Raw genomic sequence first — 71,340 nt, forward strand, 5'->3', positions numbered from 1 at the left:
GCCAATGTCTATTTATTATTCAATAGCTCAGTGTGTTAGCTTCAAATGGCATCCTAGGACTACAAGAGGCAAAATGTAAATGCACATCTACTTAGTGAGTAAAGCATAAGGAAGAAGGAATTTGTGTGTTAATATTGCAGGATCATGCTGTGATATGAATAAACATATTTACATATTTACTACATGTAACAAAATCAAACAAAGTAGGATTGTAAATGAATTATAATCAGATTATTGCACTAGATTTTAAAAGGGTTTTGTCTCTGCTTTACACGCAATTTGCAGTAGTGATAGAAACACCTGTGATCGCTCCAAAAGCCCAACTAGTGATTAAACCAGTTAATAAATCATGTTTTTCATGTCATTCTGGGTCACAAAATGCAAATATTGTATCATGTGACCTCTGAAATTAGTTCTTACACACAGAATGTTAATCCAATTTATTATTCAAGATATTTTACTTCAACTTTTTTTGCGTTCTACTTACTTTACGTTGTTATTAATGTTGTTAATCCTGACTACACGTCAACGGCACGTCATACCATATTTTGTGAACACACACCTTTGTGTATTTTCTATAACACTGGATGCTGCTCTTACCCTGCTAAAATTACCATGACATTATTTGACTTCCTTATCCATTATCACAATTAATTATTAATAAAACCGGAGATTGGAATTTAAAGCTAACATGTAAAATAATAATTTTGATACACACACAAACCTGCACAGGTGTGTAGTCAGTCACACTCTCTCTCACACACACACACACACACACACACACACACACACACACACACACACACACACACACACACACACACACACACACACACACACAGACAAAGCCCTTTGTACTGTCTGCACACCAGCACTCCTCCAGGGGCCAATACTGTGCTCCAAAGCCCTTTAGAGGGGCAGCAAGCCGGAAAATGACCCCATGCTGTCCCCGCTCGCCTCAGCCCCGCCTGGTTACGCCCGTTTCCCAGGGACCCGCTGAGGGTCCAATGCCCCTAGGCCTCCCTCTCACGCCACACTACCTCCCAGGGCCAAACGTTAACGGGGGCTCCTCGCCACGGACAATGGGAGCCTGGAAACGTGGGAAAGAAATGTCACAAGGCTCTCTGACAACCAAGGTTTGACCCCCTGACCCCCAGGCCTGGTCCCACTGGGCCTCTTTATGTAAACACAGGGTGTCCAAACAAAAGTAAACCCAGTGTTAATCAGATTCATAACCAATGTGAGAAGATGTATAGAAGCTAAGGTGTGGAAGATTTACATTTGGACTGCAGCGTATCCATTGGACTGAAGAAATGATTGATATATGTATATATCTTTTTCTTGCATTTTTATATATATTTCTATGGGAATAACTGCTACTGATAACCTTTATCATTTGGATCAATTATTCAAGATTATTAAAAAATATATATAAATTCATACAGTTGACCAGTAATGGCTTAAATACTTTGTCTCTCTACTCTGTCCATCTTTAATGGAGTCATTAACAGGGTGAGGACAAAGACTGGACGTCTGCTGTTTGAACTCCCCATCGCCTTGTAAACAGTCCTGGTCATTTAACCTCTGACCTCCTGGCAGTGTCTCCTCTCTATCCGTCCAGTGGCTCTCTCCATATGGGAGATGCAGGTCAAATGAGGATAGGATGGGGGGGCACTGGATGGACACAGAGAGCAATGGTAGGGGGGGCAATTTGTTGAGGAGTGGGGGGTGAACGAGGGAGTAACAGGCACTAAGCAACACTCGACTTAACCAAGACCCCTTGGCTTTGATTATTTTTTTGCTGGGATTAATGTGTGATTGGTGAGAGGCATGTTTGGGTTCGTACTGTTTTAGCTTTTTTTTTTTAGCTGCTATTTTTCATTGGTTTGTGTAAATTATTACATATTGCTTAAATTGTAGGATCAAATTTATGTTGCGCCTTCAAAAATAGTCAAATATTATTTGCATGCTCTCCTGCTTTTTCTCAACAACGAGGTGTTGAGCAGAAAAAAATACGCATACATCTTACCAAGGGATGCCTTTAAATAACTTGAACAACCACTTGAGGTCCCAATAAACTGGGCCTCGTGTCAGTTTACTTCTTCACGGATCACATAATTATAGTGACGGGCAGTGAGGCAGCTGGTCATCCTGTGTACAAACAATGGGCCTAATCTGTTTGCTCAAGGCCCTTGACAATGTCCCATTGATGACCTCATTGGTACAAGAGCACATGTGTGGGTCAGACCACTGTGGTCACAAGAGGTCAAAGTTTGCGAACCAAACACCACGACCTCATTCCCAGGAGACTCTTGCTGAAGGATTCCTGTGCTAGTTAGTGGACATCATTAAGAACTTAGGGTGGACAAGTGAAGGATTAATGATCCTTGACATGATGAGTTACTAACCTTGCGGTCAGAGTTATGACCAAAAAGCAAGGCAAGTACATTCAGTTTTAATGCAGAGGAAGAATAAGACCACATTGTAGTCATTGAATTCCCAGTCCAACACCTGCCCTGATAAAGCCCCATGATAGAAAGCATTATAGTTTGAAAGGTGGAAAAAAATACATTGGAAGTCATTAATAATGCAGAACTGCGAGTGGGAAATGATAATTAACTCTTCGGATAGAGTCTAGAGGGACAGTCTTTGAGGATTGCATTTTCCAGCGTTGATCTCAAGGTTAACTATTCAGCATGGAAATAAGGGGCCAAAGGTGCAGCTTTCCCTGACCATGAGCTTCATCCAGAATTAACATGTTAATATGTGGTTTGTATCCATATGAGCATTTGCATGGTAGTTTTCATATGAATTAGAACTGACTTGGTTGGGCTCTATTATCCATCCAAAAGCATCATAACCACAAGATTGTGCGCAACAGCTTACTCGCTGTCCTTCCCCACCTTATCCCAGCCTCCTATTTCTCCATCGCCTCCTCATCATCGCCATCATCACCACCACCATGACTGCATACAAACTCACAGGACTGTGCTATTTATATGAGTATAGATGAGATGCTGCATTGTCCCATTTCTCCTTGTAACCCCCATGATCATAAATCTGCCAGCATAGCCTGTGATCGTTTACTAGCACTTTACATGAAGATCACTCTCACAAACAACGCCCTTCAGCCAGTAATCAAAGCCAAGCGTCAAAGTTGAAGATCAATGTCAGGTTACGAGATTTGTGACAGGGACTGCTTGTATGTATATGACCCCATATGTAAGGAAGATCTCAATGGGATGTGAACCGCGAACAACGGGAGATACAGGATGATCCATTACGACGGGTGACATTTTGCTCGATATGTCACCAAAATAATGGTACATGGGCATATTTATTAACTGAACTTTGGGCCTTTAAACAGATCTGCCCATCAAACGGCCAAGAAAAAGCAAAGCTATCGTTGAGTATGAAAGTTCATTCTTGACCTCGAAAAGCTTCTTCTTCGTATTATTTTTTGTCCAGATAATTATATTATGTAAAAGATGTAAAGTTTTCAAAATCTACTTATCTATAGCAAAATGGGTGTCCAGAACTTGATACTTATAGATCTTTTTTAAGCCACAGACCAACTGAAATAAACTGAATCCCCAAATTGGGATATGCTTTCAGCTAGTAGCTGAGGTGAAAGGTTAAATGACTGAGGTCAGAGAGTCTTGAACCTCTGCGTAGGGACCTCTCAGATCAATGAAAGGGTGTTGAACATGTGTACTCATAATGGGGGATTGATTAGAGGAAGGACAAGTGTCAGAGGGGTTGATTGGTCTGTGGTCAGTGTTACCGAGAATTATTCTGTTATATATGTTATCCAAAACAAAAACATGAATAAGTATGTAATATTATAAAAACATACAAAGTGGATATTTTGGTTTTGAATGCTGGAAGACATGTTCACATAAAAAGGACATTCTTCATTGAGAAGTGGACACTCCGGAAAAACCAGCAAGTTCTCCAAATGAAACAACGAAAAATAAGTCATACATTTATAACTGTGATACATACAAGCGTTTTCTGATCTGACAGGATGTCTTCCAGAACTACAACCTTACAAATACATTGTATGATGTGATAAGATTTGGTTAGGTTTAGGCACAAAGACGACTTGGTTAAGTTTACGGAAAGATCTCAGTTTGGGTTACATAAGTTCTTAGTTAAGGTTAGGGAAACATTGTGGTGTGTGTAAAATTACAAGTCTGTAGAGGTGGGGACCATGGTTACAATAATAACCACTTGGATAAGGTTAGTGAACGATTGTGGTCATGATTTGAAAAAGACAACATTGACCAGCAATTTGAAACAGGAAATTAATTGCAGTCTTCTGTGTTACAGTTAGATTTTTTGTTAACTCATCCATCCGCCCAGAACACCTAACTTAACTTGAACTTGAACGTAAACAAATGTCGTTTAAGGGCCCTTGCCGAAACAACTGATCTTGATCTTGTTTTCTTGGGAGGACAGACTGGAAAAAACCCAACTGAAATCAAAACGAACCTAACATTTATTACAGCAATACCTGTCCACTTCTTCTGCCTTCTTAAAACCTTGAATGCCTGGTGTTTACCTGATGCTGTGACCAGACTCAGCCCTGGCTGGGCCTAGGCAGGTGCCTGCTCAGATCAGCACCCCACTCACTGGCCTGGGCCACAGATTAAAACATGTCTCCCTTTTGCCCACTTTCATCTACGGCCAAATGTCCAGCCAAGCATACCTTATGCCTCCTCACCCCTGCCTCCTCTTATCCTCTTCCTCCTCCTGCCTATGCTTTCTGTCTCATGCAGGGGGCCGAGAGTGGCATGCAGGGACAACCCTGAGCCCTTAAAAAGAAGAAGAAGAAGAAGAAAACAGGAGGGGAAGAACATTGAGGGGTGGGGATGGTGAGGAAGAAAGGAGACTAGGAGAAAAAGAGAAACGCACATTGTACTTTTCAAATGGATGGGAAATGATTCGCTGGGATTTGCTGACAATTATACGGTGGGGTTTAATCAATTCGGACCATTCACAGCGTGGAGAGGGTTGATCCCCCAGTACAAAGGAACAGACCGTGGGAGGGCGGTACCTGAGAAAGCGCCGGCCTGGTGTAAGTAACATGAGGCAACACTCCCCTCCCCACACATTGCACCGCAGCATATGGCCCCTCTCTGAACTTATTAGCTGGCGGATTAAGGCCAATCGCAGAGACCCAATGGCCTGTGGCTGCCTCCGTCGCACCCTCCCTCGTCCCTCTTCACCACCAGGAATGAGGCTGACTGACAAGGGGCATTGTGTTGGGCACCTAGATCGCCACACCCCTCACTTACCCTGTCATGCGGTGCAGTTTGATGAGGTTATTTGGTAGAGAGAGCAGGATCTGACCATTAACCTTACAGCCACACAACACACTGTACATGCGCTTAGATAATTACTGCGTGTTATATCAGAACAGCTCCCTTCAAACATGTATACATTCTAATTTTTCATAAGATCATTTTAGCCTTTTCCCTTGACCACTATGTTAATACTACCACCAAATTAGCAAGCTGCTCGGCTATGGAGTGGATTAAAAGCACCTGAATGTGAACACGCAGATTAGCCCTGTAGATATGAGGTCTAATTAGCATCTTATTGCAACTCGACATGCAAGCTCAACATGAGTGCAGACACGCTGAGAGAAAAGGCTCCATTGGCCAGGGGTTGATTATAGGTCCATTATGCACACAGTACTTAGTGATGGGCTGAGAGTAGGAATTAAGAGCTTGATGGCTACTGCGAGGGGACCTAGGCTGAAGTACAGGGGTGTTAGCAGTCAACAGGGTCTCAGGTCTACAGGAGGCCAAGACTGGGGGAGGCTATACAGTAGTCTCTGGCCTTCCTGAGTATTCATGGAGAGAGATTTGACAAGAGAGTAGCCCCCTATTTAAGCCCTCATTTGATCTGGCAAGCGGCAGGTGATCCTCTGCCTCTTTTTGTGTCAGACCACAGGGGTCTGTCGACCCCTCATGACCTGTCTTACCTGGAGCCCTTCAGGACACCTCATTTAGCGAGGAAGAGAGAAGATAATTCAGTAGTGGGTACCACCCATCGTGGAGCTCCACCTGGCCACAGGGTTGCAGGGTCAGCTCCACACTGAGACAGCGGGGGTGCTCGAGGCCCGCTTTGCTAATCCCCTCATATACTGGGAACTCTTGGAGGACCCGAAGGCCAGAGAAGGAGCAGAGAAGCCATCTTCCTGGTTCTTTTAGACAGGATTAGAAGCCCAGCAGGGGTTGGTCTTCAGGGGCGAGGCCTCATGCTTGGAGATCATGAAGGCATTTCTGAGAAGGGCAGAAGAAGAAGGGCCCAGCTTTGCTCTGCTTCCCTCTTGAGACCATCTGTGACCTATGACCTCATATTGATAGCACACATCCACAACTTATCCTGACAAGCGCGACGCCGGACAGTTTAGGTGGAGGGACAGAGTTGGCAATATGCAATATCGTCTATTGTGGAAAGCCTCTTCTCCGTTTTATGGTTCCCACCCTCCAAGTGAGTGCCTGTTTGTTTGTTTGCTTTCAAGAAGGAGTTCTCGTTAGGCGAGAGCCGAGCAGTTGATCTTTAATGAGAGGGGAAATCCTCTCCCCCTTCTCCCTGCAGGATGGTTCACTATACTTTATCTTGAACCCCCCCTTGCTAGCTTTCATGTGTGTCTCGTCATTCTGGGGTGAGTGACTGCTCCTCAGAGAGACTGTGTCTTTGAGAACCAGTGATTAATGCTCTTTGAGGATGGGTAAAGAGTAAAGTGCCCTCCTTTTTCCTACACAAACAGTGACGCCACAGAGGAAGAGTTGGTAAGAGAAACACACACAGGCTGCCTGCACACAGATGTCCTAATAGTCAAATCTTTTTCTCCAACCATCTCTCCCCAATCAGCGCTTCTGCACTTTGTAGCTCACCATTTCTGACACTCTCTCACCTCCGAAAACACCCCAGAAGCCTGGCCTCTCTAGTCAAAAGCTTTTCTCACAGTAAAATTAGCCACGGTATGGGCAAGATCAACTATTTTTAAGAGTGAATGACAAATACGGAAATGGAGATGAACATAGATGTTCAGTGGAATCAAAAAATTCAATCAAAAATACAAACCCATGAAAAAAAAAAATGAAAAAAAACACGTACACATGATTGCATTTGGATTACATTTGATTTCTTTCATTTACTGAATGCCAATGATCGCCACACTAAATGCTTGTAATGCTCAAGAGCATTAAGCAGAGGCTATTAGATAACCATAGTAATAAAACCAAATAGCATCAGTGCAAGGGCAACTGTTAACATTTCAGATTAGCTCCATGCTGAACCTCAGGGTTCATTTGGCTGCATTTGCTTCCATTATCGACTGAATAAGCAGATCCGGCTGGCAGAGATCCATTTCTCTCCACACACTGTACCACTCCGCCTGAGCCCACTCAAATCACGTTAGCTAGTCAAATCAGGTTAGCTCCTCTTAAGCGTCAAACGTACTTTTAATTCAAAGCATCACTTCATCGACACCAGACTTGTTGGCATGCCAGAGCCTGAGTTGTCAGTGCTTCGGCACTGATCCACATCCACTGGGGTCAGACAGATCAGGATATTGAGCCAGTCTGTGCAAGTGTGTGTGTGTGTGTGTGTGTGTGTGTGACTAGGAGGTATTTTAGGGTTGGATGAGAAGAGTTACTGACAATCTGGCAGTCCCTCACACTGACATGTGTGTTTGATGGTACACACAGCCCGTCGTCGGACTCACTGACCCAGTGCTGACACAGAGGATTGAGTGCTGCGGAGGCCCACAGTTTGTTGAGGGTGGGTTAGTGGGGGCAAGGACGAGGCTGGGGGGTTGGCGCTGAGGACAGGGGTTGTGTCGAGATTTCCAGTCCTCGTGGTTGTAGGTCATGGAAATACACCCACCAAGTTTTTTTTTGTTTTTTTTTCCCACCATCTTGATTGCACAGAAATCAGAACAATGCAATCATTTTTCCATGTTTTTAGATAAACGTGCATGGGAAACAACACATTTCACTTTTCTCCAAAAATGCCAAATCTAGATATAGAGAATGTCTTTTTGGACAATACAGAATCATTTTTTTTTTGACAAAACTGTCACTCATCATGTGCACTTTGTGATTCTTGTGGTCATTCATTTCTGACCCACTGCAAATCCTCATGAAAAGCCGAGTTGTAGGCAGCAGTAACACTGTGTCCTATCTATAATAAATCAGCAGGTTGAATGCAGAACAGCAGCGCTACACAGAAAAAATATTTCACAACCTTTCACTCCGAGGGCTTGGTGTAGACATTGTTAGAGTCCAACTACGAACCTAGCTTTATCACAGACCCCTGCTCTTATCCCACTCACTGCCTGCCAGGTACGGTTAATGTCCATTTCTATAAGCAAAAAGGTTCCAAGGAGCAAAGATATGTACAAGGTACAAATGAAAGAGAGAATGACTCCCTGTCAAAAGTTGAAATTTCTCTTTTAATGCGCCTGAGGCTACACTTGCATCATGTAAGGCTAAATAAGACTCCCTGACCATATATGTAATAAAATCACAGGGGATAGGCTGAGCTGCAAATGCTTTAAGTTACAAGAATAAAACAAAAAAACTCTTCTAACTGTATTTACAACACACATTGCACTGTGTGTTTTTCCACCATATTGGAAACATTTGTTTCATGATTGCTAAAGAATCTCTAATGATTTCGCTGTCTTAGATATTTTACTAATATTTCACTAATGTTTTTTTTTTTTTTTACCGTACCAGTTTTTTCATTCTGCAGTGGCAATTTGATGCATACACATGGAACAATTATGCACTTGAAAATAACTGAGACTGCAGGTCGTTCTGACTCATACATATATACAGTATATGCCGCGAGGTGGAGTCAGGTAGCCTGATTGTCTGAGGCTAATAACAGTAGAGTGGGAGGAAGGGGTGCACAGAGGAGAAGTTAAAAAGGCTATGAGGCTTACAGTGGGTGTAGGCGGACGTCTGGGGCTAAACGCGTGTGCTGTATGTGTGTTTGGTGAGGGCACAGTGAAAGTGTAGGCACAGTGTGGTACGCTAACCCTATTCTGATAAATGTGTGGGATGTGAGGATCGTTGTGGAGCCCCAGAGCCAATCTGCCCAAGACCCTCAGTGTAGCCTGAGGGCCTCCTCAGTGCCTCCCTCTACCTGCCTGTCTCTATTTTCCACTCTCCTGCTATTCAAACACTCCAGGATGGACTGAATAAAAAGGCTTTCTTGTTTTTTCAAGTGTGTGAATTTGTCAATTTTTTGTAGGAAATTTCAGTTTGCAAATTGTAAAATATTTCAACCAAATGACTGGTAATTGGCCCTGACTTGAAATATTAAACAATTAATAAAATATTTGCTCTTATGTTGCTTTGATTAACTACAGGCAAAACATCTCCAAATGAAATTCACACCCAACTGACTATTCTTGAAAAGGTAAACCAAGTCCAAACATTTTTAATGAGAGTTTTCCTAGCCATTATTACAATTCTTCTTCTGACAAGTCCATCATTAAGAGTGGCCCACATTAAGGCAAACGCACAATGCCCTCCTCTGTTGAAACTGAGAATTAGCTGCTTCGTTACAGCACAGCGAGAAGCCTCGCGACCATCACTCTGCAGCAACACTGTAATAACTGCGCTGTGCATCAACAAATAGACATTACAAAATGTGAGAAATATAGATGACACAAACACTTTGTAAATGTAATTTTTTTGCATTTGAACTGATGAGGTGCAATATACAGGGCTGGAATCAAATAAAGATTGTGAGAGAGGAAGAAGAGAGTGATGCAGAATCAGTGCGTGTGATGGAGCTGAGCAGCAGACAGAATAAGGTGGGTTTGATCAGGAGTTTCTCTGGGATAATTGTCAGGATCTGCTGTTTGGGAGATGACTGACAAAAGGAAAAATATGACAGTGGAATTTGTTGAGGAAACATGAAAATGTGTCACACATCCGTCAAACAAAGAAATGCAATATTTATGGATTCTTGAAGAACCTCTCTCTCTCCACACACACACACACACACACACACACACACGCGCAGACACACACACACGCACACGCGCACACACACGTAAATTGTTAAAGTCTTCTCAGCGTCTTCTCTACAAATCATTTTGCATGTCGTCATGCGTCTCTCCAACGTTCTCCCATAAAAGGATTAACATGCAAAAAAGGCTGTTTACATAACAATGACAAGAGTGTTTAAAAATCCACACTTCAAAACATGATTATGATAAGCATGTAAAAGTTTTAACAGAGCCTCAAGCATATGTGGGAGACCATTTTTATTCTTTTACTACCAGTAATGTTATTGATGATTAAAAGATTACGAGTACAGTACAGACACTTCAAATAATGTGTATTTCAATTCATATACATACAAATCTTTTTTTCCTTGATTAATTGTTGTCTTCTTTTTTATTATCAGAGTATATATAATTTAATTTAACCAATAATTGTATTTAACTAATGATTTGATATATGCTATTATTTTTATTCTGTTATTATTGTGTTTTTTTTAGATATAATCTAATAAGCATATTTGTTTAGAAATTTTAGGTCGAGGCTGTTGACACATAACACACAAACATGCACTTGCATAACTAAACAGACCAACACGCTGTCGTTGCTAATTGAAATAGAAGAAAAGAAAGAAAGAAAGAAAGAAAGAAAGAAAGAAAGAAAGAAAGAAAGAAAGAAAGAAAGAAAGAAAGAAAAGAAAGCTTTTTTTTTTTCTTTTTCAGAGAGCCCGTTGATTAATTAGAACTATCTGTCTGAAGACCTCCTGGTTAGACAACCTCTCCTCCCTCACCTCTCTTTTTCTCTAACAAACACACACACACACATTCAGTCACAAAACACTCACACACCTACTAAGAAAACAAAACCCCACTAATCATCTGAAGCCTGTGCTTTGTATAGGTGGGGCCCAGTCATTATCAGGCCTCAGCAGTGCAGGTTTTTGTTGGTTTTAGCTCTGCATCCTCAATCAATCGCTAACAGGAAGAACTTTAATCAGGGTTTTAATGCAGCTGTACAAGAGGTGGGCCGGCCCATTGTCTGGGTCTGAAAAGGTTGATCGGAGGGGAGTCCTCTCGCGTTTCTTTGCATTCACCTGCCGGGCCTTATTGGGTCTCTTTCTGAAAGAAAAGGACAAGGGAAATAAATAAAGAACACAGTGTGTCCGCTCAACCAGCCTATGGGTTAATCAAGGAGCTACTTGTCATCTCCACAGAGCCTCACAGTTCTGGCTGTTAAGCTCTCCCCTTCTCTTTCCCATGCCAATTCAGACACACTGAGGAGCTGGGACAAGACGAACAACAGCGGGCCATAACACAACCATGAGCTAATGATATGCTACTCTGCAATCAATGTACGAAGGAGGAGGGAGTGGGGGGGTGTCTGGGAAAGGAGAAGGAAAGAGAGGAGCAACTTTATGAATCACAGAGAAATGCAATTTTAAGAGTCTGAAAATATGTGGAAAAAAGAATTATATGAAACCTAAAATAGATTCAAAAATATTGTACTGTGGGAAAATACGTTGTTTTTTTTTTAAAGTTATTTTGTTTAATACAAACACTAGTTACATACAAACACGCAGCAGGCCTACTCAAACTGCAGTGGAGGCTCAATTATGAAAACACACACACACACACACACACACACACACACACACACACACTTGTTTTGTTACTTGGATATTTTTCTTTGCATTTTGGTATTTTGGTAATTATTGCTCACACCTTAGCCATGCACATACACACATCTGAGCAGGAAAACAATTCAAAGACCTCCTTCAGAGATGTAAACCATGTGCAACTTGCTAAGGTAATGTAAGTTTAGCCCTCACCAAGACCCTGGATTTCTAGAAAAAACTAAAAGGAATTATATTACAATTTTATCAAGACATTGCTATTTGCAAAGGTGCAGTGGAGCAAAATTTGCTCAGTTTCAAAGCCTTTTAAATGAGTCTCTTTCCCCATCTAGTGAAAAGAGAGGGTAATTCCCATCATCCCCACAAGTGTGTTTGTGTGTGTGCTGTGCGTGTGTGAGTGTGTGTGTGTGTGTGTTTGTGTGTGTGTGTGTGTGTGTGTTTGGTGTTTCTCTTAAATGAACATCTCAAGACTCCCAAGAAGCAAAATTAAAAGAGGAAATGAAAGTGTTAACATAATTAAAATAAAATAATTGGAGATAAAGTAAAAGGGGAAAAAAATGTATTTGTACTGTTATCATCATATTAATTATATATTTACTCTGCTTAATTTTCCTCACACAAAGACCACAAGAGGGCATTATTTAATCAGGGCACTGTCTAAATCTATTGCAGATTACACTGAATTTGAAAAAATACATAACACTTAAATTCAGATAAAGACAACAGACATACACTGTGTTTCAGTGTTTCTAAGGACATGACATAATTTTCCCCATTATTATTATTATTATTATTATTATTATTATTATTATTATTATTATTATTATTAAGTGTATTATGTTTAAATTACCATTAAAAATTGTAACACATTTCAAAGTAACTTGAAATGCTTTTTCACACAAGCATTTGTGAATATGAATTCAGAATTATAATTACAGTCTCCTTTGATGCCAAAAATGATGCCATGCCAGTCAGCCTATGAAAATAATGGCAATCATTTTCAACAATTAAATCAATCAATTTCAATATTTTCTATTGCTATAGGCCTACATTTGATGAGATGAGATTGAGACGAGCAAAGGCTCAAATCAACATTTTGTATCAACATGTTTTCTGTTAAAAGTTCAACCTGACATTTATGACAATACCGGGATAAAACGCATGCAATTTGTGGTGCACAGAGGGTGCTTTGGAATTATGCGTGTACTTTAAACGTCAGATTTGTCAGAGACAATGTTGGCTGGTGACTAATGGCTGATCCACCTGACAAGGCTTTTTGTTGAAGTCCACAGGAAGTCTACAGGAGGCCTTCAGTGCTCTGAAAAAGGGATTGATGCACTTATAAGAATGCTCTTTAACAAAAGGGATGACGGCAATTAGGAAAACAAAAGAGAGGAGGGTGCCAGTGATTGTAGTAGGAGCACTTCAACAGTCAAAACCCAGCTTTCACACTGTCAATTAGAGAAGCAAAGAAGAGCGTCAGAAAATATACGTTCTGGTGATTCATATTTTTGAAATAGGTTTTTACGAAATCTCTGTGTTATAGTTACAGAAAATACGAATAGAAATATTATTCATTTAAAAAATGGATTTGTATCATTATTGTGCAAAAATGTATGCTATTTCTATTAAAGAAACATGAGAAAGACATATGTTGGCATTTCTTTCTTCTTTGGCTGTTGTCATTGTATTTGGTTTTATTTCTGGGAATAAACGAGGCATGCAAACCGTGAATCTGTCTGAGTAGAAAATTGAAAATGCCCTCGTGTTTAATTCATAATGACTGCGTTTAGACTCACTTGAGCTTGCTTAATTAACACCATTCTAAATGAGAAGAATACGCTGCATGCACATGCCGGTTTAATTTTCTTCCCTTCCGCTTTTAGAAGCTACATTTAAAAGCTTATTTGGGCTGATTTGCAGTGTTTGAGTGCTGATGTTCACAGGCACTCACTGCAGAAGGTCAGCAATTCACCTGTAAGTCGAGAAATTACCCTGCCTAATTTTTACCGTCCTTCAGGTGCAACCTGACAGCGTCCTTTGCATTTTAATGCAGACAACCTGATTATTAAATCTTAGAGGGCTTTTTTTTTTGTCTGAAATAAATGGCTTGGGTTGCCGGGCAACCTGACTTGATCAAACACGGTCTCCCTCCCCCATTTTCAGGCTCATAATTCTCCATCTGTATTCAGGCATCTAGTTCTTAATTAGATTAAGATGCAAAAACCCCTGTGAGCAAATGTATGTATCTCATACACCCGGTTTAGTGATGTACACACACATTTAAAAATGTAGCTATCGGGGAAAGTGGAAATTTTTGGGGAGGTATCTAATTTTTTATGTAATTGATTGTATGTTTGTAAAGAAGAATGCATCTATTTTAAATGTAGCATTTAAACCGAAATGTTAAATTTATTGAGACATTAGGGATTACAATTGTGAACGTTTACCCTATCTCAGAAATTAAATATATTCAATTAAGTATTTATATATATGATAAATAAATGTAATATTTTTAAAAGGAAAGAAAAATGCCTCACAATTACACAATATACAGCCCACATAGTAGACACATCCATGCTCAAATACACACATAGACTCCAGCTCTTTGGCAAGAAAAAGAGAACAGTGCCAACAGACTTATACATTACTCTGCAGCACACTATACATGCATCCATTTCACCCAAATGCCCCGGCTATTTGGAAAGGTGAGGACATAGCACGTTGATATAAAGGGTCATTTGGAGGACTTGCTGGATCTTTGTACTGTGAAGGATTGGACTTTCAAAAGAATGGCTGCACTTTAACATCACTCCATCTGCCCTTCTCTGCATTTCACTCAAAGCTACGGTGCTCAGAATGATATGTGTTTTTCACTCCCCGGTGATTTAAATCCTGGCAGCCATTCACAAATGAACACTGAAGTTACTTTGTTTTCTAAATAAAACATTTCCATCTAAACTCACTGAGGGAACAAACCTGAAACACTTTTGCACTGCTTGTCTTCAAGGTAAAGTTAAATGCATCATTAAATTACACTCAATTCTCACTGGTCCTACTGTGGAGGAAGAAGTTGTATGCATATAGCAAACCAAGGCCAGTTGGATTTGCCATAAAGAGCGTGCCATTTTTGCTCTCCCTGGAGCCATGGCTTTGATTGAATCCTGAAATGAGTTGAAATGTCACAAATCCCTACCAATGTGCTAGAAATGAAAATTGGCCTTGGGGTTTTAAGGTTCCCATTAAGGGCATGCTTAACACAGTCTGTTAAGTGCGGTTGGATTGCATCAAAAATACAACATCATTACGTGTGTCTCAATCAAGCAAAATGTCCCTAAAATTCCTCGATGCTGAGGAAGTCTCTCTGAGGAAGTGCAATAGAGCTCAGGATCAGGCCTCCACAGGACTGAAGCCAGAGAAAAGCCAAGGAGCAGCTGGGTCCGAATTAAACCTGGCAAAATTTGAGCAAAACAGGAGCAATTATGATGTCAAACTAGCAACAGAAAAAAACTAGGTAAATCCTGTATTTCCCTGCAGAATATTTGTGATAGGAAGAAAAAAGTAAATAAATGAAATCATGTTCAAACGGGAGCGCAGAAGCACTGATGTCTGAACACTAACATGTAAAACTGTCTTTTCATCACAATCTTCCTTTATATATACACACCACAGTACATCTAGCTGCTTTTATGTCAAATTATATAGGATACTATCTGCAATGTCTTGTTTTATTAGAAATAATAAACTCTTCCTCTACATCAGGATCTGCTTTCAGGCTGGTAATGCCTGTCTTGCTCTGAATACACTGATTTGATACAACCATCCTCCTTCCTCTCTACTCCTCATCGCTCAGGTAGCTGTGTTTTCAGGAAACAAGGAAATGACACTCCTCGCTGCTTAGTATTCACGTCACGTAAAGTGGGTCTGTGTTCCTCATTTAGTTCTGTACTGTACAGCTGGGGAGCTGTCCGGCGTGCGGCGGCAGTATGCAAATGACTCCGGATTTGAATGGAGATGGAGGTAGACACAAAGCTCAATTAGAGACAGAGAGGGAGAGAGAGATGGTGGGGGAGCTTTGAGTGTCTGGAGGGGAGGGGGAGGGAGAAAAAAAAACATTGGCTGCTTAATGCCAACCTGAGGAAACCAATGTACGGACACATTCAAACACAAAGGCACACACACTGAGGTGAATGCACTTAAATAGCCAGGCAGATTTGTACATTCTTCAGACAGGCAGCAGTTCTCTGACGGGCTCAGACAGCTCAGCTCTGTCATGTGTTTCGGTCACACCAATCACACTGAGAATATCCCACATCGTCCATATCACACATGTCATCAAAACCAAAAAAAAAGGTATCAGGCAAGCACAGGTGCACCTCCTCTTTTGTTTTAAGCCCATGCGGCAAAAAGTAGGTATAAAGGGGATGGTGGCCATTTTGTTTGTGGGTGTTAGCCGATGCCCAGTAAGCAGTAGACATATCACCTGACCCAGCGCCTGCATGACTGTCCTTGGAGGAGTCTGTGACATCAGCACTGCCACTCCTGGTTGCCACGGCAACTGCAGCTGCGGGGGTAGGGCGTTGGTGCTGGATAGAGGGCAGAATAATTATTTTGCACATATAGGGAGTTTGAATCAGGATTTAATTGTATTTGTTGGTGTGTGAAGCTGAAATGGATGGAACGCTACAGCAAAAAACGGGGAATATCAGAGAAGGGGAAAAAGAGATTAAGCGAGCTCACTGGTCAGATAAATCATTTGCATCGTTGTCAAGGTTATTTTCAAATGATTTCCTTTCATACAAGAAAGTAACTTCAGAGATGAGACGGTGGGGAGGTGGGCTACTGGGTGGGGATTATCTTCCTCCTCTTGCTCCACAACGTTATCATCATCATTAATAGTTTACAAAGCCAAGGTGATGCTTCGCACAGCATAAATCCGTCAGTCAATGGCTGACTTTGTGTCCATGAATTGCAATAATTTCAGCATGCCCGGAAATGTTTTCATATGCAGCTGAGAAATAACAGACAGGAGTGCAGACTTGACTCTGGCTGGATGAGACTAACTTGATCAGGGAGGCTCAGAGATCATTCAGCTGATCTGGTGATGCCACCAAATCACTCTGATTTTCCATTAAACACTGCCTGTCAGATTATATAGGCACAACCTTTTTGTCACAGACATAGGCTACACACTCACGCCTGACCTAACATTTTGTCTCTCTCTCTTCCAAACCATAGCTCTCACACACACACACACACACACTCACAGCAATACACACAGAGAGTTTAACTTGCTGCCTCGGCTTCAATAGCATCCAAATTTCTTCTGTAGGCCTAAATAAAGAGACTGCAAGCTGCATGGATTACTGCCAAAAATGTGAGTAGAAAATTCAAACATCAATGTAACAAAAATACATATGTTTTAAGATATTCTAACACAAGATAAAAAAAAAAATAAAAAGACAAAAATGTGTCATCTACACCAGCACGCTGCCGAATTATGCGAAATAGCAGAAGGAAAAGTGTTTGGTTATACTGACAACTCAGACGTATATGCACACAGTCGCTCACGCACACACGCAATCATATACACACGGGCGCACATACAGTACACGTTGCAATGGTCTCATCAATAATGCATCGGCACTTCATGTTTATGCAATTGACAGGGCAAGATCGAGCGATGGATACTGTAGATGTAAACCTGGCGCACACCGAACGTAGGCTGTAGCGTTTTACATCCTATCACAGACAGAGCTCAGACATTAAAGTTCAAATCGTTTCCGCCTGTAGAGAAAGAGATTAAGATAATAAAACAGTCCTCAGCACATACCTGTTAAAGCATTATTTCTTTGATTCTGGTTTATGCAGGCTTGAAGGGCTTCATGATAACACCGCACTAAGGAAATAAAACTGTAGCTGTGGTGATATGCAAATTAACGGCTCCCGCTGAATGCAAGGGCATTTATTATTCATAAATTACTCATGTTTATGCAAATTACGGTATACGGAAACACAGGTGGGGGTTGAGTGGCTCCACCTAAACATACTGTGATTCAATTTCTGTTAGACTATGCTCTTCATTTAAAATGAGCCAAATCCAGGAATTTGACCAACATTGGTCATGAAGCAACTGTTCTGAAGTTTCAACCAGGTATAGTGAGTGAGGAAGTGGAGGGAACTGTGCAAATCAAAGCAGGCTTGGGGGAAATCCTGATAACTGCTTGGCTAATGTATGGACAAATAGTCTTACACACCATGTAATTACATGGTGTGTAAGACTATTATATAGTATAGGGCCTTGTGGATTAACCTTATGTATCTATCTATTTCATTTTATTTTTCAAGAGCAGGTTGGTTGTCTAACGTTTCTCAAGATGTGGGACACCCAGATGGAGTCCTTTGCATAAGTGGTGTAATTTTTGTCAAAAATGCAAAGTTAAATGTTTTTAATCAAAATGCTTTGATACAAAAAAAATAGATAGCCTAAGCTAACTTTAGTATTAAGTAGGCCTTTGCAACGTATAGATTGCAATAGTGTTGGAGCCAGATACCTTTGCATTTTTTTTTTTAAATGAATGCAATCCCAAACCTATAAATTAGTGTGTGTGTGTGTGTGTGTGTGTGTGTGTGTGTGTGTGTGTGTGTGTGTGTGTGTGTGTGTGTGTGTGTGTGTGTGTGTGTGAGTGAGTGAGTGAGTGAGTGAGAGAGAGAGAGAGAGAGAGAGAGAGAGAGAGAGAGAGAGAGAGAGAAGCCTACTGATAAATACATTTCTTGTGCGTACTGTATCCTAATTTACGGTACTAGCGCGTCATCAAAACGGGACAACGTTGACGCAAGAGAGTGGCGACGCGCATCAGTTTTATTATTGCTGGTGTATGTTTTCGTATTTGTTTTTCATTTTAAGTTTCACGAGGAATTAAAGAGGCGGTTTTGTACACGGCAGCCTACTGCTTCATTACAACATTTTTTTGGGGACTAGCGTACATTTAGACACATATAAATTGAATTAATGCTAGTGCAAAGTTGTTACACTGTGAGCAACAACTCTTAGCGTTACTGTCGCTGTTCCTTCGCCCTGCAGCCATGTTCCACAACAGCTCACAGGGGAAATACTGGATCTTTAAAAGTGACAACGAAGTGGAGCAGAAGCGATACAAGGCCAACCAGAAATTCCGTAACAAGATACTAGAAAGTGGGAAGGTAAGTCAAGTTAGTATTGTTACACAAAAAAAAACAAAAAAAACAACGGCAAACTATACAAGAACAAAAGTCCAATGTGTGACCGTTCCCTTCACCTCCTCCCGCCTCTCCGTCTGGGTCAGCCTGGGGTGAGCGAGTCCAAGTTCCTGGAGCGTCATGAGGAAGACGTTTTATTCCGACACTATGAGAGGAGGATGCTGGACTTCTGCAATGCTTTCAAGCCTGCAATGCCCAAGTCTGTTGTGGTATGTGCTTTCTTTACATCTGTATGGGAACAATATATTTATATAATAATAATAATAATATATTACTGCCAGAAGATATCTGACCCGTGTGTGTGTGTGTGTGTGTGTGTGTGTGTGTGTGTGTGTGTGTGTGTGTGTGTGTGTGTGTGTGTGTGTGTGTGTGTCACACCTGTGCAGGGAACAGCTATCATGTATTTCAGAAGATTCTACCTGAACAACTCCATTATGGAGTACCACCCTAGGATTATCATGTGAGTACACATATGTTTGAGGGGGGATAAAATAAACAGAAATGTCCAAAGCTTAAAAGAACAATTAGTCCTAGCTCTAGATAGTAGTGGTAGGATCCAGTTATTGAATCAACGCAAGAATTAATACATTAACTCCAGTTGTGTGTTCCAAATGCTGGAAGAAATATTATTTGGAGCAGATTTATACGTAATATTACCAACATATCTGTGCTTTTTGTTATCATCCGTAGTTTAAAAAAAATGGTGTGTACATGTGGCTTGCCAGTTCCCAATATGTTATCACATCCTCTCAGCTGTAGCCTGGTTTCTGGACCTCTAAATGGCCCCCCACATCTGCAGTTTGATTCCAAACACGATGGCAGTGGCGTGTAATTAACTGGCAACTAGGGCTGAGGGGAAGAAAAAAAAAAAGTACTGATCTATGTGGTCTGTATGTATGCAACCTATTTGAAACTCCCCTTCCTGTTTTCAGGCTGACATGTGCATACCTGTCCTGTAAAGTGGATGAGTTCAACGTGTCCAGCACCCAGTTTGTGGGCAACCTTGTGCAGGAGACCCCCGCAGGGCAGGAAAGGGTTCTGGAGCAGATCCTGGAGTATGAGCTGCTGCTGATCCAACAACTCAATTTTCACCTGGTGGTGCACAACCCCTACAGACCGATGGAGGGCCTGCTCATCGACCTCAAGGTAGGGCGATTTTCTGGAGAGCTTCAAATATTACTCTTGTACTCATAAAATGTCATAACTAGCTAACTAAATAGTAGGGGTGGGGAAAAAAAACAATTGCACATTGTATGTTTTTGCGATAATTTTTTAAATTTATTCTTTTCCCTTGAATCTGTATTTTTTATTAACAAGGATTTACCTTAATATTTTCTGTTCACACGGTACCTCCGACTGCAATTACGTCATATCCGTTTCCAGCTAAACCGAGCGAAAGCAGAAAAATCCACGTTATCTTTACAAATGAAATAAATGTCAGACTGACTGACGTGATGTGCATTCTTTTTTCGAAAACTAGTTTTCTAGAAATGTCTCATGATATATTGTCTCTACAAGTGTGTTATTCAACTTTTGTTTTTGTTAAAGAAGGAAAAGGTAATATCCATAATACTATCAAATTGCAATACTTCTAGAATCACAATAAATGAAAATCGCAATAGAAATCGAATCGGCACCCCTTTATCGTGAAAGAATCGAATCGGGACAAAAGCATATCATCCCATCCCTACTAAATAGTTGACATTTTTTGTCCTGTCTCAATGAACTATGTCCGTTTTTTTTCTTTTTTTTCTTTCTTCTTTTAAAAAAAAAAAAAAATACATTTCATCTCTCAGACAAGATACCCCACACTGGAGAACCCTGAGTCACTGAGGAAGAGTGCCGATGACTTTCTGACACAGGCGACCATGACAGACGCAGGACTGCTGTTCCCCCCCTCTCAGATCGCTCTAACAGCTATACTGAACAGCGCCTCGAGAGCCAGTCTCAGCATGGAGAGGTGGGTCTATAGACGGGCTCCGGTTCAGACAAGGGACATTGCTAAGTGTGTATTTGGATGAGTAGATTTTGATTCAGTGAATGATCAACTGCATGACATTTCCTTAAATACCCATCTGACCATCATTACTCATGTGTTTGTATTGCCATTGAAGGGAAAGGTGTGACCAGAATAAAAAACAAAACAAAAAAAAACCTTCAACTGAAATGTCACTCAAGAAGAATTGTTAGCGTGCGAATGAAAAATGATGGTTTTGTTGGTTGTTTCCCACGCCTAGCTACCTGACTGAATGTTTGGGACTAAAAGAGGACAAAGAGACTCTGTCAAAGATGTACGACTCAATGAGACGTAAGTAAACTGCACCTCCAGTGTGACGCCACGAGATGGCGATATTGAGCCAATGTTATAAAGATGCGAAGGGCAAGTCTTATCTGACATTTTAAGTAAATGTTTTCTCTGTTCATCCAGGGATGAAAACCCTCTTAAAGAAGTATGAACTTCCCAAACCAGAGGAGGTGAACGCTTGCAAAAAGAAGTTGGAGAGGATTCATGCTGAATTTGCCAGTTCAAGCAAGTAAGGAGATTAAGTCAGATACTACAATATATTGTCACACTATACACTACCAGTTGCCGCTTTCCGACCAAGTAGTTACAGGAACGTAGTTATAGGAAAAGTCCACTTCTAAGCAGATCTACTAACTACTCTCCCCCAAAACTGTTTTTTTCCATTTGCATTCACACTGGCCAAGTGGCCATAGGGACTAGAGGGGTAAGGGAGTGATGCAAGCACGGCAACTGTCTTTGTAGCGTTAAAATCAGAAAACAAATACACCAAAAAGAGTATGAACTAAATACTAAATCTAATGTACATAGCATATTTGTCATAATTTAGACAAATATGCCACGAAGTGCCACTTCTTCCATTCATGGCGCTTCTCAACTCCGAAAACTTTGAAGCAAATTGTCAATTTGGCATAAATATTCTCAAGAATGCCTATATTCGGAATCTAAACAGTTAATTTCTCTACTTAAATGTTGTCAGAATTGAATTTAGTGCTGAATAATATGGCAAATTGTCCCGTTGTTGGTCTGTCTGTACCGGAAACCCGGCCCTCTCTATGCTGAAAAGGGAACAGTGAAGCAGACCCTGCCCTGAAGTAGGAGCTGAAAGAGTAACAGGAACTGCAGCCAGAGGGACTTAAAAATCCCCAAATTGGTCCAGTCGGAACACGAGAAGAAGGAAAAAAAAAAAAGTTCTAGGAATTTTATGTTCTAGGAACTGCAAAAAATCCCTCCGGTTGGAAAGTCTGAATGTGTTATTGTGGAGAAAATGAAATGTCTTATCTAGTCCTTTTTATATTGAGACAGAACTAGTATAGTGTAAATTTGGACACATTTTTAGTTTCAGCAGTTAATGTTACGTGTGTGTGTGTGTGTGTGTGTGTGACAAATTGCCAGTGTAACTTCTATCGCCCACACCCCAAGTAAGCGACTCAAGTTTTCCGTTGTCATACATAGCAACAGTTTTTATTTTTAGCCAGGTTGTCGTATCTAAGATGCAAAAGGTTCAAGGTTCAGTATAAGGTAGAAAAATAAAAAGGAACACATCATCAGTTGTATGAAATACAGAAAGCAAGTACAACAGCACGCCACATTCCTCCCTACATCACCCATACCACGTAGCACAGCTGATCGTGGTATCGCTGATGAGGAGACGTTTAGGCTCATTCGGCATCACGTATCTGTCGCCAGCGGTCTGTTAACACTTGGTGAGGTCGGTGAGGTCCGTGGTATCTTTTAAGTGCAACTACAGTAAACAGTTTGGTAAACTCTTGAGCTATGACGGGCACAGATTCAGACTCTGCAGCTGCTCGGATCGTCAGGAGGCACACCGGGCCGGCCCCTTATGACGTTGAAGTTGAGAAATCTGTGCGTGGCATGCCTTGTCAGGATGAGTCTATGTGGAAATAGTCGGTGCAGAGGTGTACTCAAACGCCACCTGTGATGGCAGGACAGCAAGAGAGACTGCAAATGCAATGAAAGCTTTTGTTCACACCCCCAAAGGCTCATGGGTGGGGGGGTGCAGGTGATGTTGGTTAGAGCAGCATATATGTAGGCCCACACGCTACTGTATAGCAGGATCCATTCAGGGTTAACACATGCACAGGACAGGATACAGAGATCTCCTACACACTCTTAGACTATCTTCTAGCTCTGTTCAGCTAGATCATACACAAAACCTTTTTTTTTTTTTTTTTTTTTTTTTCACTTCTATACAAGCCTAAGTATACAATATCAACGAACAAAGCATTATATAAAAATGTAACAAGTGGTTCCAGTGCTGCGTGGTAGTTTATGCACAAAGACAGTGGAAGTCATTAGTGGTTTAAAGGAAGAGCTCGTAATAAAACCAGGTGACGTTGCCGCGCGGACGGTGTGTAGAAAGGGGAGTTAAGGCTTGTGTCATCTTGGAGAGAGGTGCTGTGTTTAAAATTCCCTGACGACGGCAGAAAACGCTACTTCAGTACTTTGGATTGCCTCCCCGGTAATCCTCGCAAAGTTTTTGTCAAAGGAAAGGAGCGGCCGATCAGGGTGCCACATTTGTCTGGTTGTCATCGTCAACCACCGATCGTAACCAGTCAAACTGAGGGAGTGGCAGGCATACCAGGGTAAAAGAAGGTCAGACATGTCTGCAGCAGACTGTATCTCAGGTCCATCTTCATAGAAATCATCCTCTTCAAGGTCTTACGCGACAAGGCTTCTTATCAATTTTTAGTTTTTTATCAGTTCAACACACTACTGTCTGTCTGAAATATTTTGGGGCTTTGGAAGGACAGTTTTCAGATATGCAGCATGTGGTTTCACATGGAGAACAGCCATATTGTGTTTGAACTGTCAGGAATCTAGGCCACATGCTTATAAATACAAACTGACTCAAGTCTTCGGTCGGGCACCTCATGGGATGAGGCCTCACTTTGGCTGGCTGGCTGTGTGGTCTGACTACCACACTTTGATTCTCGGGTAAGGGTGTGGGGGGGGGGGGGGGGTGTGTGGGTCTGTAAAACTCACATTACCTGGATGGCAGCAGCCAGTGACATGATGGTGCACTCTGTCCTGTAAGATAAAGTGGACATGTTTGTAAAAGGCACAAGCTTGGAGAATCACTTAACTTAAAACTGTGTGTGTGTGTGTGTGTGCATATATATATATATATATATATATATATATATATATATATATATATATATATATATATATATATATATATATATATATATATATATATATATATATATATTTTTTTTTTTTTTTTCACATGGTGTGAACTAGTCTAAATGAAGTTGCATAACGATTGAAAATGAAAAGACATGGGAAACTACAACTACTATTGGTGATCATGAAGGTGTAGTATAAAACTAGATTCCACATTATCTATATACTACCTTAATGAGTGTTAAATGGACTTGAAGGGGTTGAACAGAATGAACAATGTTCACCAACAGTTACGGCTTGCAAAGAGAAGTTCCGATTCAGTTATTTTAAACTTGCTGTTTTGTTACACGTTGACTGCTCTTAGTAAAATTACTTTTGTATTGCAGCAAACGAAAGAGAGGATATGAAGAAGACGGTCATGTAGCAAAAGAACCGCGTTTAACAGAAGAGGTGAGACAGTATTTTGCATTACACGCTGACATTCTGACTTATTTAAAATACATCATTCTTGTAAAATCCTTCTGAAATTAACTTTTTTTTGTCATTGCAGGAATGGACTGATGAAGACCTGGCATGAGCATTTACCCCAAAATGGTTTTGGATTTAAAGTTTGAAGTTAATTTCAATATTAAACTGTCAAGGTTGGATGACCAAGCCATTATGTAAAGCACAATGGAGTGTCATAGACAGTTATACAGTTGCATATGTGTACATGTTATATTTACTTTCTACGGGATATTGTAGAAATTTGAGTTTGATTTTGTCCTGCAGTAAGAATAAATCTATTTTCCTACATTTTTGTCTTACTCTTTCTGCAGTTAATAAATGTAACAAAGCCACATGATACTGTGTGCATACATTTCTCCACCTTTGTCAGGGGACAATGAATGACTCAATCTACTTTACAAAAACTGTTTAATAAGTGCATGCATGTCTGATACAGTCCGTACTATTGAAATTTATTTTACTGCTGTAAACAATTTCATTTTACTTGGTTTCACTGATTATGTGTCTTGTCTGGCATTGAGAAGTTTCAAAAAAAGACTTAACCAAATAATCAAAAAAAATAGCTGATACAATCGGAGAAAAAAAAAAATGCAGCTCATCTCACTTATATACTCATGATTCCAGCAAGAGAATTTATTCTTAATATAAAATAACCATATTTTTCTGAAAGACTTTGTTCCAATCTAGAAAACAAAGAAAAAAAACAGACAGAAAAGCTTTGTGGATATTGTCACAACCAGAAATGCTAGTTTTAGCACTTTGTGGATATTGTAACAACCTTAAAATAAATCAGTCAATTACAGTATAAAAAGCATTATCGCTCATAATCCAGTTACAAGAAAAGGTCACTGAGAGAACTAGCCTTTTCAGGTCAGTTTCCTCATATTGAAAAGGGAGGGGGGGGATACACTTTGGCAACCTGTGCTATCAAAACACATCATGAGTAGAAAGAAACTCTTGAAATCTTAATATTTGGCCCTCATGATGAAGGGAATGAAATGTACCCATGTCAGAATTGTGAACACAGTTCATAAGGGGGAATCTGCTTCCTGTGCATACAGCTGTCAGTCACTGGTGCAAGTCGGTTCTCTATTTGTGTTTTTAAGTACTGTGTTGGTTGTTGTACTCAGCAGCGGTTGTTGCATAGCTCTCTGGTGGTGAACGGGACAAGATGGTGGGTGGGGATGGGCAGGACTACTGGAGGAAGACATGATGAAGGGGTTGCCATGGTGATGAGGGTAGAGCATGCTAGGTCTCCTCTGCGCTGCACTCCGGTGGAGGATGGGAAGATGGGAGGAGAGGACGAGTGCAGTACTACCTGTTGCTGTTGGACATGGCATACTGAGCCTGCTTCTGCTGGAGCAGCTCTGTGATGGCCAGCAGCTTTTTCAACACATGCTGCAGAGAGGAAACAGGAATTAGATAAATCCTCTGAAACAGGACGCCATAAATTGTCCTGTGTGCACAGCAGTGCATCTCATCAGTCTCTGACCTGCTGTGCTCCCCTCTCGTTGCTCAGCGTCCGGAGCTCGTCCGAGTGCATGGCACAGACCTCATGCAGCGCAGCCAGGTCCCGGGACAGGTCCGTCCTAAAGTGCTCTGTGGCTTCAGGGAGGTCAGGGACGTTCTACAAAACACAGTGGACACTTTTCTAAGCTCGTGAAGTTTAGTCGGCAGTCAGGGTCGGCAAGGAAGAATAGGAGACTTCTGATGATTTGATCGGAAGGCAAAGGATGTTACTCACCCCCAACTCATCCAGAAACATGATCATCCTGTGTTTGTTGTTTTTGATGAAAGGGTTCACCCCCTCCATATAGGGCTCCTGTTTGAGGATAGAACAACCCCTTGTAGAATGAGTCTATCATAACTTACAGCAGACATAACCAATACCATTGCAAATGACTCCACTGATGTATGGCTGCTGTCAAAACCAATATTCCTACTCAACTGCATGCTATTGTTTCAAGTACATCATCCTCACCTTAGCACCGAATTCAACCAGGTTGGCCAGGTTCTGGACAGACTTAGCCACCAGTGTGAGGGTCCTGCCTGCTGCTGAAGATGGAGGGTCTGCAAGAAGAGAGGGTAGTATGAAACACACATTATAACATTGTCACATGGCAAATAGGGGGATTTTGCGTGTTTTTCAACAGATGCTTACCAGCAATGATGTTAAACAATCTGGGGTTGAGAATGGCAGGACAGATGAGTCTTAAAAAGACGAAGCCACTGGAAGAATAGATGGAAGTAAGTTGGACTGAATAAGAACTAAACACTAAATAACGTGCTAAAATTAAAGTTGCAATTCTAACGGGCAGTTAACGCAGACAAAAAAAAGGTACGTCGACAGCTTTTCCACTCTCAAAAGACGTGTGTCCAACATTGAGTATTTGTGTTTCTTTACCTTACAACTCTGGTTCGCATGGTGGTGTTGGTGGGCCATTTCTGCTGCACAGACTTCTGCAGACAGCCATAGATGAACCTCAATGTCCTGGATGGGTCATCATCACAGAGAGACAATGACATATTTTTGGGGGGTTTATTAGACCTTTGGCATTGTATTTCTGCTTCAACAGCCAGTTCTGAGTGATCTACCCAGGACACAGAACAACACCGTGTGTGAGTGTATGTGGGTTTGCTCTTACGGCGGTAGGATCTCGGCAGCCATGAAGATCTTCTCCACCAGCTCTGACAGGATGTTGAGGAGATGAGCTAGGTTCAGGTTCACATCCTCATTCTTTTCCAGTTTGGAAGGGTTCAGCTTAAAAGCAAAAGATAGAGAGAGACAGAAGCAGGGGGAAAACAGAAGGGGGAAACAGAAAAACAAATGACGATTAACTAAGAGGAATTCATTCAAATTCACAATACATGATAAAAATTAATTCATCCCATTCTACAGTAAAAGCAACATTATAAATTGCATGTAATGTTGATAGACTGTGTGCGTTGGGTAGATGTGGATCAGCCACTGGTAAATGTTCTTCTGAGTTTGTCTTATTTTTAAACACAAGAGAAGTTAAGAAAAACACATAAGCTTATGCACTGGCTAAAAATGCATATCGATGGGTGTACGAGCTCTCTAAAAAGGCGCTGCCACACCAACCCGATTATTGGCCGTCGGACAGTCCGGCGAGGTCGGTGACTCAAGTCTGTTCGGTGTGTTCCGTGCCGTCGTCAGTCGGAGGAGCAGTCGGTGTTCATTTTGGCCGATTTGACATGTTGAATCGGCCAGTGGGCAGTCGGAATCAATGACCAATCTGATTGGTGGAGTGCTAGCCCTTGACGAGCAAATCAGTGCACGAGAAAACCGGAGCTGACAACGCCAGTATCTTCTTATTACTAGCAATCGTATTTTCTTCCTATCAACTCTCTGATGAAAACGATGACTGACAACAGCGTGCTCTGTGTTTACTAGGTCTAGGGAGATGTTCCATCATTTCCGGTTTTCATTTTTTGGGCGACAATACAGATTAGCGCCGCCTGCTGTTATGGAGACGTATTACGTCTTGCACACGCGCAGAACATACGCTCAAGTCTGCGTCGCTTCGGTGTGTTCCGAGGCCCTTTTCTGACCTCGGGGAGCCGACTGATCAGTCTGATTGCCTTTTTTGCCGACAACCGGCCGTCGGGTTGGTGTGTCAGAGCCTTATGAACTGCAGTGTTTTAAAAAATAATGATTTTGACTAAGGCTCACAGAGCAGCCTCAGCCTCAGCCTGGTTGATGCTGTGTCACTGTATGTTTTTCGGCCAGGCTTGCAGAGCGACTGCACTGATATGATACATAAATACCATGTGCTTTTTAACCGTGTACCACAGATATATGCAGCGGAAAATAGGTTAGAGACTTGTATTGCTGTGTGTAACAGAGAAAAACCCTGTGTAGGTCTTTACCTCGCAGGACTGTTTGCTCTCCATGATCCTGAGGATGGTGTCTTTCAGAGCATGGTGGACAAACGGTGTGGCTGTGGCCTTCATGTACTGCTCCATCAGCGTGCTGGCCAGTGTGGTCGCTCTGAACAATGTTGTGGCTTCGTCTGGTAGCAGTGCACAAGCAGAGAAGGTTATGCAAGTGTACGCGCACATGGGTGTACATGTTTCTGGCTGAAGTGTCGACGACCAACCAAAACATTAAAGCTCAACGCCTGTAAAACACTGCAGACTGAGGTGTTGCTATGCAAAAGGATTCAAAGTTACATTACATTTTACTCAACATTAATATAATGTGGGTTCCTTGGGTAAAATGCATGCAGAGCCATTATTTCAGCAATGCTTGTTTTTACATTATGTTTTTTGTTATTATTGCTTGCTTTCTCACCCTCCATGTTAATCTCTCTGTCATTGAGTGTCCTGAGTAGAGGGGCTTCAGCCTTCTCGTGCCTGAAGATCCGCAGAAGAAGGCTTGCCAATAAGGTGCGGTCCTGACCACACACATGGGCCAGACCGTAAATGACGTGGAACTCTTTCTGCAAGATCATCTGCAGACGACACACGACAATGATATCATTGTCATTTTAAGTGAATAACAGAGCAGCAGACAGTTAATGGAAATTGCAATCAAAAAAACCCTTTTCGGCCGATCAGACCTCTTTGAACTCGCTGTACTCCTCTTCGGGCATGATCTTCTCCATGGAGTAGCGGGCACGTACACGTAAAGAGCCCGGCTCGATGCCCTTCAGAGGCACGTGGGAGCTGAGAGGGAACCACTCATCAATCATCTGGCCCTTCTGCAGACGATTCAGCTGGCAACGCATGAACACTGCGAGGGAGAGAGATTGAGGCGTGAAAAGGAGGGAGAGATGTCAGTTGTGAAATGAAACAAAAGGAGATAAGGTGAATGCAGAGACCTACAGAGATTACATTTGTTTTAAAATGTGCAAATGTACTTACAGATGTCACTTTCTTTGCTCTTTTTTGTTTTGTTGCTCAGGCTGATTTCAAATCTGTTGATTTCACTCGACAAGTCACTGAAACAACAGATAAATATATTCTATCATTCTGTAAACCAGTAGAGATGGGTTGCTGGAAATGTGAGTGGGATAACAAAGTGAGAAAGAGCAGTGGAAGAATCCAAGATAGGAAAATATTCACATTCAAATGTGTGACAGACTCACTCAAAGATAAACTCCTCTGTGAAGACAGGGTTCTGTCCCTCCCTAGGGTGTGTTTTAGCCACCTGGACGCTGTTCAGATAGATGTTACAGTAGGGGCTGGTGAAATACTTCACTGGCAGCTTGTGGGCCTCCTCCACATACAGCACCAGGCTGCTCACCTGTGAGAAAAAAAAAAGGATTAAGCATGCAAAATATACGCAGCAGATAGCTTACATACATATGAATGGGTTGTAATAATTGCTGAGCATGTTCAATAATATTCTAAACTAAAAATGTATACAATAAATCGAAAACAGTTAATGAACACAACAGTTTTCAGAATGTTTTCAATCTGCACTTGCTTTCTTCTACAGCATTTCGAGCCATTACCATCCACTCCTGATGATCCTCTACAGAGAATCTGATCTTTCCCGTTCATAATCTGTCTGTTTTTTGTTTGTCTGTTTTATTTGGATCCCCATTAGCTTCAGCATAAGCTAAAAGCTATTCTTCCTGGGGTCCTACAATCTATCATGTGACAATACAATTTACAACATCACATTACACACCATACGCTCAAAGACATTACTTCACATTACACAACATTTGAAAATAGAAATCATATTTACAGTTAACGCAATTTAAAAAATAAATAAAAATAAAACATGTATACAGATTTATTTATTTTTTGCCTAAGAATTGCTAATAGTTACTCATTTGTTAAATAATCCAGCTATAGACTAAATGAACTTAAAATAAACCTTACTGTCTTTAAAAGTAAAACAAACATTTTGACATGCCATTTGGGAGTGTGACCTTGTTTACCCATATTGGGAAAAAGTACTAGAATACAAAGGCAAGTGGTTGTTTGAAAAGTATCGTATGAACACATGTTAGCTAGGTTCAAGTGATGATGGACATTTTAAGAGGGCATGGGACAGTGTTTTTGCTTAGGGCACCTCTGAGACAGGGTAATGCCTTGGTTGTACAGTTGTAACTGGTAGATAGTTTATTTTGGAATTTCTAAATATGTTCATGTATCATAGGCCTTTGTACATCTGGTAAACTAATGTAAGGATGCTGTTGGTTTACCGTTTAATGACAAAAAAAAAAGTTAAACAAATGTATTTAAGGGATTGCTAGGCATGAAGCCTTCAAAAAATTGAGTTGAGCCAAGTCGTGTGGGAAAGGTGTAATTATGCAGTAAAATGATTGACTTGTCTTACAATGGCAGTACAATTAACTTGCTCAATGTGTGACAAGCCAGCCATGATAAGCCAGGTAGTTTTAATAAATGCATTTAGCCGCTTCAGACCTTTCAAACTATTTAAAGGCTTTCTAATCATCACAGTTATAAATCAACTTTGATTAATTGAACTTCAAATGTTAAAATTACTAATTGCTGGTGGTCTTACTCCTGAGCAATAAAAACATTTTTACTGGCTTGTTGGATATGATCCATCTACTGCTTTACTTTGTCTACATGACCACACGCTGATGGAATACGTACCTGTCTAAGCCTTTTGTTGGAGGTCGGCTGAGTGGTTTTCCTTAAGTTACTGCAGAAAGTTTGAAGGCATTTCATCCAATCCTGCAAATACACACACTGTCAAAACACTTGTAAAACATGGTTGTCATGGGCTCTGTCTCCTTAACAACTCACAACACTAGAAACTGTTCACACAGTTTGTACTTGATTATAAAAAATGACATCAATCACATACAAAGGTCCTGATAACCACTGTAACTAACTATCTAGTAGTCCTCTGTATCTGATAAGAACCAGTTTGGGCTGGAAATGTATTTCTTTTTTGAAACAACAGGAGCAGTTCACAGTGTTGAGAGTCATCTTCAAGACAGAACACAGTTAGACTTTTTGGAGCATCTTGACAAAATAGATGTGCATGTGCTTCTACTGTTTGATGAGACAGTTATCAGTAGCAGGGCGGTGCTGAACCTCTTATTACCTGTGCCTGCTCTGGAGCCTCCCCCGCAAAGTAGAATATGTACTGTTCCTCACTAAAGTGCTGGACCACAATCTGAAAACAGTGTGGCCTGAAAAAGTAAAATAGAAAAGAAGATGTCAAATTACTTTGTACGGTGTGATACATCATTTTAAAGAAATTGCCTTCATGTGGGGTCTGGGTGACTGATCATTGAGAGCGGAGTGACAGTACTTCCTGCCAACTTTACTGAATTAGACCAAGAGCCATTTTTCGACATCTCACCTGCCAAACAGACTGTCATGCACACCATACACGGAGCACACGCTTAGGTCAATCAGCCCTTTGGGTTTGGTGGCCCTCTTCTCGCTCTCAAAGTAGATGAGCTGGGCATCGTTACCCTCCAGGATGAAGTAAAGGTTCTTCCATCGTTTGCCTTTGCCTAAAGGTGAGAGGAACCACAGAAATGTTTATTGTAATGGTAGATCCTGACTGACATGACAACAAGACAAGACCAAGATAGTATTAATCATGGTATTACATGGGGGCTACTGCATGTCCTTATTAAAATGATATACAATGCAGATGTTACATGTATACCTTTGTTGAACTGGAGGTAGCCTTTCTTGACAATGTTTTTGTAGAAAGCGTCTTTTGTTTTCCGTCTGATAGTGTTATAAATTTCTCTCCCATCCACTGTGTCAGTAAGAACTTGTTCCTGGTGCTGTAGTGAATATAAAAACAAATCAATCATTGACACAACCATCAAATCAACTCCATTCAGAGGGCCAGCTTACATTAAATTATTATTTTTTTTAAATGAAGTGCTATATCTATTGCCCCAGAGAGATGTTCTGCAATATATTCTATTCAGAATTCAGCATTTACGCTTTGTCCAAAGTGGTATGTGCTGACATCAATATTTGTATATTTTGCATGGCAGTAAGGGTATATTCAATGTGAGTATTTAAATCTTATCCAACCCCTTAAATTGTTAAATGCCATCCCATTAAGGCTCAATAATGCTAATATACATTTGTACGTACCTGCACTGAAACCGGCTCTTTCAGGTTGTAGCCCTCGACAATCTGCTCTTTCTTGTAATGGTCGATAATGTCATCAACACTGCCAGTGAGGGAGTGAGAGCAAACAAAATGCAGCACGTTAACTGCAAGTCCAAATACACAGTACACGCTGGCTACGACTTCAAAAATGCTACAATTAGCATATAATTTATCTATTCTGTTATAACGACCGCTGAAGGCAGGCACATTGCCAGACATACCTGTTGTAGTACCTCCCCCCCATCATGTACTGATTTGTCGGGGTGGGGGAGATCTTAAACCTTTGGATGTTTTCATTGGTGCGAAAAAAGAGGGAGTAGTCCCCAGGTGTGTTGTCTGATGGTCGGACTAGAAAACCGCACACCTGGCCAACTATGAAATCAGAGGCAGCAAAACAATCAGAGCGAGGGAGAAAGACAGAGGTTTTAGTGCATGCTCAGCATTGTATTTTGATAAATGGAGTTCACAACTCATTTCTGACAAATACAATGCACAATAACGTCACAAGTGATTAATAATGTTCGCCTAATGAAAGGCAAAGAGGAATGGTACCTGTCATCAGCAGGTTGTAGGCCTCTTGCTTGGTGATCTTTCCGTGATACCAGCTGTTCAGGAGATCGAACAAGAGAACAGGAGAAAGAGACACAGGCAATAAAATTAGCTCAATCATCAAAATGCAGATGTTCAGTAGAACCTACTGCAAGCACATCTCTAAACAATACTCATCTGAATAAAATGACTATCAAATGTTTGCAAAATTAACTACCAGGTTCTACAAACATATTAAATGTGCACTTTTATTATCTATGTATTGTCCAAAGAAACACTTAGGTGTGACCATCATTTAATGAATAATTTCTATCCTCTCATAGGGTCATCTAGCATATTAAAGGTTGTTTTTTTAGGTAGAGTCACTAACTCAGTCAAAATTAAAGACTTGCCAAAGCTGAAGGACCTGTTAGGTGAGGAGACAAGAATAACTAATACTGTGTATAATGTGCTGTCATGCTATTCATAAGGACATAGGAAACGAGGTTGTGTGAATAGAGGCAAACAAAGAGGCAGAAATAACAGGGTAGATATTATTCTGTAAGGATATTTTGTCTAAAAGTATAAACAAAGCAACCACTATTACAAAATAAAGTTGACTAATAAGTCGCTGCATCATAGAGAATCGAATCTAATGGGAAACGTACGCATGAAAACCTTTACATCCTGCTTTGGAATTGTACAAACTGATCAGATATTGGACAATAAGACAAGTGAGTTCAGTGCAACACAACTTACGCTTTTCCCTCATGTGGATCCTCCTCCCGCCCCTGAAAAATATCAGAAACAGAAATCTGTTAAGAAACCAACTCTAATGGACCAATGACTGAAGTCTTTGTGATGTTTATGGCCAGCTATGCCGTATATTCACATGTCAAATCACTACCCTGGGTGCTATGCTAATGCCACTTTGGTATGATATATATTGTAGTCACATCACATTGGTTTCTTTTGATGCCACTATTAATTTCGTCTTTAATTGTCTTTGAAGTTTTGATATACATCTTCTAAAAAACAGATAGAGCCTTCACATCTTGTGCTGTACTTACCACCTCCTCCACCAGATCCTCCACAATGAGGCCCTGCTCCTCTGTGCGTACGTTGGTCACCCACATCCATCCATCATCCAGTTCATTGTGAACAATAAACATGTCCCCTTTCAGGAAGCTGAAGATACAAGTTAGTCAAAAAAAGGCATTAAGAGAAAGCCATAACAGTGTGACATTGTGCATATTGGATGAAAAAGGTAAAAAAAAAAAGAAGAAAAAAAAAGATATGTGAAACCCACTGTAAACTGCTATACATATGACACCATATTTCTCTATAGCACTTTTGCTAAGTCAAAGCATTCTCATCTGGATGATGTAAAAAAAATAAACTGTCAATTTATTTAGTGACTATTGTAATACCAGAGCATTACCAGCAGGTGTCTCCTCTGACTCATACCATTTGAGGTAAATATTGCATGTCTATCCACTCCTTTAAGCCAGTGGCTCCCTGGCAGACTCAGGGTTGAGGTTGACTTCAGACAGATGTTTATCAGATTTAGGAAATCAGGGATAGTTGGGATCATCAGTAACTTTGCCTACTGCAGCTTAATGACAGGGACAAGACTGTTTTTCATTAACAAGTGAGATGATGTGCTTTCCAGGCTGCTGTGAGGGGAAGAGCAGGCTTGTGAAATGGCCAAAAATCAAAGGGAGCAATACAATCAAATACTATATTTTTAAGCCCAGGAAATCATCAGGGCTTGTCTGTGTCTCAAAGATTACGGAGTAGAAAGCGGCTGGTTGGATAGGAAAATGGTATAACACAAGGAAAGTCTCTTTTGTACAGTTACAAACCGATACGTACCTGATCTCATCAGTATCTGGCACTTTGGTGTATGGAAGTATGGCCCTGACTCTCCTCCTGTCTTCTACAGGCTGTGGAAACATGCACACAAAGTATAAAAAACGTTATTTTTAGCCTTGACCTTCCAAAACCACATCCATGTTAAATCTCCTAATTATTGCACAAAATCAAGTATTCACCTACAACGCCCTCTGGGAGATATCACACTCCACTACAAAAGCTAATTAGCATTAGTTTAAACTTTGCCTAAAACAGTTCTGAATACTGCCTGAAGGCAAAAAAAAAAAAGAGGTAAAAGGAAAACGTAATAAAATACGCCCTTGTACATTGAGCAAGTGGCTGAATAAAGAAATCAAGGTTGACTTCAAGTTAACTTTAACCCTCAAACATTAAATCAGGTACTTTTACTGGACAACATTTCAGGAGATTAGGTTTCGTTTCGCATACCTTACTGTTGATTCTCACAGTTTTTGCACGCATTTGACATGTTTAAAAAGTTCTGAATTTAGTTTTGCTAGATCTCTGGGGAAAATTCTTTCCTTTGCTATTACAAACAGCATAAGAGACAAATTCACTAAGTCAGGGTGATCCATTTCTGAAATGCTACTATAAAGCTATAAAAAGGTCTATTTTCAAAGATGCAAACCACAGTAATGGTTCATCCAACAGAAAAAAAGATGCCCCACCCTTACATTATGTATGGTCTTTAAAATGAAACAAAAAGAGAATTTTTAATATTGCACAATTTCAGCTGAAATAAGACACCCTTACCTACTGGGAGTACCTTATCTTATTTAGACAAGGTGCATTTTGCAATATTTATTAAAAAAAAAAAAAAAAAAAAAAAAAAAAAAACTACAGGGGGAAATAAGCAAATCAAGTAATGTCATGTCACACAAGCAATTAAAGGAGTTTAGAATTGCGTAAAATTGCAGGGGAGTGCTGCAAAATTTCAAATATGCTAGAATTTAAAATGTAGTATCTACTTTTTACTCCCAGCCATGGAGTCAGTCTCACCTCTGGGGGTGCCACTGGCGATAGCAGTTTCTCTCCTTTTAGCAGGCAAGACACATAGCTGTAGTAACCAATCAGGTCTGATAGAGAAGAGAACCGCCGCCCACCAATGTAATAGTCCCCACACATGGCGATTATCCTGTTGAGAGAAAACACAACAATGATAAAAGACAACGCAGTTATTTTTAAATACTCAGACAGTGAGAGACAGAGAGAGACATGCTATTTGCATTGTGGGACTAAAAATCACTACAGAGAAATTAATACAATGGTATGCTAAAAGTACTGCTCCAAACCATATCCCATTGCAGAGCCACTAATCCTAATTCTCTGCTCATCAGTTGAATGGATCTCTGATGACGGTTTATAATAAATGCACTTGTGCAATTACTTATTTGATCTGTGCACAATCTAAAGACATCAACTGAATCAATTGAAGTGTAGGTGTCACACAATTAACCTTATGTTCATGATTCCCTTACAAAAGGGCTCCTTCCTTCCAGCATCAATGACATCATGAGTCTAAACCGATGTGAGTGAAGGAGATGATGTCATTGTTACTTAATTAGAGAAGTGCATTTTCTGGAGAGAAAAGAAATGTCCAACGATTTCTCAAGAGCACAAACCTATTTGCTTTCTAAAGACTAAAATTAGGACTAACAAGTCAAACACGAGCATTAGAGTAGTAGCGGAAAATACTATAACATTAAATTACAGTTTACTTATAGGTGCATTAAAAAAAAAAAGCTTTAGAAAGAGAAGAGAGTAAACATTTGAGAGAAATATGCGCTTATGCATTGAGGGGCAGTATGATGAAAACAGGTGTTTCAATGACCACAATTGGCACAATGGCCTGGACAGATATGCACTGATAGATGGACTTTCATCACATGCCCACATTATGTCTTCAAGCACTTACAGTTAGTATTAAATACACAACAGGGAATGCAGAAACCTGGGTGCCACCTGTAAATGCAAAATGTTATTCTCAGTAGCATGCTTATTGATCATTAATAAATACTTCCACTTTATCACATCCCATCTTCAAGTAAGTCACTCTAAATTAGCCAAAAAAACTAAGAAGAAGATGTCACATTATTTGCCCTTGATCAGAAAGAGCAGCATATGTGTGAGCTGCAGGATAAATGTACCCTCATACTGATGATAACATATCCTTTGAAGGGGAGGACATATTGTAAGGCTTAATCTGTTTCGTTTTATTGACTATAAGGTTGGTAAATACCCCAAGGTATTGTTGCTAGACAGTGTGGTTATCTTTATTCTTTTACTTCAGGTCCACCCACACACAAAGATTTTCGGCGTCACATATACACACACATAAACTCAGAGTCATTGGTTTCACCAGACATCTAAGCGTGCAAGTTGATATGCATTATGTCTACGTGCTGTTTGTTTTAATGACAGAAATAAATAAAAAAAGAAATAAAACAGAAATAAGCTGATGTGGTCTACGATGGAATGGCGTAGCACCGGAAACCACTTGTCCAACCTAAATATTCTCCTTTCATTATTGGCTCATCTCTGAGGTTGATCTTTCACTGCAGTGTTTGTGGCTCTCTGCCCTTTTGGTTAGCAGGTAATGAATAACTTCTGTAGTTCCCCTATCCTTATCTGCTACTTTAGGGTGGCATGCTGCCTGCTTAGTGTGAGATGCCATGTTTTGTTCTATTTCACCTACTAAAAAAGGGCTCTATAAAGAATAGAGGTGCAACAGTTCATGTTGGACCAAACTATTCCAACTATTCCACCCACATAGCTCTCTCTGTTGTACAATGTTAGCAATACCATGCTAGACAGGTTAGCTAACTCTACATGGCTTCTAGAATTGGTATGGTAAACACAAATGGCACGTCAAATTACTGTCCCATTTCATGTAAATCCCATGTTTGGGACGGTTTTGCCTTCCCAGTAAATTTTAGCGATGGATAAAAAATAGTTTATTGGACACACGTGTGTATGTATCAGCAAGTCAAGTCAGGTTAGGTAAGGTTACATCTCTTAAAATAGCTACTTCAAACATGCTAAATAATTTACAAGGGCACTGCCTGAATGTGTCAATACAAAAACCTCCTTCTCCCTAAGGCATTTAAGTATGCTCTTGTTGTAGATTCAGATTGGGCCTATCACTGAGATTAAGTTATTTCTGCCTGTCGCGTGTACTCTGTCTTACCTGAAATGGTTGACCACGTTGGTCACACTGAGGAAAGACAGGACAAAGGAACCGGGCCGGCGGTCACTCTCCCTGATGAGGTAGCTGCCAGGGTTCCGGGCCTGACGCAGCCGCTCCTCAGCAATGGTTCGGTCTAGCTTGCCATGGTACCACCTGGGACAGACAAATAGAAATAATTTGATTATTATTGAGATGCAACTAATTACACATTTCTGTTAGGCAGTAAATGCACCATAAATTCAACTGCTTGATTGGTTGAATTTAGTGGCAGGTAGTGCTGGGCAAAATGGCTGAAAATGTTTATACAAAACATTCCATATCATGCTATAACAATATTTATTACAATACACTAGTGGTACACTATGTGAAATTTCTGTTAAAAGTTACATTTATCAAAATAAAAATAACTCTATTACAACTAATTGTACAGAATTAGAAAAAGAAAAAAAATTGAGTCTAATAATACATAATACCTTCAAGAGGATTACATAACACTTTATGGACACAGTGCTTCTCTTATCAGACATATTTCTAATGATATAGCCTAGAACATTCTTTTGAGTTCTTCACAGTCCAGTTTCATGAAATAATCATTAATAAAAGTTGTTTAAGACGGCAATCACAAATCTGAATCTCAAAATCTGAATCATAATAGAGATCTCAAGCACAGGTTGTCTGCTGTCATGTGTTCTACATTTCCACTTTACCCTTGAGAGCAAAGTGCTTCTTTTCATTTCAAAAAGTTCTGTAAACTTGGTGAGGGAAACATTCAAACAATCAAAAACATGTTGATAGACTAATTGAAAATGAAATCAATATTAGATATGAAGCTCTAAGGAATTTTACTAACTTCTTTCAGGAAGAGTACCACCCAGACAGAATCAGCAGGTTATGTATTCTTAAACAAATGGAAGTCCAAAAGCTTTTATTTTTGAGTTTTCAGCACACCATTAAAGGCTTGCTGCTCTCTGAATTAAACAGAAGCCTCAGGAACAACACTGGTTAAAATTTCAGCAGGTGAGGCTGAACTTTACTGGGCCTTGCCAGCTGGGGTAAAAAATTAACACGCTTTTCCAAATTTAGGCCACTGGTGCTTATTGAAGCGGAAGGCAGTGACTGCAAAAAATATCCAGCGGTGAAAAGATGAATGAGATGCTGCAGTAGCTTTTTTTTTTTTTTTTTTAGGGCTCCCAGATGGGAGCCCTAAAGGGCTCCCATCTGGTTTAGGTGAGTAGAGGTCTCTACTTATACAGAAAACTGGTGAAGTCTGCTACCATGGAGTACGCTGGAGAAGGAGGGGAGAGTTAAGTGTCTCTGAGGGGGCTTTGGGTGATAAGAGAATTGAAGAGGGTGATTGAGAGCCGTCGGAAAGTAGGGCCAAGCAGTCCGTAAAAAGCTGGGGAAGCTGGGGGAAATAATGCTGGAGGAGAATGGAACATTGAAGAGGGAAAGGTCTATGAAACAAAATAAGAATGGCAGAAAGCAGAGCTGGGCACACCATCCTACAAGCCAAACATGCTAGGTTTCATTAATTACAGAATAATTTCATTTAAGTGGTTTATGCCCCCACCAACATGTACACATGACCCATTATACCCTGTAATGACATTAAAAGCCAAATAAAAGACATGTGATACAAACTCCTACTGCCACTAATCCTAAACCAGGCCAAGAAAGACCTGAGGTCTCTAAACCAAATTACCCAAACCACAACGTCTACAAAAACATTCTAATTCAACATTCAAATAGCCACAATACATGAAAAACAGCGCGAGGACCATTTACTGTTTCCATTGCTTTAAGCCATTCTAAAACAACCAAACAGAGGGAGCAGCTAGTGTCGGGCCTGCAACTGGGAGACTGGCAAGGCACAAGACTGTATGGATCATGCTGGACAGGAAGATGCTGGTTTGTAACCAGGGTCTCTCCTTTCTGTCTGCTCTGTATACCAACGGCAAAACCCACTTCTGACTTACTAGAACTGATTCAAGACATTTTTAGAGTGTGTGGTATATTTGACAGGCACACCCTCCTTAGATCCAGTCCTTAGATCACCAGTAAAAATCCAAAAAAAAAAAAAAAAACTCATGAAAACAACTAGGAACTATTAACCCTTTATTCTTGAAATGCATTAAGAAGCAAACTCGACTGAGTCACATTTTTAGATAGGATATAAAAATTTGCAATGTGAAATACATAAGAATTATGATTGAAATAGCATTGGCTTGATACGATCATATGAACTGCTTAACAGAACATTTTTTATCATCATTCTGCTAATTAACTGTAAAGAAGAAAAAAAAAACAAAAAAACAACTCTGCACCATCCAGACATCATCATCATGTCGTGGAGAGGCTGATTCTACATTTGTTGAGCTGTTGTACTCACGTGTCACTGTCATTGGCAAAGCTGTTTCAGAGTGATGAGAACAGTGATTTGAATGGCTAAGCATTTATTAATCAGCACAACCTCCAATCTAAATTCACCTTCAAGCGCCTTTGCACTGCTGCAAATACATGAACCAAAATAGCGAGTGCATGGGTATCGTTGTGGTGCTTCGATAGGGAACTCTGGGGCCCTGTGATAGCATACACCAAAATAACAGAGCAAACAAACATTCAAATCTTTTTCTATATAAAAACAGGCACCCATCAACAACCAACAGCACTCACAAATAACACATGTAGTTTAAACCTTCCTGTACTAAAGTTAACACACAGATGTTACACTTGGTAACATATATATATACACACACACACATATATATATATATATCTCTATATATCTCTCTCTATCTCTCTCTCTCTCTCTATATATATATATATATATATATATCTATATATAGAGAGAGAGAGAGATAGAGAGATAGAGAGAGATAGAGAGAGATAGAGAGAGAAAGAGAGATAGAGAGAGAAAGAGAGATAGAGAGAGAAAGAGAGAGAAAGAGAGATAGAGAGAGATAGAGAGAGATAGAGAGAGATAGAGAGAGATAGAGAGAGAGAGAGAGAGAGAGAGATAGAGAGAGATAGAGAGAGATAGATAGATAGATATATACACACACATATATATAAGCAAATGTGCAAACTACAATTTCCATGTGTTTTTGATTACATTTGTTATGTGTCACCTTGGGCCTCAGGTATCACAGCAGTTACAGTAGACATGTTGTTATGGCTGTAATTGTTGAACATTTATATATTGTCACGATTTTTCAATTCAAATTCATCCAGGTTTGCATGTCTGCATTAGGCAGCCCAATGAAACCATCAACGATGGTGGAACCAAGCCTAACTCCAGCAAAACTGTGGCTCAGTCTACGTTTTTTGACTATAAGATAGGCCACTTGACAGTTCTTCAGCTATAGTCATGCACTTGTATAGAAGGGGGCTATGCTAATACAGCAAAATGTTCAAAACTGATAAACTCCGAGGCTGTGCATTGTGCTGTCCGACAGCCTGTTGCTGCTGGTTAGGATGCGGCACGCAAGTCCAAGAACAGCATCAGCTAGCTTATTTTGGGCTGTTTAAAGTTGCAGACAAAAATAATGTATGCGTCCTATTAAAAAAAAAGAGCCATCCACCACACAGTCCAACCAAGTCACACCAAGTGTAACATCTGTGTGTTAACTTTAGTACAGGAAGGTTTAAACTACAAGACTGTAAGGTGTGACATTTCTGACGGTTATTGCATGAACCCTGTCACTTTAATACTTTTAGTGCATTTCTATTTTTAGATTCTGATTCTGCAAGCTGTTATTACTCGTCTTCCCACGCACCAAATGCAAATGTCTAAAATAGGGATGTTAACGATTAACCCACAATAAGAATTTTGACAAATTAATTCATTTAAAAAAAACAATATTGTTGAGACAAACATTTTTTGCATTGTAAAATAAAAAAATAGGGTTAGTAATGTAATCCATTTATAAACTGGTAGTTAACCAAGTTGCATTTTAAGCTCTTTTTTTCTGCTAAGTTCGTGGCTCTCTGATTGATGGCTGTCCCAGCTAATAGCTATATATATATATATATATATATATATATATATATATATATATATATATATATATATATATATATATATATATATATATATATATACACACATATATACAGTGGGGGAAATAAGTATTTGACCCCTTGCTGATTTTGCAGGTTTGCCCACTTACAAAGAATGCAAAAATCTACAATTTTAATCATATGTACATTCTAACAGTGAAAGACAGAATCCCAAGGAAAATTCCAGAAAATCACATCATATGAATTTATTAAAATTGATAACCATCTGATGAGGAAAAACAAGTATTTGACCCCCTGGACAAACAGCAAGTATTCTGGCTCCTACAAGCCAGTTAGTCTTTCTTTAAGACACAGCCCCAATCCGAACCAATTATCTACATCAAATACACCTGCCTCACCTCGTTACCTGTATAAAAGACACCTGTCAACACCCAAACAACCAGCATCCAACATCACCACCATGGGCAAGACCAAAGAGCTTTCTACGGACATCAGGGACAAGATTGTTGATCTGCACAAGGCTGGGATGGGCTACAAGAGAATCGGAAAGCAACTTGGAGAGAAAAGATCAACTGTCGGTGCAGTTATCAGGAAATGGAAGAAGCACCGCACCACCGCCAACCTCCCTCGGTCTGGGCCTCCACACAAGATCTTGCCTCGTGGGGTGTCCCTGATCATGCGAACAGTGAGGAATCATCCCAAAACCACAAAGGGGGGAACTGATGAATCAACTGAAGGCAGCTGGGACCACAGTTACAAAAAGAAACGGTTGGTAACACACTACGGTGTCATGGATTGAAATCCTGCAGCGCACGCAAAGGTCCCCCCCTGCTCAAGAAGAAACATGTACAGGCCCGCATGAAGTTCGCCATTCACCACCTGGACGACTCAGAAGAGGCCTGGAAGAAGGTGATGTGGTCAGATGAGACCAAAATAGAACTTTTGGCCTCAGCTCAACTCGTCGTGTTTGGAGGGCAAAGAACACCGAGTACAACCCAAAGAACACCATCCCCACCGTCAAGCATGGTGGTGGCAACATCATGCTTTGGGGTGCTTTTCAGCCAAGGGGACGGGACAACTCCATCGTATTGAGGGGAGGATGGGACGGGGCCATGTATCGTGGAATTCTGGACCGACATCTCCTTCCCTCAGTGAGAGAGCTGAAGATGGGTCGAGGATGGGTGTTTCAGCACGACAACGACCTTAAGCACACCGCCAAAGCAACAAAAGAGTGGCTGAAGAAGAAGCACATCAAGGTTCTGGAGTGGCCTAGCCAGTCTCAGACCTGAATCCGATTGAAAATCTTTGGAGGGAGCTTAAAAATCGAGTTGCCAGGCGACAACCTCGGAACCTGAATGATTTGGAGGCTGTCTGCAGGGAGGGTGGGCCAACATCCCTGCCGAAATGTGCACAAACCTTGTCACCAACTATAAAAACCGTTTGACATCTGTGCTGGCCAATAATGGCTTTTCTACAAAATATTAACATGCCGTTTGTCCAGGGGGTCAAATACTTGTTTTTCCTCATCAGATGGTTATCAATTTTAATAAATTCATATGATGTGATTTTCTGGAGTTTTCTTTGGGATTCTGTCTTTCACTGTTAGAATGTACATATGATTAAAATTGTAGATTTTTGCATTCTTTGTAAGTGGGCAAACCTGCAAAATCAGCAAGGGGTCAAATACTTATTTCCCCCACTGTATATATGCATATATGCATATATGCATATATATATATATATATATATATATATATATATATATATATATATATATATATATATATATATATATATATATATATATATATATATATATATATATATATATATATATATATATATATATATATATATATATATATATATATATATATATATATATATATATATATATATATATATATATATATATATATATATATATATATATATATATATATATATATATATATATATATATATATATATATATATATATATATATATATATATATATATATATATATATATATATATATATATATATATATATATATATATATATATATATATATATATATATATATATATATATATATATATATATATATATATATATATATATATATATATATATATATATATATATCTCAATGAGGACTGGCGGGTTAAATCAGCCGTACTACACACAGAGTATGCCAAACACATGCCACTATCAATGAGGACTGGCAGGGTAAATCGGCCATCCTACACACATTATGCCAGGCACCTCGCAGGTGGATGCACTAGAGACGGGCTCAGATACAGTACAGGCCAAAAGTTTGGACACACTTTCTCATTCAATGAGTTTCTTTTATTTTCATGACTATTTACATTGTAGATTCTCACTGAAGGCATCAAAACTATGAATGAGCACATATGGAATTATGTACTTAACAAAAAAGTGTGAAATAACTGAAAACATGTCTTATATTTTAGATTCTTCAAAGTAGCCACCCTTTGCTTTTTTTTTATTAATAAGGGGAAAAATTCTACTAATTAACCCTGACAAGGCACACCTGTGAAGTGAAAACCATTTCAGGTACCACCTCATGAAGCTCATTGAGAGAACACCAAGGGTTTGCAGGGCTATCAAAAAAAACAAATTATGTTTTTTTTTTTTTGTGTGTGGAAGCACCAGAGACACAAAATAACAAATTCCAGAAAAAGTGTGATCTTTTCATAATATGGGCACTTTAATAGTATTGGTGGCCTTACAATCCGCTCCTAGAAATGACATATTTCATCAAATATAGAATACGGTTTTTCCCCGATTGTTGCCATTGATATATGATGGAGAAGTTTTTAACTAGGCACAGTTGATAGAATGGGGACTCGCTGACCTCTGTACACAAGTCAACAATACTATTACAGCAGAAGACTCTCCATTTGGATTGTTTTTCCACCATAGAAATTCGAAGCCCCGAATTCCAAGTGTGGATGAAAAAGGATATTTGTTTGCCTTGTGCATTTAAGCTAGCAACCAATACAAAACATTTCAGTGCAGGATGCAAGGGAGCTTCACTGTTGGTGTTTTGTGGAGCTCAGCAACAGGTGAGTTTTCAAAATACTGTTAAATGGCAAAGACAATATATTTGTTTGTCACTTAGCATATTGTTTCCTGTTATAGCTATGGCTTTTGGCAGACACGTGATAATATGAACCTTAAATTATTGAATCCCGCTCGTACTCTATGCATGAAATATACACAGAGTGACATACAGACCCTTTTATATGGGTTGTTGAATCAAGCAGGTGGCGCACAAACTGCATAACCCAGTCTTGATTATCAGTATTCAGCACAAAACAAACCTACTGGTTTGCTTTGCTGTACTTTTGTTTTGGCTTGCTGTTAATCGCACCAGAAAAACACATTTTATAGCTATGGTGTTCTTCTTTTACTTTACCGCTGTACAGTATGTTTTCTGCGTTGCAGCCCAACCATGTGGATCTGTTGTTGTACAGTGCCTTGAGGTCATCTGCATTATTTACGCAGACTGGTTGATTTCATTTACTGTACACACCTTTGTCTGCACCTTTGGGAGAGTCAGAACAAAATCTGGTATTTTACATTTTGTGAAACTTTAGATGCTTTGCACTGTAAAACACACCTATTTATAGATTTGGAAACAGAAATTTAGATAAACTTTTACAGCAGTTTTTCATATATGAGCAATAATATGAAATTATATATGAGCAATAATACTAAATTCTTAAATTGCACTGTCCATGATGACATGCAATGTGACATGTGAGTGAGAAAACAAGGCAGAAAGGGTGTTATGATAAACAGGAGCTGAGCATAAGCCATGACAGCGGTGACTGGATACAGTGCTACTAGTGCTCAGCTTGAGGAATGTCCTGTCATGTCAGTACATGAACAGCGAGTAGTACATTGACGTCCTGGTTCTCTCCTCTATGTATTTTTTCCAGTTTGGGAGGGTTCGCGGGGGAGGAGGGTTCCAAATCTCAGGAGGGTGCCATATTTGTTAAAGGCAAAATATATGTCAAACCATTCTGAATTAAGTATTGTGTTGCTGCAGAGACGTCCCGGCCTACAAATCGTATCCTACAGACTAAAAGAAAAATCTTTGTTGTTTGGTACAGATCCTCGCCAAAAAAAAGAAAAATCACACTTCATTTTTAAAATCTTAATATTTTTCAATGAAAATGAGAATAATCGTGCATCATATTGCAATATCGGTCAAAATAATCGTAACTACATATTTTACTCATATCATGCAGCCCTAGCCTCCATATCCAATTGCTGTATCAATAGTACCAGAGTATCAAAAAATGCCTCGTCGTTCAATACCAAATTTCAATAGCTAAGGAGTATATCTCTCTACCAAGATTTAATAATGCTGATGATTGGCTGTCTTCCCGTCATAGAGGCATTCAGGAAAAACTATGTTACGCACAGAGACAGGGCTCATGTGTGCGTGTGTGTGTATGTGTGTGTTGTTGCATTTTGAGAGGCTTCACTGCAGTGCTTGTCACATAGGTTTAAAAAGGAGCTGAAAAAGAGTTGTAATGTAATGTTGTAATTTCTTTTAGCCCTACCTAACTACCTGTTAATGACACCATCACGCCAAAATTCAAATTGCTGAGTGTGAGTGAGACAAAGGAAGTCAACAACAATGCCATCCTTCACCACTCCAAAGCCCACATCCTGAACCTCACTTCACACAACACACCCATTTAGTCAGTTCATTATGAGACAAGTGCCAAAGACAATCCTTTCAGCTGTTCCTGTGAGCATACAAGTTACTACGTTAAGTTATATGCATAGTTCAGCTACTTGTGTCATGCGGTCACGAACAATATTGCTGCGCGTGCACACTGCTGAAATTGCCCAAGCTTAGAGAGCTTGGGCAATATGCCAAAATATAGGGCTTAGGCTTAAGCAAGCATAGCAGCATGATTTATTGTGTATACAATCCTTCTGGCTATATTTTAAGGCTGAATGCCTTAAAAATATTGCATCGCAAAAGCTCTGACAAGACAGGAGTGACATAGGCTACGGTTTGTGGAGCCTGTAGTGTTGAGCCAAATAAACCTTCACTGTGGTTTTCTCACAGTTTATAGCTTTTGATTTGGATTGAACAACCTATGGTGTACACAGAGTGAACAGTGTAGTTTTGTTCTTCCAATGACGATGAGATATTTAAGTTACAGAATCAATCTACAATTGTCTGAGAAACACAAAGATGACCAAACTGAATACTTAGCAGAATAGAATATAATACTTTTCCTGAGAAAGAAAGAAGCACTATTCCCAATAATGAATAAAGTATATACTTTAGTTGGATAAATATGTATATATATTTTTTTCGAAAATTTTAATGAGGTTGTTTTATTTAAAGATAAATTATATGGAACACAACTAGCCTAATTTGTGCTGTAACTGCAGTGACTAATATGTGAAGGCATAACATGCATGTATGTAATTAATGTTTTAATTAAATAGGCAACAGCTGCTGCATACAGAAATGTTTAATACAGCAATAAAAATAAACTCTCAGCTAAATAGCATACGCTGCCCACATTGCTTGGGTCATAATTGTGTACCCAACTCATGATTAGGGTGTTTTAGACAGCACTTAAAGACAGCAATACACGCATAAGCATGTTGTATACTCCCCATAGGAGGAATTACGCAATTACTTAAATGGATAAATGGATTAAGAAAATGGATAACATCATTCAACATTTTAATTCACTGGGGCAAAGTGTGTCATCCCAAGGTGGAATCATTGCTAAAAATAGTACAGACGTTTAAGCAATGACAAGCTATGGTTTGAATAGGACACCAAGTCTTTGGAAATGTTTGTGCTCAAAATGAGGACACTGCATACTTTACTGACCAAAATCATTCAAGCGTAACTATTTTTAAAAAGTAATAATAACTAGGGTATATTTGGTAGGACTTTACCATTTAATAAGCCTCGGTTAATGGTAGGGATGGACCGATTATCGGGCCGTTTTTGGCAGTTTGCAGATTATCTGTATCTGTGTTTTATTTGCCCGATAACCGATAAAGTTAATTAACTAAAAAGTGCGCTACTTTGGCTCCGCTACAGCTCTGTTTGTCCCTCTGCTTCGGTTTCACTCACCACTGAGTCTGACTTAATGTCCTGCCCACAACACTATTTGACTATCTTTAAAGGAATATGCCACCACTTTGTTGAAATTGGCCAATGCATTTTTTTGTCTCAGTGTAAGTAATTAAGTTGTTTTTTTGTCTTTTGTTGGCTCACTTTTACTCACAACATGCTAACCGGCAACATAGGATTCCATTCACTACGCTAAGCTAACTAGCGGCGGCGATGCCAGTGTTGCACTGGACTAAAACAATGCATGCACAAAAAATGCATTGGCCCACCTATGTACAGCTAGGGGAGACCGTAATAAGCCCCATTTCAACAAACGGTGGCGTATCCCTTTAACTGTGTATTATGTTAAAAGATTCTAATTTATTAGATAGTTACTTAAAGCATTCAAACAAAGTTTTGTGTTGGAGTTTGTAACATTCCAAAATCTTAATTTTGACTGAAAGATTTTCATTTTCACTGTAAATGCATATTGGTTCCAAATATCGGTTATCTGTATCGGCTTTGAAAAGCCAGTATCGGTCGATCCCTAGTTAATGGATTACTGAAGCAGCTGTGCATTATGCATTTTTGAAACTACTGTAAATAAAGTTTTAATGGCGATTTCAGGTAAACAAAGATTCTACTATTTGTGCCCCTTCACTTTACGTACAGCTTTATTGTTACCACATTCTAGAAAAATCTGACACAGTTTTCTTTCTGTTTGCTGGAACCTTGTCTCCAAGGGCAATAAGACTAACAGGACAGACACAGATTGCTGTGCCTTGAGTGAGTTAGACCTTTTCTCTCAGTCAGTCTCTCTCTCATTAAGCTCTTTTGTGAACTCTTTTGCTCCAGCTCATGTCTCTCTTCTTCATCTTCTTCTGTCTTGATGGATGCAGCTGAACTCAAACATCTCCACAGACATACTGTCAGCCCCCATAAGTATCAAAATGAATGAAACATTACTGTCTATTAGCAATGCAGCTCAGTGAAGCTGCAGTCTTTCTATAGGGGGGGTACTGAGTACATGTTTTCTACACACAAATGTAATGCCCAGTAAACACTGCACTAACATTTTTCAATAGAGCCAATATACTCAATTAGGTTGTCTTGACCTCACGCATTACCATGTAGTTACACATACGTGTACACTTAATATGACCTTTGCTGTCTTCCATGTAGGGCTGGGCGATAAAACGATAATATGTATCGCAATAGACACATAATCAATATCAATAGAAAATGCGGTCGATAAAACGTTCGATAACTTGTTTTTCTTCATCAGAAGAAACCAGAGGTTGTGAATCAAGTTTGGTTGCATGAACAAAGGCCCTCGCTCTCTGGCAACCTAGCAACGTGGGGAGTGACACTCTAACAGCCAATCATGTAATAGTATCATGTTTGGTTGCGCCACATCGCTGTCTCAAGTTCTTCAATAACAGAGCCGGCGTGGAGTGGAAAGTGAGTGCCGCAGCGAGCGAGGAAATCGTTGATAAAACAGGAAAAGTCAGTATGGCAGTTTTGGGGATTTTATAAGTCTGACCGTAGTCAGACCAATGTTGTCAGACCAACACTGGTAATACCATAAACTTGTTTTACCACTTTAGCCGCGCTCACACTTTCGAGCACAGCCGTATTCGCCATCAACGTCCAACAACATCTGCAGCTGCAACACGGCACAAGCAGCAGAGCGCCATGGAGAGGTACTCTGCATCAGCACCTTACTAAACGCTACAAAGAAATAACGGAGGCATACATGCCGAGCACTGTCCAGAAGCCAGGTTACCAACTTAGCACTAAACCTGCAGAAAATAGTTCCTTCTCAGGTTTCTTATAGTTAGCTAATACTTTGCACTATTTTATGACACTTTATTAAGCATTTCTTACTTATTCTTTAATTTTGCACCTTAATGTTAAGAGATAATTGTTAAGTGTTCATTGTGATTTTAGACCCGTTTACATTTTAATTATTTGAGTGTTTTCCATGGTTGTGTTGACTAGGGTTGGGTATCGTTTGGGTTTTTTTCCGATTCCGGTGCTAAATCGATACTTTTAAAACGGTGCCGGTGCCTAAACCTTACTTTTCAATAAAGTTAAAAAAATAAATAAATAAATAAATATATAACGGTAGTAAACAACAGTCAGTGACTTGTTTATTGCTAAGGCCATGGTCAAAATTAAAGATTTAATAATAACGTAATAACTATAACAACTTATTTCACCAGTAAATTGCTGTTGAACCCCAGATGGGAAAAGGGTATTTTACAATTAATGTCAATGCACCACGAGGCTACCAGTTTTAAGTGAATCTGTGTTGTTTAATTCCGACAATGGCAGCTGCAAGTGAACGCACCGTCTGTGTTGTTTAATTCCGACCATATAAACATACTGTATATCTATGAATTGCGACAACGGCAGCTGCTGCGCTGCAGAGCAGACTGTTACATCCCGCTGTTGAAGTCCTCCACAGTGAAATACAGTCACACTTTACACTGTTTAACGTTAGCTGTCAGCATTTTAACCGTGATTAATCCAGCTGCTAGCTAAAGGTAGGCTAACGTTACATGCTGTCAGGTGTAGTGTAAAGTCAGGCACCGAAACTTTCGTTCTTATTCGGTCTCGTTACTACCGTTTACGTCGGCACCGGTTCCCTATTGGCACCGAGTTTCGGTACCCAACCCTAGTGTTGACATTTCTGCTTTTATAACTGAGGGGATTATAATCAGAGCAGGGTTAAGTTTAAAATAAAAATGTTTAAATTTAATATATTTTTCCCCTGGTCCTTATTTTAAATAGGTCATAAAAAATATCAATAATTATCGATATCAACCGATATGAAAAACTTATATCGTGATACAGTTTTCAACCATATCGCCCAGCCCTACTTCCATGTGTCAGGTCTGTGAAATATGTGATTTGACAAAACTGGCACAGTATACCATTGTATTATAAGTGTTTGTCTATCCAGTAAACACTTTTCCAAGCAAAACATTAAGGACACAAAAATATCTATGGTAAGTCCCCTGCATAATAAACGAATAAACTGCACACACACATAATCACTGATTTTCCGTTTTAACAAACAATATTTTTGACAACTACAATGAAATTGGAATCCTAAAATAAAAAAAATAAAAACAGTTGACAAACAGGAGTTGTCAGCTGTCTCTACCAGCCCATTGTTGGGGAGGCGAGGTTAGAGTTGCAGGGTTATTTGATGCCCCACTTACGCCGAGTTCGCCCTCTGCTGCATCTCTCTCCTATGTCCCGGGGTTTCACAAGGTGCACCGACTCCACTGGTACTGCTGCTGGCCAGGCAAAAACTGTGAGCTCCGAGGTGGAAAGCAGAGCAAAGGTAGCTCTAAATCCATACAAGGCATGATGATGTGACCCTGCTGCTGGCCCGATACAGTCATCTCCAGTCACTAGAGTCAATGAGCAACATCCATGGAGGAAAGATGAACAGAGTCAGAGATGCAGACTGACACCCCACTTGCATTTAGTTGTGCTAACTAATCCGAGGAAAATTGGAGTACCACGTCTGGTTCCATTATCCTTTAGACACCGTTCTGATGAAGTTGATCTTTCAGAAACTGAGGCAAATTAGTCCTGTCATCTTTGCTCCCACTTTATCCTGCTCTGACTTTCTCTTACTCTTACCCTCCCCTCTTTCTCTCTCATAAAGTCACGCATCATGAGCATGCTGCCTATTGGTTTTTGAAGCAGTGGGACAGCAAGGGTAGGGAGTGGCATCTAACCATATGAATACGCATTGATGTGCTGCACATGAACATTCAAATACACAGACGCACAGACTTTTCCTTGCCTTAGAGAGTACTTTACACCTGAACTTGGTTAACCATGCTTAAAGATTAAACACACAATGACATAAACCTCCCTCAAAATTTCAAACTGGTTTCAATCCCACACCGAGCATTATTTCAGTAAAGGAACAAACGCAAGCTTTTAATGTAAACACTGTATGGGTTTACGCACAAACCAACCAGCCAAATAACTATTACATACATTGTTATCCCTTAAACATTTACTCATATTTGTGTGCTCAAGTTTCCACAATGGAAAAAGGTGAAGCTATGGAGGCCTGACAGCAGCTGTGAATTGGTTTTCTTTTGCTTTGCAAATGATGGACTGCCACAGCTTGTTACCTATGGTGATGGCATGAGAATGGCAGCACACAGGGGCAGACTTAAAATGTACAGATGGAGAGATGGGAAAGGCCCATCCATGCATCTTCAGCCTTGCTCTGCCTGAATGATAGCAAACCATCATCGTTTTAAAGCCCAGCCAGACACACAGGGACCAAGGCCGACATCTCGGCTTTCCTGCTGTGAATCAGCCTCCTTGAAATAACATCATTACATCAATGATAATAGGCTTCACTGTCATCTACCCATACAATATTACTCCTGTGTTTCTGATTTCTACAAACGGGGGCGTCCAGTTAAGAACATTCTCCTACTACAGAATTTAAGCCATCATTTCTTGTCAAACTTAATGTGGAGTAACTTATACAAACATCCACAAGACAAACACAGGATTTCAATAAAACGGAAATGTGCAACACTTTTTTTTGTACAATACAATGTACAATGTACAGTAGCAATGCAATGACAACACTGTTAAAAGAAACACCTTTATGCATGTAATCTGGTACTTAAAATTAACCTGGCACTGTAAAATGTTCTATGCAAATTACCCAACTTATTATTCAGCAACTAACTAATGTGAAAAGTCATTCAAATCTGGGTATTGTCAAACAATTGAAATGCTTCTGAGGATCCTGTTAAGGCCACAATGAGTGGCTCAAAAGTCTTGAAAACAGGATGTAGGAGAGAAAAGGCAGGGCAGTGTGGGTATTAGAAGGGCATGACAGGACATTGCATAACACATTGAAAATGCATGGATACCATAGGATTTGCCTTATCAATGCACAGCAAAGAGCTTACACTAATAAAAATGGGACTGGTATTTCAATCAATGGGTCTAGTAAACCACCCCTAAAGCATGTGCATCCTTCGCTATAAGGGCTGGAAGACTGAGGGGCAGTTGTGCGACAAGATGCTTACACAGTTCCATATAAGCTGCAGTAGTCTCTGTAACTTTCCAGCGAGGAGTATTACAGTCATTTCAAAAATCTACGGCAGGAAATTACAGGCTTAATACTAATTGCTGGGCTCACCATTCATCAAAACTGTGTAATGACTGATCCAATCCCATTAATAAGACCATGCTTTGTTATAAAGTGCTGTAACATTTTGGCTAGTGAGAACAATCTCCATTAGGGAATAACCTTGTTAAGCTATGTGACATGATCCTTCTGCCATTTCAGAAATCCACTGTCTCTGCCTCCCTACACAAAGGGCAATTAGGTAGTGTGGGTACTCAATTAACCGTCAGTGACAAATATGTTTCCACAGCCAACAGCTAAACTCTTTCACAAAGCCACTGATCTTCAAATCCAACCTTTCCCCTTTTTCTCCTTCCTCCTACCACCACCTCATCGGGGAAACCCTTTAGGATTCAAAATCCTCGCTAATCTTCGTGGAAACTCAAAATCCACCACTCATTTCCCAACGTGCTGTTTGTTTAAGCTCATGCACTGGGCCGGAGGTTTCTAATTGCAACAGGAACGCGCAATGTTAGAGCCACCTGACGTCTTCACTCTTGCCTCTTTGTTAAGCTATCATCAGTGTGAAATTATTATTACATTGCTGCGGTCATTGTTTATGAATGACACACTGTTGTACAGAAGTGTGAATGAATGTGGCTGCTGTTTGCCTACCTCTCAAGCTCACGAACATTTTCACTCTGCCGCACTCTGCAAATGTGCCAAGTTTAGCTTTCACACTCACTGTGCAACACACAGTGGGACCACTTCCAACGGTGTGGAAGTTTTCCACCATCACTCTTCCAACATGCACTTTGCAGGCTGCTAACATAACTCAAAGGAATACAAGATCAGTCATAGAGCCCGATTACAGAAGGCATTCACAGATAGCTACACAGCTGAAGGGACAGGGTGAAATTCAGAAGCATTCAGGGTAGTGAGCTGTGAATGTAACACCCATTGCTGCCAATGTTAGATTTGCCACTGGCATATGCTTTTAGGGGCACAATGAAAGAAAAGTGCAAACAAAGGCTGTATGCCTAGCTCTTAGGACAGCCTGGCTCTGGCCTTGCTTATATTGCCAATGGCAGGTTCTCATGATGAGCACACATATACATTCTGCTATTGACCTTAATGTTTTTTTTTTTACCAGATGTTTGCCATGTCCATGTCACTGATAAAAGTAAACTAGGAAATTGAAGCCTTAAAAGAAATAATGAATATTGAGAAGAATATAGTAGCACATTATAAGAGCAGATTTGTTGTCACTATCCTTCTGCGAATCTATTTATCATCGTAGGCCTCATTTTGACAAAAGCATACACTTCACAACACCAATAAGGAAATTGCAAGCATATAATAACCAGAAACTAAAGAAATGCGGTCCAGCTTTCCAGGGTATTCACCACTACAAGCAATTCACCAAAACCACAAACCCAATATAGAGGAACGGCTTGTGTTGCGCATGTGCCTTGCACAACTTGGGTTGAGTAAGCAATCTCAGAGTAGACAAGAGTGAGAAGATTCATTTTGACTCTCACCAGCGGGTAAAGTTATGTGTGTTAGTGACAGATAAATATTTGACTACAAGACTCTCATTGTGAAACAAGCAAGACCAAAGAAAATCAATGCCATTCATGCACAAGTGACAACTGTTCCACTGCCTCGCTGGCAACCCTGCAAGTTGATAAACTGGAATCCAAGTGCAAAAACATGAAGAAGTCTGTATTCCCTTGGCAAAAGTATTTCTTCCACAGTAGTACTATATGTAAGAACTTGGAATCAACTGCTGTCAATTCCATTTAGTGTTAATTACCAGTACAAGCAAGACTGGTGAAATGCTGGCCTTGCCCTTCCTCTGTATTTTGACAGGGATATATAGGATGGCTTCTAAAATAAGAGCTGATTCCACACTCCAGGCTCAGACACTTCCATATCTTACAGTATGAGGGCCAGAAATACCAAAGCTCAGCAGTTCTCTAATGAGACTGTAACAAATGGGAGGGCCGTATTTAGGTTATTACAACAAGTGCATGCCTGATAAATTCATAAAAATGCCTATAAATGTATCCCACCCATTCATTATCTGTAAATGCTTATCCTTTACAGGGTCATGGGGTCATGGAGCCGATCCCAGCTGACATTGGGCAAGAAAAAATGCACATAATTAGCTATGCAACTCTAAAATACTATGCAGAGGATGCATTTTCCATGCTGCAATTAAAAAAGGTTAACATATAGGCTACTCTGTAATGCTTGCGTTACTTAAACCACAAACATAATATATTTCTCACACATGATGTCCGTTAAGTCAAAGGACTGTACATTTGTTCTCCATACCCATCTCTATTTACCATGTAGCAGAATAGAACACAATACTTCAATGAAAATAATTGGCCTACTATTACAGTGGCATAATAACAGGTGTTTTATGGGGCAGCACCAACCACAAGCCAGCCAAAAAAGAATTGATAACTTACTCCATATTACAAATGTAAATGGGGTAAATTGCTGGTTAATTAATCATAAATAAAATTTGATTAATTAAGAATATACAGGATTAACAAAGTTGCCTGGGCAGGATTTGTGCCTCCCCTGAATACTAAGTCTATCAATGCAGGTGTTCCCAGCACTTTGACTCAAGCTGAACTCCATAAAGTTGTGAGCAGATCAGAGCCTATGATGCAGGTATGACACAACTGGTTTTTGATACAACAGAAAACGCACCTCACTCAGACTGAAGTAAGCGCTTGTCACCTGTAACTCTTCATTAAACCAGTTCACTTAAGCTGCTTCCTCTCATTTTCCCTTCATGGTAAAACTAATCTGCTGATTCCCTCCCCCCCCATGAAACAAATCAGACGATTTCTTTATGGTAAAAAGACTGCACAAGTAATCCGTATTTGGTGGATATACTCATATTATTTAACAATAACCAGGAAGATTTAAGGAGAATGCATAACCATTTCACTTTTATACCTGATACAGGCACTTGTATGCTACAGCTTTTTGTTGATACAAGATGCACTTCTGTACACTCAATACACTTTTTTTTAAATTTGATCAATAATGTGGTAGTCAATAAATAAAAATGCTTAAAATTGGCATTCTTACTCTCAATGCATCACTTCTCATTTTAAGGTTCATGGTTTTGATTGCAAAAAAATATGCACACAGTGTGATGTTAGGGTGTAACAATTTGACTTCACTTTGATTGTTTTAACAACATAGTAGCTGCTACTAATTCAACTCGATCTGAGTAGTTTTGATTTGATTTATTGGGATCTCCATTAGCTGGGGCTAATAGTAGTTTTGATTCTTCCAACAAGTATAACAACAGTTTGTAAATGTGAAAAACATACACAGAAGGTAACAGGGCTCGTTAAATGGTGTTGCTTATTGGTTATACAAATCCACAGTGCACCGAGTAATGACTGTGGGATGTACTGTAAAAGTGATGATAGTTGTGAGTAGCACAAGTCACTATTGAACCTGCAGCAGTAAACAATTCAAATTCAGACCTGTGTCAAGTTGTATGATAGCCGGAAGGAAATGGACCCAACAAAAAGTACAGGATGCTTGAAAAAAATGACTTCTAGGTGTCAATGAACAAGACTTCATTTTTACTGGCAGTATACTTACTGGTTCGTGGGCGGTGCAGAGAGGGGGAACACCACCTCTTCTTCCTCGATTTCCGGACCATCCTGCATGTCGCTTTCATCCATAGTGCCACCGAGCACCCCGCCGCCTGGAGGGGGAGGAGGAGGTGGTGGCAGTGGGGGGAAGTCAGTGGGCCCATCCGGGCCTGTTGATGTGGGTGAAATCCGACTAGCTGGACCCTCCGAAGTGGGAGAGCAGTAAATGCCGCCCACGGTTCCTGAGCTTGTTCCTTGGAAAACTGAATGTCCACCTCCTGCTCCGCCACTCCCTGTTGCGGAAAGCACTGGTCCGGTCATATCCCCACTAGACATGGGGTAGGTGATACTCATTTCGGGAAGTGAGTCCGGATAGGTGTTTGAAAGTTGGCGGAGGGTTGGTGCCGGTCCTTGTCCCACATCAGGGACTCGCACTCTGTTCGGCTTGGGATAGTAGGGGAAAGGGGCTGTCTCCGGGCCTCCTCCGCCTGCCACCCCTGTCCCTGTCGTGACCGAGCCCGTATCCTCACTGCTGACCTCCGTAGCCATCATATTAGGACAATATGTAGAGGGGGAAAAGTCCAGAAGGGAACCTGCCCTTCCCCTCTGTTCTTACAGTACTCCTTCAGTGTTTGGGCTCTGGGGAAACAACACCAAAAGTTTCTCAAAAACGCGTTTAGCTAGCCAGCTAACGTTAGCCGACAAGCTAACTTAGCTCACTTGGCCGCACTAGCGGGCGTTAGCTTTACCTCGCATTCGCTCGCTGCAAGAAAGCCAAGCTAACGCTAGCGGGATGGCTAGCAGCGTCGAGACACTTGATGAGTTCTTGCTCGCTATGTCTTCATTGTTTCCTGAGTTTAAAGTTCACACCGAAACGATATCTTGAAACAAACATTTAAAATGATTAAAACAGAATATCAATTCACCAATATTTCCTGTTATTTTGTTCAGACTTCACCCTCGGCACCAGGCAGACCACTTGTCGGGGAGTGTTGTTTTATTGTCACTGTTGTGTGTAACCCCCGTATTTTTTCCAGTGTTGTTGTTTTCTTTCCTTCTGAGTTTCCAGCCGTGTCGTGTAGAGTCCACAGACGAGCAAGCCTTATCGCCTAAATCCTCGGAACGGTATGTTGTTCTGTGCGAACTATCATGTCGTAAAGCAAGGTAAATTATTCTTGCGTATACAAGCTAAGTTCGGCTTTATTTCTGGGTTTCAGGGCTGGTGGCTTGCCCGCCGCTGCCTGCGCTGCTCTTTCTCCCCTCCCTCTCCTACTCCTCTCCAGTCACAGAGCAGACACAGCCAAGTGAACACAGAGCTGCACTGGTTCAATCCATGACATCTTCAATCAGTGCCCTAAAAAAATGGACTAAATGTATCCTAATTGATATTAAGATATATTAAATGTGACCCCCATTAAGGTATATGAAATGTGATGGTGTCCCAATTGTTTAAAATACAGCTTCATAATTATTTTTTTCAGAGAGTCAGATAGTAGCCTAGGTAGAAAACAGGCCTGGAGCTGATTGGCCTTTCACACAAGCAGCACTGACGCTTGTCAAACCGGGCTTCTGGACTACTTGCATATTTTCCATTTGCCTGTATATTATATTATGTTGAACTAGGCTACCCTAATGCTCACAGTACATTTGGACACCTTTGATCAGTTGTTTTGAGGCAATCAAACATACTGTCACTCTTTTTGGTTGTCTAATATGTAATGTGTAGCTTATATCATGAACAGAAAATAAGAACTTATAAAAATAATTAGACTACCGTGACAACGGGATTGCAATCTTACAATCTCTTAATGATTGTTCCCCTTTCTCTGCTTAAATTCAAGGATTCTTCCTTTTGGATGATGTGCATAAAGCGTTGTTCATTTTAGCTAGATTGAGTATTCCATTTTAATTTAACAAATTTGGCCTCTGTATTCTGTTAGACTGGCATACAGAGTGGCTTCATACAATGCATTTAGAAAGTAAGGACAGTGGTAGCGGTAACACTGTGACTGTATCTATTTGTATACATAGTTGTCCAGTTTTAAGACAGTGTAGCAGGACAATGATCCTTAATATGTAGGCAAGGCAACCAAGGTTTTTTTTGTTTTTTTTAGCCAAATGCTTTACTCACCAAGTCCGATAATGTCCACAATACAACTGAAGATCAGACACAAAATACCCTATGAGACGAGCAAGGAGTGGCTGCAGTGCAGGCCTGGCAGGAAAGATGACAAATGTCTGCTGATGTCTGTTGATGGTAGACTTGGTTTTAGCAACCACTGATGAGCTGGTGCACCTAAACATACATACAATCAGGGCTTTTTGGAAGCTGGTCAAGTGGTGTCTCTTAGGCACGTTTAAAGGTTTTCATATTTTATTTATATATTATAAATACAATTGCCACACAACATATTTCCTTTAGAGCACAGTTTAATAACGACATCTAGAAACATCTATATTCGCACACCTGCTCTTTTTTAAATTAGTAAAAAAGAATGTTAACCTAGGGATACATCTGCAAAGTCAGTGGACATAAACCGACCCAATGGCATCAAGACAGTGCACAGTGAGATTGCTCGTTTCTGCAAATTCTGATCTGGTTAAGCTTTAAATACCTTAAACATTTAAATGCCGTTTGCAGGCTGGGGAGTTGGTTTGAAAGCTCCAGTGAGTCAGCCATGGGCTAAACCTGATAGAGATTGTATAGGGTTGAGCAGCTCCAACTGTTGGTCTCCACTCACCATCTCCATTCATGACCTCAGTGCAGCTGCCATCACCATTCCGTCCTCCACACTGATCTGTCTACTCTCTGTCTAAGTCTTTTTCTCAAATTATGAACCCTCATCCTTCTGTTCTCTCTCTTTTCTTGTACTGTGATTGGACACTCCTTTCAAGACGGATAGATAGGTTTTTAAAGCTCACATGACGAACTGCTCCTGCATGTGCTATGACAGAGGACACCTTGCATTCCCGTGGTTCACTCAGGGACCTGATGCCTATGTTCTCTGCTACAGCACATGCTTCCTTTAAGTCCTGTGACACAGAATTCAGTGAACTGTGAAATCTAAAGGCTGACATTGACTTGACATGTAACCACAAAAGCTACTCCACTTAAAACGCACAAATACTCTGTTGTAAACACACAAACAAACATGTACCACTAGCTGTAGTCATACACTCAAGCATGCTCATTAAGCACGTAGGCACTCCAGTGTGAGTGGGCTCTCGAAGTGGCCCGGTCTCAAGCCCCTGCATTTACTGTATGGCCATGCCTTATAGGCTTCATTGCTGCTAGGTCCAGTGGTCCCCTGTCCTTATTTGGCTTTAAAGGGTGGTGTAATGGAGGACTGGGATCATCCTCTGTCTCTGTGAGGCAGTGTGACTGTTCTGTTGATCCTACTAGACTGAGCGTAATGAGATTGCAGACAGGATGTGGCTAATCGCCTTTCCCTGGCAGAGATGAGTGGAGAGGTTCAGCTTCATACCTGCTGAGGTGGAGTAACCATTCTCTACCATGTTTGACTTCAACCCCTGGTCTGACATGTGCGGGTGGGAAAAATAGAGACTTCATGTACCTGTAGAGGTTAAATAACCGAGTCCAAAATCTAACATCAAGAGTTCAAGCCATTTGTGCACGTGAATTCTGTGACTTTGGCTGTATCACCATCATGTCTTTGTCTTCATCTCTGAATCTCTGTATGTGTGTGTTATGGGAGGGTGGTCCAGGGCTTCTGCCAAGGAGATGAAGAGTGTGAAGGAGAACGGCAGGCCAGCCTGGCTGTTCTGCTCTGTTTCACCATAACTGCGTTGTCAGATTTGAGGATGGGCACTGATTTGAGTATCACGGGAGCCTGACTGGGTGTCGAGTGAGGGCCCTCATCCATATTAATTGTCATATTATCATAACGCTTCATTGCCCTCAAAGGCAGCACATGGGAAGATCTCCACCCTCCTACGCCTTTGAAGACAATGACGTTGTTTTGCATTCATTGACGCGTTGCATGTGAGTTGAGGCAGCAGCATCATGTCTTTTAATGTAATTAAAAAATAAGCTCCCTTGGTTACATTAAATGTGAATGAATTATCTATTGCAAGTGGTCATTGGTTCCTGATTGTGTTAGTTTGAGTAACAATATATATTTGTTGCATCACATTTTGTCATTATGTTGCCATGTATGACATAAAGAAGTGTTCAACTATGTGTGTCAACCATTTTTTATCCTATGTGGTTAGGTGTGTTGGTTAGAGTCATATATTAGATATAAACTGTAACTTGGCAGTGAGAGTAACAGGCAATACATACACGTAGACTTCCTTTCTCAGTCTCTTTTTCTGTCAACCTTCTCAGATACAGACCACACACACAAGCACCTTCTTTAGCAAAATCTTCATAATGTGTCATCTGAATAACCTCTTAGTGTCTCATTTAAGTGCTAAAGTGGTGAGTGTACACATATGTTCCAAGTTCCTGGGTCAGTGCACAAACCCGCTTGCCTTCTCTTCCTCAACTCAAGAAGACTATATGGGGACTTGTGTGAATAAATCACCAGATTAATATAAAAGTTTAAAAAAGGGAGTGAGTGACACATGGATGGATAGCGTGATTAAAGGTCCTCGGGAGTAGTGGGCTTGGTTTTCCAACATTACTTTCATAGGATTTATGAAACCTTCCCATGCCACATCCAATGTCAGCCGTATACTTAAAGTTTAATGTCATATGTGAATGTGAATATCAAGATGCAACATGAAACCTTAACCTCATAAAAAAATAGCTCCAATGAGCTTGTTTCTGAGAATATGTCTTAGAGCGTGCACATACATTAGCTCACATTAAAATCCACTTTAATAATCTATAAATTGTCTTTGGAAATATATGTTTTGTATAATTTATCCTTGGCATTTAAGTTTCATGTTATCAGTGCACAAAGATATTTTTGGCTTTAACTTTCTGTTGCTAGTTCCAGTTTTGTATTTTTTTTTTCTGTGACATTTCATCTAGTCTCCTTATATGCTAACAAGCCACATGACTTCAGTTCCTCCTTCGCACAAGATGGGCATTATGCTGCAGGAGGCAGCAGGTCCGTCTGTTGCTGAACAGATCTGGTGTGTGTGTATGTATGAGGTGACATTTCATTGAGTGTTGTGGTGAATGTAAAACAATTAAAAAAAAAAAAAAAAAAAAAAAAGAGAAAAGTATGAGGCCTTCTCCACATTTGTGTTTGCTTGTGCAGCACACTCTTGCATTTGTTTCCCTGCCTGCACACTTGTCTTGTGATATTCTAATTGGTGCTGGATGCCACTTCCGCTGGCGTTGCCTCAATATTTGCCCGCCCGGCCTCCGTGTGTCAGTGAGTTACTAATGTGTTGAGCAGACTATCGAACAGTCTGCTGATCTACACCTCCTGCAGTCCCCAAAGGGAATTGGAGAAGGCAGATGGGGAGGCCACTGTGGTCCTTTATAAGTGGGTAACTGCAGGTTCTGTATGTGTGGTGTGTGTGCACACACAATTAATGCATCGACTTCATCACAAAACAGTGTAAAATGACACAAAAGAGAGACTTTCCTTCTTTATAGATGAATACTACAGATGACAGAGTCCTTACAAATGAATGGTTTACTGTTTTCCACAACAATAGACACCAGAAGCTTTGACTCTTTGCTTTTCGTTTCTTCCTGACACTCACAGTGGCAGCCAGACACGCTCTGACCAACTTTCGCTGTGGTGTAGGGGGCTGTTTTTCACTTTCTTTTTTCAGAGGGCAAGCGGGGGAGTTTGCAGCTGCCACTCGAACGCACATATGGGCAGAGCGGTGGTGAGATGGGGGCGGGGGACAGAGAGCACATGGCCCCCTCAGTCACACTTTTAGAGAGGGATGGAGATAGAAAATGGGCGGCTCTCTGCATGCACAACATTTTAATTTTTGATCTAACTTTGACAGAAGAGACAGAGTATGAGAAGTATGAGAAGCATTTTAAATGCTACTTGATCATTTCTGGACAATCAACACTGGTGCTATTGCACTATTGTCATTATCTCATATTTACTGACACTTTCACCATACGTTTGCAATTACTTCTAAATATTCTTCTAAAAAACAACAACTTATCACGTCACAAGAGAGCTCTGTAGCACCAAGGCTTGGTGTTAAATGTTTGGTGAAACATGTGGTCACAGTTTTGTTTCTTGCTGAAATAAATGTTAACACTCTTGTACACATACAGAACAAAGCTGCAACAAAGAAATGAATGTTGTCTATTTCTCTGTCCCTCTCTTTTACACACACACACACACACACACACACACACAAAGATATTAACAGACATTCAGAGACACATTTCTGTACTCTTTTCGAGATATGTTATGTGAATGCTAACAGCTGGATTGGAGAACAATATAATCTAATTCGGCCCAACTGCCACCCTTATCACATTTTGTGTTTCTGTATGTTTGGGAGTTGGAGGAGTAATAACAACTGGGACATATGAGTTCCTGTTTTGGCAAAGATCACAAGTCATCTGCGATTCATTTATGTATTTAGACCTGATTATTTCATAATTTTACATGCTGTATCTACATTATAATTGTTTATGTAAATGCACTTGCATGCCACTGCTTTGCTAATTAGACTATGTTTGACATTATAGATGTAAATTCAGGAACAATTGAAATTATTTGTAAATGTCTTGTAAATGTGATGCCTGCATCTACATTTTGCATTGTAGTGCCTTGTCATATTGTTTGTAAAGATGCTTGTCCAAATGAGCCCTGGAGGGAATTAAGAGCACTCAAGCACGCGTAGAATGACAACTGATACTCCACAGAAAGACTACTATTACAACTAATGGACTGCATCAATAAGAGAAGCTGCATTCAGCTTGGGGATCTAACATTTTACAGATTTAAGTTAATACGCCTAATTTACTTGGCACCCATTCAGCTATATAAAGCTCACAACTTCCTATTTTATATGACAAGCCAATAGCACTTGTTCTGCAGAATTAATATTTGCAACAAAAAAAGGTCCCTGAATATAAAAGGGGGAAAGTGAAGGATGAAGACCTTCCACAATATTAAAATGCACTGTGTGGCTCAGCGCCCATGTTTGAGGTTGATGATCAGATGATATCACCCTGGCACCAATGGTCTGGGCGGTTCCTTTTCCCGTCTAGGGTTGCCATGAGGGATGGACAGCAGCTCCCCGAGGGCCAATGAAAGAGGTTGTTATTAGAGGCACTTCCTGTAAAAAGTTACTTACAAATATCAAACTCATAAAACTCATAAGTGTGTGGCAGAGTGTGTGTGTGTGTGTGTGTGTGTGTGTGTGTGTGTGTGTGTGTGTGTGTGTGAGAGAGAGAGAGAGAGAGAGAGAGGACAAAAATGGTCTTATTCAGCAAATATTCATTGTGAGACATTACACAAACAAGTTTGTAATAATCCTCAGACAAATCATCGTGAACATACAACATGCATAGTACAGTGTAAAAACCTACTGCATATTGATACATATGCAGGAAATTCATCATAAATAAAAATGTTACATCCATGCTTGTGACCTCAATACCCATTTGTCAAATGATATCACTTCACTGAAACAGGAAGTGTAATTGCCCACAGCTATGGGTTTGCTGCATCAGGTGATGAGTCACAGCCTATATGAGGTTATCCCATCCATCTGGACATGCAGGCTGACACCAGAAGCTCACTGCCCAACCTATATGAGCAACAGCTGAGACATCACACACCACACTAACTGTCCACTGAATGCATAACATCATCTTCACTCCGGTGTTTTATATGCATAAGTAAGGGATTAACGTCTCTCTGGCTAAATTAAGACTGCTCTTGTGCTCTTCTAGCTATTTCTCTCCTTTCTTGTCTGTCTCACAACCTCCTAAGATAATTTCTGTTATTCCTGTTTGCTGTTTTCTACTCTTGTCTCTATCTCCTACTTCTTCTTCAACAAAAATTGTTTTCCTCTACTCTCTCATCTCCCTCTCTCTATCTCTCGCTCTCTCTGCGTGTCCTTTCCTCCTTTCCTCACCTCCCTCCAGCCCCTCAGGCCACGGAATGTGCGTTGCAATCTGCAGCCCCAGTGCTCTGCTGTCTCCCCAGGCCTCCCCATCACCCTGTGCCCTCCCCTTGTGCTTTTAGGCCCCTCTGTTTAATTCATGAGCTTCCTGTGGCTCCTGTCATGTCTCATCGGGGCCACAGGAAGGCACAGTGTAAATAATGGAGCATCCCCAAAGACATGTTCAATGCTGACTGTCACAGCAGTGCACCATGTGCTCCCATGGAGAAGACAGGACAACAGTCAGTGTTTCTGTACCTCTCTAACACATATGCCCTGCTCATAACATTATTTTTACACATATGGTGAACACAAAGTGTAGTTACAGCAGGGCTGCTGGCACGCGTAAGCACATACTGTGTTGATGTGCCACATTTCACCTCTCAGATATTTTGTACTTTGCAGAATGTACATAAATAAATATTCAAACAAATGAAAATGCCTCATGGACAGGTTTCAACATTGCACAATTTGCAATTGTAAATTTTTTTTATTACTTTTTGTGTATTCAAACTACACTTGTTTTATTTCAGTAGTCTACATCATACACCATAAAACAAGCTGAGGCTCATTTATCAATGAATTACCATTGCTCACCTCTGGGCGTTTTATTGGCATTATTCACAGCAGAGGTAGTTTTGAAGCAACATCCCACCTTCTGTGGAATCCTTCCTTAAACCCCATAACAGGATGCTCAGATCAATACTGTTGAGACAAAATGAGAAATTAGGGCAGTAGTAAGGAGGCAAGGCCCTCACTTAATTCTCACAGGGCAAAGTCTTTAAAATGATCTGCTTGTTAAGCATAGCTGAGCAATTCCTCAAACACAACAAAGATCCCTTTGTCCTACTCAAATATCTACCCTCAGGATATTTGTTCTGCGTACATCAATAAAGAATGGATCAGGACAGGGGACTGAGCCTGGATAGGATTGTAAAGCTCCAGGCTCAAAACATAGTGTCCTTGTAATTTGCCTTCTTCTCTTTGCAAAATCACTTACCCTGCAGGACTTCTCCATTATCAATTTTCAGGGCATCAGGCATGTTTATGGCACTATAAATTGGGCAAACAAGCCCGTAATGTAAATGGGGCTCAATGTTGTGATGGACAGATAGAGACTGAGTTGGCTGTGGAATAAAATAAACAGATGTTGCCTTGAATCCAAGCTGAAAGCCTGTTTTTCTCTGCGATGCAGCAAACTATTTTTCATATGTGCAGGGGGTGAATGTTTTCTACTTACCGTAAAGGACACATTTGGAGAGATGTGTGTATTTGCAGGTGTACAGTGTGGGCTTTGGTCATATTCACCCAGTGAGGCTGTCTCGCTCATTAGATGCAGCCCTGCACATCTGGGTCACCATTATACATGGGTTATATAAAAATGTAATTAAATAAAGTACATTACTTTCATGGAGGTATAACAGTGAATGAGAACAGCCTGTGCTCATACATGCCATAATATGACCCAATCGGAGGTCATGAATGCAATGGCTGCATCCTTACAGTTATGTCTCCCCACAGAGCTGAAATGATATCAGAATTAAGTGTCATGTTTGTGTGTGCACAAAATTGATGTGTTTCGATATGTGTCAGGTACAGAGACAGTGACACAAAGATGTAAATGTCACGGCAGTTGATCACATCAACATAGGAAATCTCAAATCTCTTGGGGGTAACAACCTGGCAACACACCATGTCCTTATTTATCTGTTCTATGTTCAGCAAATCTGCTACTTAAGCTGACTGTGTTTTACTCGTACCTGTATAACCCCACACTGAGGTTCTTGGCTCAGGTATGTTGTTTAATTCTGCTTGATCTGGCTCCCTGTGGCCATTGATGCAGCCTATTTGTTAATGGAATGTGTGTGTGTGTGTGTGTGTGTGTGTGTGTGTGTGTGTGTGTGTGTGTGTGTGTAAACACTTCTCATTCATCCCTGGTGTTCTATTTGGGATCCGAGACAACCAAGGGGGTAAGCGAGCATCCGGAAAGCGTACCTCCTACGGGAAGATTCTGAGGCTAACAAGCCATGACCTTCCATTCCATTGACTCCCATTTATTTTAGCGTCACTTTGACATCGAATAACTTTACATCTGAAGCATTTAAAACTCTATTTGTCCATTGTTTATTTCTAAAGAAACCGGACAATGTATAAAAGGCTCCATTACCTTGTACGTCACATTATGGCCCCGTAGTGTACGTTTGGCCCCGTAGTGTACGTTTTTGTAAAAATAGGCTAACGATTGTGTCATAACTATGCAACTTTTCTGTGCACAGTAGAGAAATTACCGTATAGTCAGGAGAAGGTCACAGGCAATCTGACTTACATTAGCTGTTTAAGTTTAATTACTAATGTTAACTAGCATTTTAGTTAGCAATAATTAGCATGTGCCTATGTTATCTCCTTACATATACCTATTGGGTATGAATTCATATCACAAGTTCTTGAATATCATTTTACATAACTTCTTAATATTATACATTAATGCATTACGAATTATGCGTTCTATTTTAAATAAATAAATACTATGCGAAATGACAAAATAATTAATCAGAAAACCAAAAGTTGCTCATGCTCCTACGCTCGTGGACAGCTCCTACTCATGCTCTCCGTTGGAATGATTGAGATTTCTCTTGGCAAAGCTACCAGAAAACCTACAAATTCCAGACAGGTTGCTCACGTCACATCTACGTCGTCAAGCTCAGTTAGAGGCTGCGCAGTAACGCTCAGCCCTCACCGGAAAAGTGCTTCTAATTGACTTCACTGGTCTCCGTCGAAGTCTATGGCGTCGCTGTGTCCATGTATTTGACTGCCTAGGGAGACAACAGGCATTCTTTATTAACAGCTCAACAGTTTTCTTTCACCTTGATATGAGAATACATACATAATACATTAATTTGAACTGATAAAAAAACAAAGAAAATGGAAAATATATTGATTCATACATGGTCCATTTACCAACATATGAACTTTAAATATTTCATTACTCTGTTTATTAATGTAATTTCCATATTTCCAAAAGCCAAGTTTGTGGCAAAGGGAAAGGTTACACTTCAATACCTTTCTACATATTGAGTTATGAAGCCAGGAGAAAAGAACACACAAGAGTTAAAGTTTTTAGCAAATAAATAGGGCATCTAGTGATTTAGAAGACAATGTGTGTAAGTAAAATAAAATAAAACAAACATTTCCCTCGTGAAATATAGTCCATCTGCTGCCTTATATTAGCCAAAGCTGCAGTGGCAGGAAATTGGAGGAGGGCACTGTATGACCATAGACCTCTGCATGCCAAGAGATGTAGTTTACACAGTTGGTTGTGATATTATGACAGTTGCTGTTAGTAATAAACTCACACACTGACTTTCCAATCTGGCATCAACATTTTGTTTGATCACTTGAGTTGTGGTGGGCTATATCAAAAACAAAATAGCAATATACCACTCTGGTTTACTTGCAAAGCTCTTTATAGCATTCAGTGGCTCGATAACAGGGAAATTATCCTACTGAAAAAAAGTACATTCAAGCATGAATAATGCAAAACAAATTTAGATTATGGAATAGATTGCATTATAAATCAGCAGAGTGCTTGGAGGCAAGAGGTGAGGGTCTGCTATCTACTTGGCATAATCCGCTCCCTGGAATGGATGTCATAGAACGTGTGTTACTTACAATGTGATGAAGTTGGGTCTCCGAAGAGCAGCTCCCATGGGCCGTCTAGAGTAACACAGTAGGAGGCTTTGTTTTGTGTTAAGTGGAAGAGCGATGGTGGATTAGACACTATCGTGAAAAATAAGGGCAATGCAGGTGGGGAAATCTAGGACAAGCCATTAGATGAGGAAGGATATTCATCTTCAGTGCCATGGGTTCCAGCAGAAACAGGCTGGAAATATCATATCATCTTTCTTCCTTCTCTCTGCTATTCCAATTGCCAATATTTGCTTTTCTGACCCAAATAATAGAACTTTACTTCCTTTAATTCAAGATTGGACAGGTGTATAGTCTCAAATGTGAGTACAAAAACACAAAAGCGTTTTTTATCAAAGGCAGCAGGTGAACTACTAGCCTCTGTGGCACTCATTGTAATGATCCTGATGTGGCTGTTTAGACAGATGGAAAAATGCCTGCAGCAAGGAACTTGCATTTTCACCAGTGGCAATTTTCTCAGAGTCTTTCTAAAACAGGAGCAGGCATAGTTTTTCACTCAAGGGCGACACTTGCTCTGCAATTAATTAAAAGAGTACTTTATTCCCCGCTTTTACTAGCTAATGTTCTTACCACCCCTCACAAAGACATGAACTTTCTGTAAACACACACTAACAGTCTCTGAACTCCAGCTGCAGAGCTGTGCTTCCTCAGCAAATTTAATGGGAGTATAGAATATGTCCCAGCACCTTTGATTTAAGTATTGTAGTGCTGCATGTTTTCATTTATTGAAAAGATAGTTGTTCTTCTGGCACACCTTGGGATTTCAAAAATAATGGTTCAAGAGAAAGCAAAGAACCACTCCCTGTAGACTTTAGCGGTGGGTTTTTGTGCATGATTGAATAGGAGTTCTTAATGTTCCTCTTGGCTTTTTGTCTTGAAAAGCGGATGAAGGGTTGCTGCCGGATCAGCAGGTATGGTTTTATCATTGCTGGCTAGACAGGAACTATTTTTACCCTTCTTCCCTTCACCATTCAAAACACCGTAAAAATGCCCCGGAGACAATGGCTGCAGCAGTACAGTGAGTGAAGTAGTTTTTTTGCTGTTAACTATTCACTTTCTATGACAATGGCAGTTGAATGAATTCATAATCCAGGGCTGCGTGATACAGTTTTCTCTCAGAGTTGTACTGCAATTATGGCATGGACTTTTAGAATTGATGTTAAAAGTTCAAATGTGTCCGTGACTGCGTGTGTTAACTGCTAATGAGACTGAATGTAAGTGACGGATGCCCATCTGTGATAAAAGGTCACATGGAGAAGCCCTGGGAGGAGATGACTGCTGTGGCCTTCTGCTCTGCACGTGCAAACTGTGTGTAAGATAGATAGAAAGATAGATAGATAGATAGATAGATAGATAGATAGATAGATAGATAGATAGATAGATAGATAGATAGATAGATAGATAGATTGATTGATTTCTGAATTCATTGTGTTTGTCGCCAATCCAGACTCTCCATATTCTTGTTCTTTTTTCCATCTGCCTCTTAATTTTTCTGTCTTTGTTTTTGTTTTTACTTTCCTTCACAGACCTCCCCGAGGCCAGTAGCATCCAAAAGCCTCTTTATGAGGACCTAATGAGAAGTAAAGCCCTGCATTCAGTCGTGGTGCCTCTGGGGCCTGTTGCATTTCTGAGCTTTCATGTCCCATCCCATTCAGAGGGGTTGACGAAAAAAGCAAACAGCAGGCTATTCTTAGGAGGACAGGGCACGGCCTGATGTAAAGAGAGAGACATACTGGTTCTGCTATTCACCAACAGTGTAGTACATTATTTTAATAGTATATAGGCTATTATATATTAGTTATAAGTAGATGAGTAGATATATACAGTAAGTTGAACTTTAATCGTATTTACACGATGCCTTTACTAGCCCAGAAGCACTTTTTAAAAACAGCGCTGCTTAGTTATTTAAATGAATTAAAGTTAAGTTGAAGTATCAATTTAAAGAAAGCTGGCAGAAAGATAATGTTGTGACTTGCTGTTCTTCATGCTGGGTCTGACTCCAGTCAGTCAGAGGAAAAGTGTGGGTAAAGCCCCCTCTCCTGGCCAGATCCTGCAACCTTAAAACAAGAGCTGTTTTGTCTGATTTAACTGGGGGGAAAAAAACAAACAAATTACCATTTATCTGCAAAATCCAAATGAACATATTAAAAAAGTAATTGTAGCTAATGACAGATAATGCACAGAACACCTTGTGTTGATATATCTCTTACATTAGATGCAATGTGATGCTTCTTTTAAATGAAATATCTACAGGATGTAGGTCGGATGTTGTGTGACTTTTGCTTCACAATGCCCATTTTCATAAGACTTCTCCTGGAGTGACAACAATGCCAACAGTCAGTCACAGTGCGTCTGTGTGAGGCTTCCAC

The 71,340-nt window shown here is 40.3% G+C and overlaps 2 protein-coding genes across 3 annotated transcripts; one reads left to right on the top strand and one right to left on the bottom strand.

Moving 5' to 3' along the window:
* Positions 1-17,713: 17,713 nt before the first annotated feature.
* On the top strand, positions 17,714-24,880 carry ccnh (cyclin H). Its single transcript, XM_028577368.1, has 10 exons — positions 17,714-17,827; positions 18,758-18,876; positions 18,999-19,121; positions 19,299-19,372; positions 19,845-20,058; positions 20,709-20,872; positions 21,150-21,220; positions 21,341-21,446; positions 24,472-24,535; positions 24,636-24,880. Exons 2-10 carry the CDS (start codon positions 18,760-18,762, stop codon positions 24,660-24,662), a joined length of 960 nt encoding a protein of 319 aa, XP_028433169.1. The 5' UTR covers positions 17,714-17,827; positions 18,758-18,759; the 3' UTR covers positions 24,663-24,880.
* Positions 24,881-24,983: 103 nt separating this feature from the next.
* Positions 24,984-58,521, bottom strand: rasa1a (RAS p21 protein activator (GTPase activating protein) 1a). 2 transcript variants are annotated; one of them, XM_028577367.1, is made up of 26 exons: positions 58,123-58,521; positions 57,204-57,835; positions 38,298-38,450; positions 36,110-36,245; positions 35,093-35,163; positions 34,288-34,405; positions 33,977-34,008; positions 33,242-33,294; positions 32,911-33,061; positions 32,672-32,750; positions 32,226-32,349; positions 31,911-32,067; positions 31,650-31,737; positions 31,193-31,273; positions 29,704-29,861; positions 29,480-29,556; positions 29,176-29,348; positions 28,908-29,067; positions 28,484-28,626; positions 27,238-27,353; positions 26,997-27,083; positions 26,754-26,821; positions 26,574-26,662; positions 26,337-26,414; positions 26,085-26,219; positions 24,984-25,990 (listed from the first exon to the last, which is right to left on the bottom strand). In XM_028577367.1, exons 2-26 carry the CDS (start codon positions 57,746-57,748, stop codon positions 25,907-25,909), a joined length of 3,156 nt encoding a protein of 1,051 aa, XP_028433168.1. In that variant the 5' UTR covers positions 57,749-57,835; positions 58,123-58,521; the 3' UTR covers positions 24,984-25,906. The 2 variants fall into 2 exon arrangements, with proteins under 2 accessions (XP_028433168.1, XP_028433167.1); XM_028577366.1 differs by having other exon boundaries at positions 57,946-58,521.
* Between the last annotated feature and the right edge of the window lie 12,819 nt (positions 58,522-71,340).

The sequence above is a fragment of the Perca flavescens genome, chromosome 5 (genome assembly GCF_004354835.1).
Source record: "Perca flavescens isolate YP-PL-M2 chromosome 5, PFLA_1.0, whole genome shotgun sequence".
In the NCBI taxonomy this organism is placed as follows: domain Eukaryota; kingdom Metazoa; phylum Chordata; class Actinopteri; order Perciformes; family Percidae; genus Perca; species Perca flavescens.

What these genes read in the sequence shown, in the direction of transcription:
- ccnh (XM_028577368.1), top strand. Translation starts at nt 18,760, where the DNA reads ATGTTCCACAACAGCTCACAGGGGAAATACTGGATCTTTAAAAGTGAC. An exon ending in GCCAGTCTCAGCATGGAGAG is followed by an intron (nt 20,873 to 21,149) that starts GTGGGTCTATAG and finishes TCCCACGCCTAG; the next exon opens with CTACCTGACTGAATGTTTGG. An exon ending in GATGTACGACTCAATGAGAC is followed by an intron (nt 21,221 to 21,340) that starts GTAAGTAAACTG and finishes CTGTTCATCCAG; the next exon opens with GGATGAAAACCCTCTTAAAG.
- rasa1a (XM_028577367.1), bottom strand. Translation starts at nt 57,748, where the DNA reads ATGATGGCTACGGAGGTCAGCAGTGAGGATACGGGCTCGGTCACGACA. An exon ending in TCTGCACCGCCCACGAACCA is followed by an intron (nt 38,451 to 57,203) that starts GTAAGTATACTG and finishes TGTCTGTCCCAG; the next exon opens with GTGGTACCATGGCAAGCTAG. An exon ending in CTACAACCTGCTGATGACAG is followed by an intron (nt 33,062 to 33,241) that starts GTACCATTCCTC and finishes CTGATTTCATAG; the next exon opens with TTGGCCAGGTGTGCGGTTTT.